At 34.7% G+C, this 72,089-nt stretch overlaps 3 protein-coding genes across 3 annotated transcripts; 1 reads left to right on the forward strand and 2 right to left on the reverse strand.

Moving 5' to 3' along the window:
- Positions 1–21,915: 21,915 nt before the first annotated feature.
- Positions 21,916–27,494, forward strand: p (WD40 repeat domain-containing protein pink). Its single transcript, XM_075288705.1, has 4 exons — positions 21,916–22,132; positions 22,207–22,563; positions 25,004–25,150; positions 25,219–27,494. The coding sequence occupies exons 1-4, from the start codon at positions 22,055–22,057 to the stop codon at positions 27,172–27,174; spliced, it is 2,538 nt and encodes an 845-aa protein (XP_075144820.1). The 5' UTR covers positions 21,916–22,054; the 3' UTR covers positions 27,175–27,494.
- A 15,059-nt stretch (positions 27,495–42,553) lies between these two features.
- LOC142236993 (uncharacterized) lies at positions 42,554–43,143 on the reverse strand. Its single transcript, XM_075308282.1, has one exon. It carries the CDS (start codon positions 43,086–43,088, stop codon positions 42,618–42,620), a length of 471 nt encoding a protein of 156 aa, XP_075164397.1. The 5' UTR covers positions 43,089–43,143; the 3' UTR covers positions 42,554–42,617.
- Positions 43,144–50,569: 7,426 nt separating this feature from the next.
- On the reverse strand, positions 50,570–53,655 carry Ttc26 (tetratricopeptide repeat domain 26). Its single transcript, XM_075288706.1, has 6 exons — positions 53,451–53,655; positions 52,836–53,380; positions 52,315–52,762; positions 51,181–51,513; positions 50,996–51,123; positions 50,570–50,937 (listed from the first exon to the last, which is right to left on the reverse strand). Exons 1-6 carry the CDS (start codon positions 53,451–53,453, stop codon positions 50,739–50,741), a joined length of 1,656 nt encoding a protein of 551 aa, XP_075144821.1. The 5' UTR covers positions 53,454–53,655; the 3' UTR covers positions 50,570–50,738.
- Between the last annotated feature and the right edge of the window lie 18,434 nt (positions 53,656–72,089).

Below are 72,089 nucleotides of genomic sequence, written 5' to 3' on the forward strand. Positions count from 1 at the left end.
TGGAGCGGGTACTGAAGGGGTTGCACTGGAAGTCGTGCTTGATATACTTGGACGACATCATAGTGATGGGCAAAACATTTGACGAGCACCTTAAGAACTTGAAAGACGTTATCCAGCAATTGTCAGCCGCTGGTCTACGCCTTAACGCAAAGAAATGCTCCCTTTTCCAGCGGGAAGTTAAATACCTGGGTCATCATGTGACTGCAGAGGGCATATCCACCGATGAAGACAAAATCCAAGCTGTCAGAGATTGGCCACGACCCCGAAATCTCCACGAATTAAGAAGTTTCCTTGGGTTATGTACATATTACCGACGATTCGTCCCAAACTTCGCCAGTATCGCCGCTAGTCTCCACAAATTGACGCAAAAAGGTCAGAAGTTCCAGTGGAGCGACGAACAGGAGGATTCATTCCAACATTTAAAAGAACTTTTATGTTCAGCTCCTGTTCTAGCGTATCCTATTCCGGGCGAAAAATTTGTTTTGGATACAGATGCTAGCGCGCATGGTATTGGAGGTGTGCTATCCCAACAGATAGACGACAAGGAGAAGGTCATCGGATATTTCAGCCGAACGTTGTCCAAGCCCGAAAAGAACTACTGTGTAACGCGACGAGAGCTGCTAGCCGTCATAGAGAGTGTAAAACATTATCATAAATATTTGTATGGACAACACTTCTTGCTCAGGACTGATCACTCAGCTCTACGATGGTTGCTCCAATTCAAGAATCCGGAAGCTCAACTGGCACGTTGGATCGAGAGGCTCCAAAGCTATGATTTCAGTGTCGAGCATAGAAAAGGTGGAAAACACGGTAACGCTGACGCTTTGTCACGTCGACCTTGCAGTATAGAATGCAAGCACTGCTCGAAGGCTGAACACAAGGAGGAGATTGTTGATATTCAGCTGTTACACCTCGAATCTGGAGTGGACTGGCCAACAGAACAGCGTAAAGATCCCATTTTGAACAAAATTATTTCAGCAAAGGAAGAGAACAAGAAGCCCAGTAAGAAAGACATCGCAGCCGAAAGTCCACTTATGAAATCATACTGGGCTCAATGGGATAGTTTAGTTCTAGTCAATGGATCCCTGCAACGTAAATGGGAAAGCGAAGATGGCAAGAGCAGCCGAAATTTGATCATCGTTCCAGATTCCAAAATAAGAGATGTTTTGGCGGAGTTCCATAATGGTCCCAGTGGAGGTCATCTGGGAATAACCAAAACCGCCGAGAAAGTGAAGCAACGATTCTACTGGGTTGGATGCCAGAAATCAATTGCTGAATGGGTAGCCAATTGCGAGAAGTGCGTGAAGGCGAAAGGTCCAACAAGGAAAAGTCGAGGTCCTATGCAAGAATATAGACCAGGAGCCCCGTTTGAAAGAATAGCAATGGACGTGGCAGGCCCTTTCCCAGTAAGTGATTCTGGAAACCGTTATGTCCTTGTGGTCATGGATTACTTCAGCAAATGGCCGGAGGTGTATGCAATTCCAAACCAAGAAGCAAAAACGATTGTGGATGTTGTCAACAAAAACTGGATATGTCGCTACGGTGTGCCGTCCGAGATTCACTCAGACCAGGGAAGAAATTTTGAATCGGCCATATTCAAAGAGATGTGTGAATCCCTTGGTATCAAGAAAACGAGGACTACACCATTACATCCACAATCCGATGGCATGGTAGAAAGGTTTAATCGCACTCTGGAGGAACATCTTCGAAAAGTAGTGGACAACGGCCAGAGGGACTGGGACGAGCATATACCAAAGTTTTTGCTGTCGTATAGATCTGCCATTCATGATTCCACCTCTCGAACACCTGCCAATGTTCTATTCGGAACTGAGTTGAAGTTGCCTGGTGATCTGATATTCGGTGCTAAACCTAATGAGCTCGCCATGGAAGAAAACAGAAACGACATCCCAAACACTTTCGGTGAAGTTCACGAATCAGTGCGCAACAAAATAAAAATGGTCAGCAACAGAATGAAGGCGAGATACGATCGTGCTGTAAATACTGAAGGCTTCCAAGAAGAAGAATTGGTTCTGCTATTTAACCCGCAACGAAAGAAAGGATTGTGTCCTAAACTGCAAACACAGTGGGAAGGCCCATACAAAGTCATCAAGAAGATCAATGATGTTGTATACCGGATTCAGAAGGACGACAGCCCTAGATCAAAGATGAAAGTTGTACATCTGGAACGATTGGCTCCTTACGGAACAGGTTCTGTGCCTGTTCGGGACGAACAGGCTTAAGCGGGAGGCAGTGTTACGAATTTGATAATTATAGATATAAGTTTATTTAAATTAGTTTCCGTTAATTTAAAATTTAAAATTGTAACGATAAAATTTCGCTATCACTTGTTGGAATCATCTATTCATTTTCTAGTATTTTCCTGAATTTCTTTTATGTTCTTTTGTTTGCTTACCGAAATGTTAGTTCTTACTCTCTCATAGAATAACAACCCCTTTGCTTTGTTATTTTGCTTTCTCATTTCATCTCATTGTCTATTGTCATTGTTGTTGTAGTAATGCGAGCATATATCTATGTGAGTGTGTATGTGTTTGGCAGCCACCAGACGAATTACTTAATGGTCGTAGATCCTTCTAGCATTGTCTAAGAATGTTCTGGCGTTGCCAGAATATTGTAGTGCTACCAGAATGTTCTCGTATTGCCACACCGTCATATATAAAAGCGCTCGCATGCTGCTTACGAGTCAGTCTTAATTAAAGCGTCAAACGAATAACTTCAGTGTGAACGAATTGTAAAGTGTGAAGTCATAGTAAATAAATTGTAGATTGTCGTTATTTAAAAGAACTGTGTTTTAATTGTCGGGTAATTAAAAACGCCTAAATATAAAAACGTAACAATATCTTAATATATCAGAATTGGAACATAATTCCTTTTTAAGGCATTATGTTCAATCCCTGCCAGCATTTCAAAGATCCATTTCATCCTCATCGCTACCACAGACTCGTAAATGACACTACAACAATAGCCAACTGTGATGGGGAAAGTTTATCAAAAAGTACAAAATGTACATGAAAGTATTTTTCCATCACTATTCTACTATTCTTAGAAGAGCCATTTTATATTTTGTGAAACGCCAAGCGCAACTAACTTATTATAATTTATTTAAATAATAAGGGAAATGAATTGCTGAAAATATTGTTACTCTGCTTAAAACTGTGAAAGGTATATTGGTGAACAATTTTTGACTTTCCAAATGAAAAAAAGTGATTGTTTTTCAGATATTTTCCAGATACGCTGTTCCGTCGAGAATAAAAACACTGGTTGAAAGACGCTGCAACATGTAACTTGCTACTTGTAACTCAACATCATTCTTTTATTAATGCAAAAAATATGTTAATGTGAAGCGATAGTCGTATAAATGTTATCTTTATGAGAATTTATAAATGTCTAATCAAAAAATAAACATCTAAACAATCGTGTTTTACTTGACCACAATGATTCTTTTACAACTATCTTAAAATGCACTTTTTCTGATTGTTTGAAGGGGCTCTTATTGGCGTCGTTCTAAATCTATCTAAAAAGGCACCTAATAATTTCACTCATGCGAAACTTTTTTGTAGTAACTTGGCGTGGTACAACTTCTCAATAGTGACGGCGCATTTACGACGAGTTTGGGACGTCGTATACAATTGTTTTCGACGTGATGGGGATTCTCAGAAACGCCGTCAAATTCAAAAAATGTTGGCAGGGAACTAGGGCTGTCACCCGAGAGAAATCCCAGGATTTTCGGAACGGGATTAATCCCGAATCCCGGGATTTTTATTTTCAACCCCGGGATTTTTCGGGATCTCGAAAAACTAATTGCAATTTGTTAAATTTGTGGGTTTTTAGCATTAAGGTGGGTATTAAGTTCGAGTTTAGCCGCTAAAATCGTCATTTTTCACGATTACTTTTCATTAATAATCCATTTTAAGGAATTCCCCATCAATTTATAATGAAATCTGCAACAAATATGAATAATTTTATGTTTTTATACCCTTCACCACTACTGTGGTACAGGGTATAATAAGTTTGTGCATTTGTATGTAACGCCAAGAAGGAGTAATCATAGACCAACCTTTTAGTATACGGATCGGCTTAGAATTAAATTCTGAGTCGATTTAGCGATGTCCGTCTGTCTGTCTGTCCGTCTGTCTGTCCGTCTGTCTGTCCGTCTGTCTGTCTGTCTGTCTGTTGATGTATTTTTGTGTGCAAAGTACAGCTCGCAGTTTTAGTCCGATTGTCCTAAAATTTGGTGTAGGGTCCTGTTTCGGCTCAAAGACGATCCCTATTGATTTTGGAAAAAATCGGTTCAGATTTAGATATAGCTGCCATATATATTTTTCACCGATCTGGTCATAATTGGCGTGTATATCAACCGATCTTCCTCAAATTCCGTACATCCGAATATTTTATGAGTCTTGAAAAACTTGCAAAATATCAGCAAAATCGGTTCAGATTTAGATATAGCTCCCATATATAGCTTTCGCCCGATTTACACTCATTTGCCCACAGAGGCCAATTTTTTGCTCCGATTTAGTTGAAAATTTGCATAGGGAGTAGAATTAGCGTTGTAACTGTGCGTGCCAAATTTGCTTGAAATCGGTTCAGATTTGGATATATCTCCCATATAAAGCTTTCGCCCGATTTACACTCATATGACCACAGAGGCCAATTTTTAACTCCGATTTAGTTGAAATTTTGCACAGGGAGTAGAATTAGCATTGTAGCTATGCGTGCCAAATTTGCTTGAAATCGGTTCAGATTTAGATATAGCTCCCATATATATGTTTTTCTGATTTCGACAAAAATGGTCAAAATACCAACATTTTCCTTGTAAAATCGCCACTGCTTAGTCGAAAAGTTGTAAAAATGACTCTAATTTTCCTAAACTTCTAATACATATATATCGAGCGATAAATCATAAGTAAACTTTTGCGAAGTTTCCTTAACATTTCTTCAGATTTAAACGTTTCCCATATTTTTTTACTAACATTGTGTTCCACCCTAGTGCATTAGCCGACTTAAATTTTGAGTCTATAGATTTTGTAGAAGTCTATCAAATTCTTCCAGATCGATTGATATTTAAATGTATGTATTTGGGACAAACCTTTATATATAGCCCCCAACACATTTGACGGATGTGATATGGCATCGAAAATTTAGATCTGCAAAGTGGTGCAGGGTATAATATAGTCGGCCCCGCCCGACTTTAGACTTTCCTTACTGGTTTTTTAATGATTTAGTTTTCACTTTAGTGAAATTTAGCGGCTAAACTCGAACTTAATACTCACCTTTATTTAGTATTAAATTTGAGTCTTCATTCAGTGCAAACGGCCCCTAGGTATCATACCCGACAAATTAAGTTAATAAATATTTATGGTACACTTTGAGTAAGAATTTATTGAGGTTTACTATAAAAAACTCAATTTCATCAAAAGTCGAAGTAAACGATAAAAAATCTCAAAAATTTTGGGAACCCCAAAAAATTCCGGTATTCTACATTTTGAAATCCCGATATTTATAGAAATCGATCACGGACGACAGCCATACAGGAAACTGACTAACAGAAGTTGAAACAAATAGATACACAATAATTAAAACAATTAACAATAAAAGTTATTAAAATTACGAAAAAATATGTAAAAAAATATATTTTATTACTTATAGGTGAGTACTATGTTCGTTTTTTTCACCAAAACACGAAATTAAAAGTTCAAATATATTTATGAAGACGATTATAAAGGGTGATTTGTTAAGAGCTTGATAACTTTTTAAAAAAAAAAAACGCATAAAATTTGCAAAATCTCATCGGTTCTTTATTTGAAACGTTAGATTGGTCCATGACATTTACTTTTTGAAGATAATTTCATTTAAATGTTGACCGCGGCTGCGTCTTAGGTGGTCCATTCGGAAAGTCCAATTTTGGGCAACTTTTTCGAGCATTTCGGCCGGAATAGCCCGAATTTCTTCGGAAATGTTGTCTTCCAAAGCTGGAATAGTTGCTGGCTTATTTCTGTAGACTTTAGACTTGACGTAGCCCCACAAAAAATAGTCCAAAGGCGTCAAATCGCATGATCTTGGTGGCCAACTTACCGGTCCATTTCTTGAGATGAATTGTTCTCCGAAGTTTTCCCTCAAAATGGCCATAGAATCGCGAGCTGTGTGGCATGTAGCGCCATCTTGTTGAAACCACATGTCAACCAAGTTCAGTTCTTCCATTTTTGGCAACAAAAAGTTTGTTAGCATCGAACGATAGCGATCGCCATTCACCGTAACGTTGCGTCCAACAGCATCTGTTGGCGAAACCGCCAACACACCATAATTTTCATTTTTGAATTCACGAAACTTTTCTAAAATCATAATTATTTTATGATAAATTTATATACATTTTATTTGCATATCCAACATACACTTATTAATATTTATATTTCTACTCATATTAAAATGTCATTATCTTTTCATTGTGTTAAATACATTTTAACATATTTAATATGATTTAGATATATATTTAAACTCATTTGCATTATGTTGAATATGTACTTATGCTATAGATCAATAGTGTAGTTATCATCAATGAATTTGCATTTAACATTGCTCGCTGTTCGTTTCATTCATATCAATCGTTTCATTGATAAAATATTCTCATTGATAAAATGTACTCATTCTCTTTCTCCCAACATGCTTATGCATTGATTGAGTGACATGCAACAAATAACTGATCTTCAGCTTGTTGTTGTTTTTCACTGATTAATGCATTACAATGAATGAGTTCTTTTTATCAATGATAGCTTTTACATTGAATGAAATTGAAACAGCAGCACTTTTGAATTAAATATATTTGTTGAGAGAAATCACTCAATTCAAATTTCAAATCGAACTATGGTAGCTAAAGTGGATTTTAAAAGTAATTGATTCGATCTCTCTGATTTGGACCACGAAGCAGACAACATCATTAAGTATCTTTACTAAAATCAATAACTTGTAATTTTTTTCTATTTTTCAGCAAATAAATTGAATTTGTTCTTGAACATGTTTTATTTAAATTAATACGGTTTTCCTTTCTTAATTGGGTTTATTTTCATTGAAAATTCTTAGACGATCTTTAACGTAACATTTTTGGTGCCGAAACCCGGGAAATTTCGCGTATTTTTCTCGGTTTTTTTTTATTGATTTTATTTTCTGTGAAATCACGTGGTGATTATTTTCGTTTCATATACCATAATTGAAATGTCTGACTTGGATGAAATTATACGACTGCAAAAATATTCTTTGGAATTGCTGAGGAAATATGAACAGAGGTTTGATGCTAGGCCAGATTCTGAGAAAACTTCGGGTTTTTTGTACTCATTGGGACAGCGGATTGACGATGTTTTTAAAGTTTTTGAGAGCCGACATCGAGAAATTTTGCTAAGGGTCCACAATGGAGTCTTGAATGTCTCCGATATTCCCTACTTAGTGGATGATTTGTATTTTGATTTCTCCGATTTTTATTTTACTATTAAGGGAAAAGTTCTTGATTCTTTGCCTCAGCAATCGACCTCTCATTTCCCATTTGCCAGCAAATCTGCAGTCTCGAATAATCGTTGTGATACAACGATGAGGGTTAACGCGAAGCTTCCCAAGCATCTCAAGTTTTCAACGCCTATATCTTTCCGTGACAATAATGCATTCCACGTTCATAGGAATAAATCACTTACTAAAACCGTTGAGTCTCTAAATGACGATTTTCAATGTGCTGAGAGTACTTCTAATGTAAGAGGTCCATCTTGTCATTCCGGTGAATTGTTGGGGGTAAATACGGATTCGTGCGCACATTGTGGTAAATCTCATTCTATATTGGAATGTTTCAAAATTTTGGCATTGCCCTTGAATGTGAAATATGAGGTTATATCTCAGAAAGGACTTTGCCGCGATTGTTTTAGTACTGGACATAATTATTGTGACTGCCCCTCGACTTTTCGCTGTATTTCGTGCAAGGGATTGCCTCATTCTATAGTGCATTCGAAAGAAGCTTTGACTCAGACTCAATCTTCATCAAGTTATAATAGCTTTGCTCCAAGCCAGTTCGCATTTCATGTGCCTAGTGCTTTTCGGGCTGTTTTACCGTACACAATACGTCTTGTTGTCAATGCTAACAGTGGTCGCTTTCACTTGAGAGCATTCTTGGACCCTGGTTCACAGGATGGCCTCATTACTGAATCAGCGGTCCAGTTAACTGACTTGAATAAGTTTAGATCATGCCATCAGGTAATTGACATTGGGAATGGTTACACAACGTTGACCACGTTTTTTGTAGACGTCGAATTGTTTTCCTTCACTATAATTTTATCTAATCTTATCTCGTATGATACGAATCCATCGTTAGGACACATAATAATGCCCAATATCAACGTGGACAGTTTTTCCGATACTCTTTTCTATACTAGTGATATGATTTTATATTCGGATGTTGTTTCAGGGATCCATATCCCCACATTTGTCCATGGAAATTTCGTTTTCCAAACTTCTCAATTTAAGTGGATTTTTATGGATTCTGACGATTTTATGACCGTTAATGGTATTCATATACAAGAATTGATTCTCGAGAGTAAATTCCGATCCTTTTGGGAGCATGTACCCATGAATCTGCATCTAACGTACAAGTATATTTCTTGTGGTACGCAATTTCGAACAACCACAAATCAATCGATTATTGTGAAAGTTGAACGGCTTTACGGCCAACCCACCACTTTTGTCACTATGTCCCTTTTTGGGAGCTTATGGGGGCATGCAGTCGACTGGCATTCTGAAATCCCAGATATTAGTGAATCGCATTGGTTTTCAAACGGCGGCTCGTTACCCGAACTTTCTTATCTGGGAACTGGAGGATGCCTTGGACTGCTGCCTAGAACAAAAATTAAATTCCATTACGTTTGTAATGTCTCGTCAATTGCATATACAGCTTTTGTATATGCTGTAGTAGTGGCAGCTTATAACATTAAAGTCCATATTATTCAAGATAGATCTGGAATTTTACCAATGTGTGCTATGACAATTCGTCGTTTGAAATTGTATGAAGCTTGATTTTTATTTGGACTAACATGGAAAGTTATAGGCTCGGTAAGTGTCACAGAGGTGTCCAGTACCTTTAATTTGGGTAACAGTTCTGCTGTTTTCTATTGGATAAAGAAGGCTATATCGAACTGGAGTGTCTTTGTGTCAAATGGAGTCACTGCTATTCTATGGTTTACAAATCCAGTCGAATATGTGTCACCTACGTTGGATCCACTAGACATATCCTCTCGAGGTATGATACCAGGGGGCTTTGTTAAGAACGGTACAAGTGTGATTGTTCCATCATTTCTTTATGATCCACCACCATTCTGGACAGAAAATCTGTCAAATTTGTACACATCTGAGAGTGTACGAAAGGAAACGATTGTGGATGACATAGCGAGAACAATAAAGTGCGCGGAGCTCGTTTTGAAATATTTGAGTCTTCAAAAGATTTTTCGGGTAACCTTATTTTGTCTACATTATAATTGCAGTCACAAGGAGAATAGAAAATATGATTCTAATTCTCTTTCTGAAATCAAACTTCCATCTTCGAAGCAACAAATGACATGTATTGATATTGGAGGACTTTTACAATTTGGAAGGCGGCTACAAACCCAAATATATCGTTCTATGAAAAACATCTGGTTCTCGTATCTGGTTCTGGGCAAAGGAACGTTTGTCGCATTTAAAGTACTTTTCCTGGTTCATACGCACATTCAGGGTAGTATCAATCCTTTATAGAAATACAATTTACAAATGGCCTAGATCTAAAAATTGTTTCTTTACAGAGCTTCCACACTACAAGTCAACACATCAGCGCCAAAAAAGTAAAATCATTCAACTCATATCACAAATCATCATACTATTACACACCATAATCACCATCAGCTCTATACACACATAGTAACATCAAAAAGTATAATGCCAGTTCTACATCGCTGTGAGTCGGAGCATAGCGGAGCCTTAAGGTTCGACTAAAATACTCCCAACGACTGGCAATCATATCCAACCTCATCACGAAAAACTGTCGTTCTTCAGGGGGGAGAATGTTGGCGAAACCGCCAACACACCATAATTTTCATTTTTGAATTCACGAAACTTTTCTAAAATCATAATTATTTTATGATAAATTTATATACATTTTATTTGCATATCCAACATACACTTATTAATATTTATATTTCTATTCATATTAAAATGTCATTATCTTTTCATTGTGTTAAATACATTTTAACATATTTAATATGATTTAGATATATATTTAAACTCATTTGCATTATGTTGAATATGTACTTATGCTATAGATCAATAGTGTAGTTATCATCAATGAATTTGCATTTAACATTGCTCGCTGTTCGTTTCATTCATATCAATCGTTTCATTGATAAAATATTCTCATTGATAAAATGTACTCATTCTCTTTCTCCCAACATGCTTATGCATTGATTGAGTGGCATGCAACAAATAACTGATCTTCAGCTTGTTGTTGTTTTTCACTGATCAATGCATTACAATGAATGAGTTCTTTTTATCAATGATAGCTTTTACATTGAATGAAATTGAAACAGCAGCACTTTTGAATTAAATATATTTGTTGAGAGAAATCACCCAATTCAAATTTCAAATCGAACTATGGTAGCTAAAGTGGATTTTAAAAGTAATTGATTCGATCTCTCTGATTTGGACCACGAAGCAGACAACATCATTAAGTATCTTTACTAAAATCAATAACTTGTAATTTTTTTCTATTTTTCAGCAAATAAATTGAATTTGTTCTTGAACATTTTTTATTTAAATTAATACGGTTTTCCTTTCTTAATTGGGTTTATTTTCATTGAAAATTCTTAGACGATCTTTAACGTAACAGCATCTTTAAAAAAATATATTGGTGATATATATTGGTATATTGGTGAACAATTTTTGACTTTCCAAATGAAAAAAAGTGATTGTTTTTCAGATATTTTCCAGATACGCTGTTCCATCGAGAATAAAAACACTGGTTGAAAGACGCTGCAACATGTAACTTGCTACTTGTAACTCAACATCATTCTTTTATTAATGCAAAAAATATGTTAATGTGAAGCGATAGTCGTATAAATGTTATCTTTATGAGAATTTATAAATGTCTAATCAAAAAATAAACATCTAAACAATCGTGTTTTACTTGACCACAATGATTCTTTTACAACTATCTTAAAATGCACTTTTTCTGATTGTTTGAAGGGGCTCTTATTGGCGTCGTTCTAAATCTATCTAAAAAGGCACCTAATAATTTCACTCATGCGAAACTTTTTTGTAGTAACTTGGCGTGGTACAACTTCTCAATAGTGACGGCGCATTTACGACGAGTTTGGGACGTCGTATACAATTGTTTTCGACGTGATGGGGATTCTCAGAAACGCCGTCAAATTCAAAAAATGTTGGCAGGGAACTAGGGCTGTCACCCGAGAGAAATCCCAGGATTTTCGGAACGGGATTAATCCCGAATCCCGGGATTTTTATTTTCAACCCCGGGATTTTTCGGGATCTCGAAAAACTAATTGCAATTTGTTAAATTTGTGGGTTTTTAGCATTAAGGTGGGTATTAAGTTCGAGTTTAGCCGCTAAAATCGTCATTTTTCACGATTACTTTTCATTAATAATCCATTTTAAGGAATTCCCCATCAATTTATAATGAAATCTGCAACAAATATGAATAATTTTATGTTTTTTTTTAATGATTTAGTTTTCACTTTAGTGAAATTTAGCGGCTAAACTCGAACTTAATACTCACCTTTATTTAGTATTAAATTTGAGTCTTCATTCAGTGCAAACGGCCCCTAGGTATCATACCCGACAAATTAAGTTAATAAATATTTATGGTACACTTTGAGTAAGAATTTATTGAGGTTTACTATAAAAAACTCAATTTCATCAAAAGTCGAAGTAAACGATAAAAAATCTCAAAAATTTTGGGAACCCCAAAAAATTCCGGTATTCTACATTTTGAAATCCCGATATTTATAGAAATCGATCCCGGACGACAGCCATACAGGAAACTGACTAACAGAAGTTGAAACAAATAGATACACAATAATTAAAACAATTAACAATAAAAGTTATTAAAATTACGAAAAAATATGTAAAAAAATATATTTTATTACTTATAGGTGAGTACTATGTTCGTTTTTTTCACCAAAACACGAAATTAAAAGTTCAAATATATTTATGAAGACGATTATAAAGGGTGATTTGTTAAGAGCTTGATAACTTTTTTAAAAAAAAAAACGCATAAAATTTGCAAAATCTCATCGGTTCTTTATTTGAAACGTTAGATTGGTCCATGACATTTACTTTTTGAAGATAATTTCATTTAAATGTTGACCGCGGCTGCGTCTTAGGTGGTCCATTCGGAAAGTCCAATTTTGGGCAACTTTTTCGAGCATTTCGGCCGGAATAGCCCGAATTTCTTCGGAAATGTTGTCTTCCAAAGCTGGAATAGTTGCTGGCTTATTTCTGTAGACTTTAGACTTGACGTAGCCCCACAAAAAATAGTCTAAAGGCGTCAAATCGCATGATCTTGGTGGCCAACTTACCGGTCCATTTCTTGAGATGAATTGTTCTCCGAAGTTTTCCCTCAAAATGGCCATAGAATCGCGAGCTGTGTGGCATGTAGCGCCATCTTGTTGAAACCACATGTCAACCAAGTTCAGTTCTTCCATTTTTGGCAACAAAAAGTTTGTTAGCATCGAACGATAGCGATCGCCATTCACCGTAACGTTGCGTCCAACAGCATCTGTTGGCGAAACCGCCAACACACCATAATTTTCATTTTTGAATTCACGAAACTTTTCTAAAATCATAATTATTTTATGATAAATTTATATACATTTTATTTGCATATCCAACATACACTTATTAATATTTATATTTCTATTCATATTAAAATGTCATTATCTTTTCATTGTGTTAAATACATTTTAACATATTTAATATGATTTAGATATATATTTAAACTCATTTGCATTATGTTGAATATGTACTTATGCTATAGATCAATAGTGTAGTTATCATCAATGAATTTGCATTTAACATTGCTCGCTGTTCGTTTCATTCATATCAATCGTTTCATTGATAAAATATTCTCATTGATAAAATGTACTCATTCTCTTTCTCCCAACATGCTTATGCATTGATTGAGTGACATGCAACAAATAACTGATCTTCAGCTTGTTGTTGTTTTTCACTGATTAATGCATTACAATGAATGAGTTCTTTTTATCAATGATAGCTTTTACATTGAATGAAATTGAAACAGCAGCACTTTTGAATTAAATATATTTGTTGAGAGAAATCACTCAATTCAAATTTCAAATCGAACTATGGTAGCTAAAGTGGATTTTAAAAGTAATTGATTCGATCTCTCTGATTTGGACCACGAAGCAGACAACATCATTAAGTATCTTTACTAAAATCAATAACTTGTAATTTTTTTCTATTTTTCAGCAAATAAATTGAATTTGTTCTTGAACATGTTTTATTTAAATTAATACGGTTTTCCTTTCTTAATTGGGTTTATTTTCATTGAAAATTCTTAGACGATCTTTAACGTAACATTTTTGGTGCCGAAACCCGGGAAATTTCGCGTATTTTTCTCGGTTTTTTTTTATTGATTTTATTTTCTGTGAAATCACGTGGTGATTATTTTCGTTTCATATACCATAATTGAAATGTCTGACTTGGATGAAATTATACGACTGCAAAAATATTCTTTGGAATTGCTGAGGAAATATGAACAGAGGTTTGATGCTAGGCCAGATTCTGAGAAAACTTCGGGTTTTTTGTACTCATTGGGACAGCGGATTGACGATGTTTTTAAAGTTTTTGAGAGCCGACATCGAGAAATTTTGCTAAGGGTCCACAATGGAGTCTTGAATGTCTCCGATATTCCCTACTTAGTGGATGATTTGTATTTTGATTTCTCCGATTTTTATTTTACTATTAAGGGAAAAGTTCTTGATTCTTTGCCTCAGCAATCGACCTCTCATTTCCCATTTGCCAGCAAATCTGCAGTCTCGAATAATCGTTGTGATACAACGATGAGGGTTAACGCGAAGCTTCCCAAGCATCTCAAGTTTTCAACGCCTATATCTTTCCGTGACCATAATGCATTCCACGTTCATAGGAATAAATCACTTACTAAAACCGTTGAGTCTCTAAATGACGATTTTCAATGTGCTGAGAGTACTTCTAATGTAAGAGGTCCATCTTGTCATTCCGGTGAATTGTTGGGGGTAAATACGGATTCGTGCGCACATTGTGGTAAATCTCATTCTATATTGGAATGTTTCAAAATTTTGGCATTGCCCTTGAATGTGAAATATGAGGTTATATCTCAGAAAGGACTTTGCCGCGATTGTTTTAGTACTGGACATAATTATTGTGACTGCCCCTCGACTTTTCGCTGTATTTCGTGCAAGGGATTGCCTCATTCTATAGTGCATTCGAAAGAAGCTTTGACTCAGACTCAATCTTCATCAAGTTATAATAGCTTTGCTCCAAGCCAGTTCGCATTTCATGTGCCTAGTGCTTTTCGGGCTGTTTTACTGTACACAATACGTCTTGTTGTCAATGCTAACAGTGGTCGCTTTCACTTGAGAGCATTCTTGGACCCTGGTTCACAGGATGGCCTCATTACTGAATCAGCGGTCCAGTTAACTGACTTGAATAAGTTTAGATCATGCCATCAGGTAATTGACATTGGGAATGGTTACACAACGTTGACCACGTTTTTTGTAGACGTCGAATTGTTTTCCTTCACTATAATTTTATCTAATCTTATCTCGTATGATACGAATCCATCGTTAGGACACATAATAATGCCCAATATCAACGTGGACAGTTTTTCCGATACTCTTTTCTATACTAGTGATATGATTTTATATTCGGATGTTGTTTCAGGGATCCATATCCCCACATTTGTCCATGGAAATTTCGTTTTCCAAACTTCTCAATTTAAGTGGATTTTTATGGATTCTGACGATTTTATGACCGTTAATGGTATTCATATACAAGAATTGATTCTCGAGAGTAAATTCCGATCCTTTTGGGAGCATGTACCCATGAATCTGCATCTAACGTACAAGTATATTTCTTGTGGTACGCAATTTCGAACAACCACAAATCAATCGATTATTGTGAAAGTTGAACGGCTTTACGGCCAACCCACCACTTTTGTCACTATGTCCCTTTTTGGGAGCTTATGGGGGCATGCAGTCGACTGGCATTCTGAAATCCCAGATATTAGTGAATCGCATTGGTTTTCAAACGGCGGCTCGTTACCCGAACTTTCTTATCTGGGAACTGGAGGATGCCTTGGACTGCTGCCCAGAACAAAAATTAAATTCCATTACGTTTGTAATGTCTCGTCAATTGCATATACAGCTTTTGTATATGCTGTAGTAGTGGCAGCTTATAACATTAAAGTCCATATTATTCAAGATAGATCTGGAATTTTACCAATGTGTGCTATGACAATTCGTCGTTTGAAATTGTATGAAGCTTGATTTTTATTTGGACTAACATGGAAAGTTATAGGCTCGGTAAGTGTCACAGAGGTGTCCAGTACCTTTAATTTGGGTAACAGTTCTGCTGTTTTCTATTGGATAAAGAAGGCTATATCGAACTGGAGTGTCTTTGTGTCAAATGGAGTCACTGCTATTCTATGGTTTACAAATCCAGTCGAATATGTGTCACCTACGTTGGATCCACTAGACATATCCTCTCGAGGTATGATACCAGGGGGCTTTGTTAAGAACGGTACAAGTGTGATTGTTCCATCATTTCTTTATGATCCACCACCATTCTGGACAGAAAATCTGTCAAATTTGTACACATCTGAGAGTGTACGAAAGGAAACGATTGTGGATGACATAGCGAGAACAATAAAGTGCGCGGAGCTCGTTTTGAAATATTTGAGTCTTCAAAAGATTTTTCGGGTAACCTTATTTTGTCTACATTATAATTGCAGTCACAAGGAGAATAGAAAATATGATTCTAATTCTCTTTCTGAAATCAAACTTCCATCTTCGAAGCAACAAATGACATGTATTGATATTGGAGGACTTTTACAATTTGGAAGGCGGCTACAAACCCAAATATATCGTTCTATGAAAAACATCTGGTTCTCGTATCTGGTTCTGGGCAAAGGAACGTTTGTCGCATTTAAAGTACTTTTCCTGGTTCATACGCACATTCAGGGTAGTATCAATCCTTTATAGAAATACAATTTACAAATGGCCTAGATCTAAAAATTGTTTCTTTACAGAGCTTCCACACTACAAGTCAACACATCAGCGCCAAAAAAGTAAAATCATTCAACTCATATCACAAATCATCATACTATTACACACCATAATCACCATCAGCTCTATACACACATAGTAACATCAAAAAGTATAATGCCAGTTCTACATCGCTGTGAGTCGGAGCATAGCGGAGCCTTAAGGTTCGACTAAAATACTCCCAACGACTGGCAATCATATCCAACCTCATCACGAAAAACTGTCGTTCTTCAGGGGGGAGAATGTTGGCGAAACCGCCAACACACCATAATTTTCATTTTTGAATTCACGAAACTTTTCTAAAATCATAATTATTTTATGATAAATTTATATACATTTTATTTGCATATCCAACATACACTTATTAATATTTATATTTCTATTCATATTAAAATGTCATTATCTTTTCATTGTGTTAAATACATTTTAACATATTTAATATGATTTAGATATATATTTAAACTCATTTGCATTATGTTGAATATGTACTTATGCTATAGATCAATAGTGTAGTTATCATCAATGAATTTGCATTTAACATTGCTCGCTGTTCGTTTCATTCATATCAATCGTTTCATTGATAAAATATTCTCATTGATAAAATGTACTCATTCTCTTTCTCCCAACATGCTTATGCATTGATTGAGTGGCATGCAACAAATAACTGATCTTCAGCTTGTTGTTGTTTTTCACTGATCAATGCATTACAATGAATGAGTTCTTTTTATCAATGATAGCTTTTACATTGAATGAAATTGAAACAGCAGCACTTTTGAATTAAATATATTTGTTGAGAGAAATCACCCAATTCAAATTTCAAATCGAACTATGGTAGCTAAAGTGGATTTTAAAAGTAATTGATTCGATCTCTCTGATTTGGACCACGAAGCAGACAACATCATTAAGTATCTTTACTAAAATCAATAACTTGTAATTTTTTTCTATTTTTCAGCAAATAAATTGAATTTGTTCTTGAACATTTTTTATTTAAATTAATACGGTTTTCCTTTCTTAATTGGGTTTATTTTCATTGAAAATTCTTAGACGATCTTTAACGTAACAGCATCTTTAAAAAAATACGGTCCAATGATTCCACCAGCGTACAAACCACACCAAACAGTGCATTTTTCGGGATGCATGGGTAGTTCTTGAACGGCTTCTGGTTGGTCTTCACTCCAAATGCGGCAATTTTGCTTATTTACGTAGCCATTCAACCAGAAATGAGCCTCATCGCTGAACAAAATTTGTCGATAAAAAAGCGGATTTTCTGCCAACTTTTCTAGGGCCCATTCACTGAAAATTCGACGTTGTGGCAGATCGTTCGGCTTCGACATTTCACGGTCTTCAGCAACACTCTCAGAAACAGACGCAATATTCTCTTCTGTACGCACTGTACGCATTCGTGTGGTTGGTTTAATGTCCAATAAAGTAAACTGAGTGCGAAACTTGGTCACAATCGCATTAATTGTTTGCCCACTTGGTCGATTATGTAGACCATAAATCGGACGTAAAGGTGGGTACTATGTTTGTTGGCACGAAAAAAACTTCACTTAACCATTCTTTCGCGTTGAAAAATGAGAGTGTTGACAATACATTTCGAACGAAGAAAACTGCTATTTTGGAGCTATTCCGCGTTTATTTCTCCGCAATTTAATTGACAACATCGCCAAATGTCATACTATTTTTACTTATACATACGCAGCAGCTGATTGTTTACATACACGCATTCATGATAATTGTTTTGAAAAGTGTTTTTCTACCAGTTTTTGGATTGTTTTGCAAAAAAATCTCATACAGCACTGGACACTAATAATTGTTAAGAATAAAGCTCCAGCCGCTCTACTCCTGGTGTCTTACCACATTCTGCAAATTGCACATTCTGCAACACCAGTGGTCACCACCACGGTTCCCACAAAGGATAATAACGCCATTTCATTTGCCAATGTTGTTACATCGGGGGGAACAACCAACTTAAGCCCATAACTCAAGTTCAAGGGTAGTTCCTAAGCCAAAGTCACTGTTCCCGACTTATATTTCGTCACAAAGGGATGTTAGTGTTCTATACCAGACTCTTCGTTGACTGAAATTAATACATTGAGAAGCAATTGGCTGGTTTACTGAAGGATGTTATACTCTCCCAATGTATAAGTTCCAATAACTATTTCAGTCACGTTATGAAATTCAACCAGTGTTTTGAATTGATAAAATGCAAGAATGCCGCTAACTGAAATTTAAAAGCCACAACGAAATTAAATCGTTTCATTCCAGCCTATCGCAATCATTCTGGACAAATGATGAATACAAGAAAATTATTTTGCTATTTAAATAAAAATTATTTAATTATTTGCTATAAACATTTATTTTGGATATAACTTTGTTCAGAAAAATTTACTAATTTTATATTAAAAAGTATAAAACGTATAAGACCACCCAATTACTTATACCCCGGTATATAAAAATAAAACAAGTTCGATTATAATTTTATTATGATTTTTTATTAATTTGTACATTTATACACTAATTAAAGACCCTAGAACACAATGTTTTCTTTTCTGGATTATCAGCTTTCTTTCATTAATATTGTTATATTTAAAAATTTTTAATTATCATTTCTCATATTTAGCTTTCATGTTGTTTCCATTAAAAATTAAAATTGCATTAACATTTCTTTTGTTCAGTTCTCATTCATTTACGCCTCTTACACACAAAAAACGAGCTCGCTTAACAAATAGAAAAGGAAGCAATTACGAGGAGCGGTAAAATAATAAAAAAAAAATACAATTCATTTCTTTGTAAAAAATGGGTGTTGAATGTAGAAGCACTGGGTTTACAGAGATAAGACGAAATCGTTTTTAAGCATATTTTAAAAAAGAAATCTTCATCGATTACATCTGCAGTATTATGACAATTAGCTTCTTCTACTTCTTCGTGTTCTGTGCAAACATTATGTTGCATAACATTCGTCAATTCTAAATTAGCAGGGGATGATGATAAATGGTGGCCTGGTTGTATCTCTACAATATGACGCTGATGGAATGCTATTGTTGCTGATGGCTGAAGCGATGATGGTACTGTTGTAATAGGCGGAGTTTCCAACGGGCACCGGTCGCCGATTGGAAACTCCTAGAAGACATTCCTTAGGGGTAAAATTTCACCCGGCCACTTCTTCGCCAGCAAAATCCAATTTAACAACATCACCTGGTAAACATTCCTCCACATCAACTTCATTCTCTGCCGTATTTATACGGTTCAATGTCATTGTAATATCTGGACCAGACTTAAGTCCCACGGTAGCTCCTGCTAAAGCTATTGTAGTGGTGGGAACAACAACATTCGATCCAGCTGCTGGTGATACTATTGTGGATGATTGTGAAACCACCATTGCATTAGTATTGCATTTGTATTACTAACGGCAGCAACAGTCGATATTGCATTTGAAGAATTAGTAATAGTGGCTAATGTTGGAGTAGTATTTGCTGCCACCCCAATGGGACCACTCACTACTTGGGCGGCCGTTGTATTTGGTTGTTGCAATACAATATTTGCGGTCACAGCCACTGTGGTCGTGGCAGGTGTTGAGGGTGCTATGTTGGAGTTGTTCACTGTAGCTGATGTAGTGGCTGCAATTGTGGGTGTCAGGGATGTGAGGGCAGATGCTACTGTGGCAGAAACGGCTACAGAACCAGATGCTGTTATATATGTTATATACATATAGCACTCCGTTATTTTTATTTCGTCAATCTAATTGCATTTTTAAATAACAACGCGAACCACTTTTGTATTCTAATTTAACACAAATCATTTGAATAAATCAATTATTTCTTAATTCACATTACAAATGGCGCCATGTTTTGAAACTAACTAATCTCAACATATGGAAGGATTTAAAGCCGACCTAATTAGGGACTATGCACTTTATGTCAGTTTTTCAACTCGAAAAAAAACAAAGTACCACAAATGAAAAAATATTTCGGTAGTTTTTCGCATTTTTGGTTTTGTATGGGATTTCGCTTCGGAAACCGAACATAGTACCTACCTTAAAGCGCGAAACACATTTCGAACCGAACACTGATTTTGGTAATAAAATTCAATGATTTGCAAGCGTTGCTCGTTAGTAAGTCTATTCATGATGAAATGTCAAAGCATACTGAGCATCTTTCTCTTTGACACCATGTCTGAAATCCCACGTGATCTGTCAAATACTAATGCATGAAAATCCTAACCTCAAAAGAATCACCCTTTATTTAGATCGAGTCTTGCCAAATAATGGATGGAAAAGATCCAAGGAATTCGTTGCAAATAATTTTATATTTCTAAATTAGTTAATTAAAAAAGTAACCGTGAAAACAAGCTGGTTTTCAGCTTGAAAACTGAACATGGTACTCTGCTTATTAATTTAAAAAAAAAAAAACATGAAAATAAAACTGCTCCGTAAAGGCCGGTACTCTGTTTGTTGGTGCGAAAAAAGTTCCACTCAATCATTGTTTCGCGTTGAAAAATGATAGTGTTGATAATATATTTTGAAGGAAAAAAACAGCCATTTTGGAACTTTTTCGCGTTTATTTCATCGAAATGTATTGACAACATCGCAAAATGTCACGAAATGACTACATACACATAGGCAACTAGTGGCTCGATTTACACACATACACGCATACATAATAATTAAATTGAAAAAGAAGAAGCAGAAGTTATTTTACAAATAACTTTGGATTTAAAAAATCTAATTTTACAATGCTTTACAAATTTATTTTTTGGACATAGCAATTAATTCTTGTGATTCCATTCATTGCTACCCCGGTACTATACATGTTGGTTAAAGTTCTAATGCTTGGTTGGTTGAAGTCAATTGCTGTACTCCTTTTGTTAACATTTTGTTTTGTGTTTATTATCCCGATGCCCAGTACAAATGAAACGATTGTAAAATATAATTCACCAAATAAAGCTTTTATTTTGTTAACATTTGTGATTAAATTTCATGTTTTATACATTATTTATGTTCTACAAGCGGCTAGATGTTGGTTGCTAGTTTATTACGGAAATACAACTCCATGTTATACTTTGTTTTCTCAATCGATAAGATTACATTTTTAAATAATAATCCGATCCACTTTTGCATTATAAATTCACCAAAATCAGTTTAATAAATAAATTATTTCTTAATTCACATTGCAAATGGCGCCATGTTATGAAAATACTGACTGATCGATTTACGTCAGTTTTTCAACTCGAAAAAGAACAAAGTATCACAAATGGAAAAAATTTCGCTAGTTTTTCGCATTTTTTGGTTTTGTATGGAGTTTCAACGCGAAAACCGAACAGAGTACCGGCCTTAAAACATGAAAATAAAACTGCTCCGTAGTAACATACGTGTTGTCAGGTATGTTACTACCGTATATAATGTGTACGTCGTTTTTGCAATATTGTCTCTACCTTTGGTATTGGTAGCACTGAAGTTATTCTGATTGGAAATGGTATCACTGATGAAACTACAAGCTGGCAACACCATTTAGAATGAGTGGTTACCAGAGTCTTCTGTTCGCCAAAGGGTTGGTGTTTTATGACGGGGTACTGTTGTTTACTTCTTCTTCTTCAGTCGCCGTTGTCATTGGGGAAGCAGAATTTGTGAAATATAATGGAGGTATTTTAATTTAAACGATATAAGTGTTGAAAAATCGATCTCCTGGATTGTTAAGATGAATTTCTACTGTCTAAGTAAATTTTTCGATTATTCGTTGGCTATACATCAACCCTTGAAACACAATCGAATAAAGGTACGGTGTGAAAATATGTGGGTCATAGTTTCAATAATCATAACATTATTATTGGTTCATCATTTCCTTTCCAGTATACATGTTTCGATATCTCTGAAAATTTCATTGTATTGGGAGCATCATCGGGTTCGCTTTACCTCTTTAATCGAGAGGGCAAATTTCTACATCTCATCCCTAGTAAACACGGAGCTGTGAATCACCTATCAATATCTGCCAATGAAAAATACGTTGCCTTTTCCACACAACGCTCAGTGGTTTGTGTTTATGTGCTGAATTTGTCAGCACAATCAGTGCCCCAAGTTATTTTCACCAATTTATGCAGTGACCAATCGGTGCATATCACATGTATTCATTGGACGCAGGATGAAAAACAATTTTATTATGGCGACACAAGAGGCCAAGTAAATTTGGTGCTACTGACCACTTTTATCGTAAGTTATTGTATTTGCAAAGATTTCGTTTCAATTCATATTTTTTTTTTTGACATATTTCACTCATCTCTTTATTATTGGTTATCGTTGTTAAACCATCACACAATGAACTAGTATGTATTGATTGTTAGGAACGTCATTTGTTGATAAAACCGAGATTGACCTTGACAGCCCTAAGCTAGATTAGTTGAGTGTTACCAGTATTTGCCAATTATCGAAAGGGTATTATTGGCCGAGCAAGTCCAGAATTAAAAATCCACCCTTACATGAAATATTTTAAGAAAATTGTCTGACTATGTACAACAATATTTCTGACCATTTGGAACCATGGCTACGTTATGTGTTGTGGTGACATGATAATGTGGTTCGCAATATTTGTTTTGGCTAGACAATTTTTCTATCAATACAACTTGTATCAGTATGTGTTCTCGATTTGGATGCTATTAAAGATACAAACAAATGAAATGCAATACAATGCAAGCTTAAGGGGAAATTCCAGACCTTCAACAATTTCCAACCTGAAAGAATTGTAGTACTAAAGTGACACTAATTGGCTTCAATTCATAAAACGAATAATAAATAAAAAATTGTAGGGGGATATCGGCGACAAATCATTCAAGAGACGGGCAGGAAGGCAAAGTGGGAAAATGTTTTCACTGAGTACTAATGCGAGCATGAACTTGTCGGCTTTATTGAAGAGTAATTATCTGTTAATGAATACAATATTGTGGTGAGACATTAGAGCTTTCCACGTCCACGCCCATGCTAGTTGAAAAATAATAAATGCATTGTCCCTAAAAGTGGTAGCATATAAAATAACAAGTGGTGGCATACAATTGAGACATCATGGTCCAGATGAATGTCGATGGTGTGAGTTTGGTGTTGAAACTTGCTTTTTTTTAGTAATAGACTTTAAAGTCGTTTATTTGGCAATATTAAACGTCAACTTTTTATATTTACCAAATTCGACTAATCTACATTTAAATGAACGTTTAAAGGAGAAGGTGCTCTATATTTTTTGGTATTAATTGAGGGAGTTTGCTTCAAGGATATCTGTTTTAATGAAAATTCCCCTAAAATTATTTTTGTAACCAACGAAACCTTTTTATGACCAATGTCTAAGAGAGCCGGTGTTAAAAAAGTCGTATAGTGAGTGCTCTTTCCCAATTTTTTTAAATGTTGACTTTTTGGCACTTATGACTATTCCTAGTACAGAGAATTTCTAAGCATGTTACACATCTGTCTTGCTTGCTGATAGAATATCGAGCCACGCTATACTCATGGACTGCAATAATAGGCAAGGGCACATGGTGACCAGCTCATGAGATGGAACAACGTGCGGAAAAAAACCTTATTGCTCTTGTAGATTAGAGGGAAAATGTTGATAAAGTGCGAGGTACGAAAATAACCACGAATTTTTATCGACTTTAAATTCTAAAACTCTATAATTATATTCATATTAACCAATATTTCTTACGTCATAAAAAATAACGTTGAAATAAAACAAAACATTTTTACTATCTACATGTTTTTACGACAACTCCTGAGATGGATTCATGTATCTTTTATTTAAAAATTCAATTCAAATATTGATAGCTTCAAGTAAACCACAGCGAAACTAAAGTATTAACAAAAATGTAAACAAAAATCATTATAATAATAAAAACTAATGTGAATACAATATTCTCAATAGCTGACAAACTAAACGCACCGCATATGGAAATATTATCAATGGGAATGCAAAAGCAAAGCGAATTGTCATTATTAAAATACTGAATCATTTTTGCTTTAAAGGAAGAAATTTCCATAATCTTCATAAACAATGGATGGAGCCACCGTGATGGTGCGTTCAAATCCAGTTTCGACCAAACACCAAAAAGTTTTTCAGCGGTGGATTATCTCACCTCAGTAATGCTGGTTACATTTCTAAGGATTTCAAAGCTTCTCTAAGTGGTTTTACTGCAATGTGGAACGCCGTTCGGACTCGGCTATAAAAAGAAGGTCCCTAGTCATAGAGCTTAACATAGTATCGGGCAGCACTCAGTACTAAGAGAGTAGTTCACCACTGTGGTATCACAATGGACTGTCTAAGTGAGCCTGAAATATCGGGCTGCCGCTATACCTAACCTAACCATGAATGAACTTTCCGAAACAAGGTGTGAGATAGAATATAAGAATATGAGTAGTACGAGTAGAGTTAAGAAAATTAAAACATTGGAGGATTGGACAATAATATAATATCAATGACGTTTTGACTAAAACAAAAAAAAAATACAGCGAACTAACCGTTCGGCAAATAACGTTCCATTGTGATGATAGACCGACTTTTATGAAAAGGGGTTTCCCTTGTAGCCAAATTAAGAGCATTTTTAGTTCATTATCTGTTCATTAATTTTACGACATCTACACTGACCCTTTTACTCTTTGCCATCGTTTAAAGGGCACCAGCCTCATAAACATGTCCATACATCCCATACTGTTCTTGGAATCTCCAATTGTACAAATTGATGACTTTGAGTCCCTTCTGTTGGTATCCAATTGCTCCAAATGCATTCTATGTAATACGGAGTACGAAGAATACAAGCAGGTAAGTCCACAACAGGTTGGTATAAATATCCCCGATGGGAGTATAAAAAGGACATCTTGAACTTTTAGATAGGAAATAAACCAAGGGATGGTTCGTATGGAGCATGCTTCTTCATCTCGTCCAATGAGACTCAGCAGCCTTCTCGAATATATTGCGCACGGCCGGGTTCACGTTTCTGGGAAGTGGATTTCGAAGGTGATGTCTTACAGACACACCAATTTAAATTTGCCCTCGCATGTCCTCCTGCTAAGATTCACAAGGATCAGGACAGCGAAAACGATAATGTGTGCGGTGACAATGAGGGCAACGATGAAATGCTGGACTATCAACCACAGAATTTACAATTTGGCAGAATTCAAAGGTTAAAGCAAGATTTCTTGGTGGCATTCACCGATTTGGGACTCTACATATTCGATGTGCGCAATTCCAGTGTGGTATTGTGGTGCAATCAATTCGAAAGAATAGTCGACTGCCGAGTGTTCAATGATGATATTGTGGTTTTTACCCAAACGGGTTCGCTGTATTCGGTACAGCTACACACTTTACAGTCACAGGCGTGTGCATTGGTCCGTCAAAACAAACTGCTAGATTGTGCATGGCTTATGCGGCGAAATGTGAAATATTTTGCTGATAAAGCCAGAGAAGATTACGAGCTGGGATTGCTGAACAAGATCAAGAATTTTCTCATGGAACGTCACCAGTATGAGCTGCTTAATGATTTGTCGGTAATATTTGATGCTATTGCTCAATGCGAAAGTAGTGGTGGTGGAGACAATAATAGCTCTGGTGGCTCAACTGCCGAAAGAAGTAGTGTTGGCGGTGCTGGAGCACCACCGTGCCATAGGAACTCGGGCGAAAATTCGCCACAAGGTGTTTATGTATTGGAAAATGCATTCTGTGATAATCTTAAGAGCCAAAAAGGCGAAAAACACTTCAAGGATGCCTTGCTAACAGTCACAGGAAAATTTGGCAAGAACATAATCAAATACAAGTTCAACATATTTGCCGAGGAGCAACAGAACTTTGTGAGAGATTTGATACCAGCCAACGAACGATCTTTACCCTTCAAAGACATCAAGGCTATGTACGAGAATGACGAGGAAATTGTATGTCGTTCTAAGAAATCTTCGTCGGCACCAAGTACATCGCACTCATCTCGCAATGCTGGCAAATCGAAAGTCGCTGGGACAGGCCAACACATTACCGCCGAAGAGAAGACGATATACAACCTATATTTGATTTGTAAAAGCTCCAAATTTAGCAATACGAATTTTGTCGAACGATACCGTTCACTCTTCGATGAGTATTCGGCACCAGAACTTATTGCCTTGTTGGAAAAGTTAGCAGAAGTAATGGTCGAGCATGGTGATGACCGGGAGCAGGCGAAACGGCACTGTTACGAAATGTACTTCCATTACTTGAACCCTGAACTCATATGGGAAATGGATGACACTTCTAGAGATTACATAACCCAAGGATTCATCTTGTTGAATTCCTCCGAAGACATCGTGCGCTGTGACAACTGCATGTTTCCTCTGAGATTCGATAATTCATGTGTGTTTCATGAACTGGGCTCAGTGCTGTTGCGCTACTACTGGTCACGCAATGAACAAGTCAAATGCTTCGATGTGTTGACTCGCGTCCCAGCCCTCTTCGATATCCTAGCCAAACTTTATTTAGCCGAATACAATATGGACAAAGTTTTACCCATTATCCTCAACTACGGCCAACCAGATTTGCTAATGGACATGGGCAAAAATTTCTCACTAGCGGCCTGGTCAAAATGCTTTGAACATTTCGTAGAGTTACATCAGGGCCGTTTAACGTGCATCAATTGTGAGTGTGTAACCACTGTTGAGAATGTGAATAGACACTTTTTCTACACTTGGAATTGCTTCTTGGGTATTGCAATCGATTTCATGCAAGCCGATGAAATTCTCTCCTTAATTTTCAAATGGTCCAACTACATACCAAACGATGCCATTGACCGAGAATTTTATTCGCGTTGTCTCCTGAAAGGTTGACCACACCACCAACCAAAGCAATTGAAACAACTTCATAGCAACATCACATTCCGGCGATCTATTGGCCATCTTCGACATTCATCACTATAGAAGTCTTCGTTGCCGACGGTGTTCACTTGTCCCTCAAGAGTATAGTTCTCATCGGGAACTAGTTTCCTAGTCCTTTTACAGCCAAAAAAGAATAAGTATATATATTTACTCTAGCATTTATGTATGTTTAATCAGAAAAGTTCCAAGTTAATAATTTGCCATCCTGCATAGGCATTCATTCAGCGACACACTCACAGTCATATGTTAAATAAATTGCAATACATTCATGATCATCTTACCTTCTCTTATCTTAAAAGGCACATGTGAAGCTTAAGCATATATGGCTTCAATCTTAAAATTATTTACATAATTATTCCTAATTGCAACAATTACATTAATGCTTTACCATTATTAGTTAGTTCTTGACGTAACTTTTACGGAGAACCTGAACCAAAAATCAATTGTGAAAGATCTTAGTGAAGAGCAAAAACAAAATCACCTATGGTATGAACGGAATACAATGGGTATGTATGGTTTAATGCCGTCAGTATTAGTGGTTCTTTTCTCAATACAAAAAAAATAAAGCCATTTAAAAAATAAAAATAACACAGACTCTTATTTTTTTCAATATACAAAGATAACAATCTCGATTTATCTCTTCTAAAAAGAATCGACTTTCTTTAATAACTTAACGAGCTACGACTACACACATATACATTCCTTTGTATGTTAAGGTCAATGTATGATGAGATATATACACAATTATACACATACGTATAAATATTTATTATTCAAAAAAAGTAATTGTATTTACACACTAAAAAATTATGTATTAAACAAGATTATATATACCCTACGATAAAGTGTTGAAACAAAAGCAAATAAATATAAAAATATATACATCTATGCATTGCTGTTATTATTTTCGTATTTTTCCATCCGCTGAAACTGTGCACGTACACCATGTGATATTTGTGAGATTTATTACATGATGAAAATGAAAAAGGCTTAGTTTTTCAATTAAAGATAAACTAGATCATAGTTCATAGAAAATATACAATAACATTAAAAAAAAACTCTTTTTTTGAATTGGAATTAGTCATTTATAAAAGCGAACAATTTTCGAATTCCCCAATATTACTTTTAGGCGGGAGCCACCGTGGCCCAATTCAAGGGGTTCCATAAAGAAGTACGCGAGATATAAAGTCGATTTTCCCACAGTTACTTCTTTTATTCAACTAACTTTAAAATATGAAAATAAACGCAACCAATACTTGAAAACCTTTTCCCCCAAGTTTTTGCATTCGTTTTGAATTCAGAGTTGTGTCAAAACCTAACATTGTAATGGCTGATTGTGAATACGGGTGACATAGTTTACGCAAGCGAGTGCGATATGCAATATATCAGTGGTTGATACGAAAAGAATTTATAATTTTGTACTTCAAGGTCCATTTTGGCTACCATGAAAATTCGTTTCTATACCGGTGATATAAATTCTGGTTAAGTAATAATCGGGGGATGAGAAACAGGCTTAGACTTATTATGTGATAAACTGGTAAACCTCTTTATTATAAGTGAGAGTGATCCTTTTACATGGATATATCATTGACTCTGAGCGACTTGTTAACCACCAGCCTCTCTGAAAAACTTTTTCGTATTGGACCGATAAGTGGTAAACACCCCAGCAAAAAAAAACGTAGCCAAAAGAAAAAAATGGAAATGTTCACTTTGGACCCGGAAGTGATGTAAAAGTTTACAGTCTTTTATAGGATGAAAGTTGATGACGTGCTAATTAGTACTAGTACTACTACTAGTAATACAAACGATTTGAAGTTAGCAAAAACCTCTGTACTCTAGAATTTTACGTGTGACAAAATTTTCCATATTGTTTATGATGTTGCATTACACAAAACGAACAGAAAATTGAAGATATATAAGAACAAAATTTTCTTTATTAGTAAACGGTTATAATGCAATTGAATGAATCGAGAATATATGATGATCTGGGTAATTGAATTTCAGAACTGTACCTCAAGGATTCAGAAAATCATTCAAGTAAAGATGTAAAATCGATAAATAAATACTAACTTTATAGGTAAAATAATAGTTGTTTGCTTTGAAAGTTACTGAGAATTGTTTATTTCTAATTTCAAAAAACAAAGATGCTAGTATTAAGTATGAACTAGCTTAAATAAAGGCAAATAATTGTTATACCAGCTATCCTTGGAACACTCCCGAAATTTCTACATCCTATATGGTGTGGGGTTATCGTTAATTGTACATCGGTTGATAGCTTAGGGCGAAACTTTTATTTAGACCTTTACTCCTGTATTCCATTTGCTTACGACGATTAGTAAAATCTTTGGCTAATTCGGTTCTTAGTAGGTTCTGCATCAGGGCATATGGTGGTGTGGTGGAGGATACATGTTTGTTTAGTACCCACAACAAGTTATCATTGGATGCATTTCTTGTGGTACAATTGTCCCTACTTAGTGGTTTCTCCTCTTCAACTAGATGCTGGCCGTCACCGAAGCATTCTTGGCGGTTGTTGAGACGGAATTCTCTGAGAGATAAGAAGTGAGAGCTAATTTTGTTGCTTTCTTCATTTGAGTTCGATGATAGCGTCTCATTGATATTTCGGTTTTTATTAGGTGGGCAATTCATCTGGTCAATGTCGCTTTTCAAAAGAGATTCAGTGGGTGAATATAATCGTTGTTGTTGTTTAGCCATACGTTCATAAGTGCATCTCTGTTCGGTGAATTGAAAAGTACCGCCAAATGGTAAAGTGCTCATGTCATGGTGAGTTAATAATTGTCTTATAGGCACATAGTTGCTCGAGGATGGGACTGCTGTCGATTGGGTGGAACTACTGGAATTGCGTCTGTCGAAATTTTTCAAATTTGATGTCGAGTGGCCTAAGCCCCTGGATGGTGTGTGTTTTCTTAATTTTATAAATGAACTTTTATCTGTATCTCGATTTTGGCATCCTGGACATCCATTGCTTGAGGATTTTCGGCTTTGAAGCGATGATTTAACGGACATATCAATGTTAAATTAATGCCGGTGGTCGACCGTCTACTGTGCTTTACATACTCCCATATTTTTTGTTTACTAATAAAATGTTTGAAATCCAAACAGAAGATCATTGTTTCCTTGCCATTTGTTTTGTTTTGGTTACCTCACTTACCGCCATCTCACCATAGTAACCAAAAATAAAGAAGGAGAAGTAGCAAAGGCTAAAATGATACATAGCTGATAAAAATTGCTTGACAGGTGGTTGGCACTATCCAAGGCATTGTTTTTTTTTTTGTACGAAGGCATTGCTTGCTTTTTTAACTCTTTGAGACATATCTCTCGGACTTGACTTTAAAGAGGTTTTTTATGATTGATTTGAACATAGACTGTGTTCATTGATACACCCAAAGAAATTTGTTAGTAAAAACAGCAAAAAGTCTGCTGAAATGGAAAGGGAAGGCGGTCACTGTTTGGTGAAATAGCAAATATTGTCTGCTTTTTTTTAAAGCTCGATTACACTAAAACATGTTTTAGTTTGGCTGAAACGAATAAAAATGCCAATTTAGGGGCTATCGTAACACAATTAAAAATATCTATAGTATTTACCCAAAACACTGAATATATATGAAATTGAGACATAACAGCAAACAAAATGTTTGCTGAACGCATTTAGAAGTTTGTAAGTATATTACAGTGCAAAAATATACCAAAAACTACATTTGGTTCTTAAATATTTTTTGGGGAAAAACTTATAACCTAAAAATTGTATAATTTGTTGTTCGTTAGACCCTGAAGTACAAAAATGTAACAGCAGACATCGACTGCTGTTTTTAGGAGACTTTTTTCTATGAGTGTATAAGAGAAGTCTCTCCTTGATAGTGATGAAGTTTCAACCAATATTTAAGGACGGTATCAAGTTCACAGCGCCACCGTGGTGCAATGGTTAGCATTCCCGCCTTGCACACACAAGGTCGTGGGTTCGATTCCTGCTTCGACCGAACACCAAAAAGTTTTTTCAGCGGTGGATTATCCCACCTCAGTAATGCTGGTGACATTTCTGAGGGTTTCAAAGCTTCTCTAAGTGGTTTCACTGCAATGTGGAACGCCGTTCGGCCTCGGCTGTAAAAAGGAGGTCCCTTGTCATTGAGCTTAACATGGAATCGGGCAGCACTCAGTGATATGAGAGAAGTTCACCAATGTGGTATCACAATGGACTGAATAGTCTAAGTAAGCCTGATACATCGGACTGCCACCTAACCTAAGTTCACATTACTTTCCTTACTTAGTTGAGTTCACTTTATTGTGAAAATAGTAATAGCAATGCTAGTATAGCAGGTTTCTATTGCTTTGTCGATAACACAGCTTCTTTCAGTTTATCATTAGGTAAAGTATAAACCGGAGTATTATAATCCGGCCACAAAGGTCAATTTAGTGGAAACACATTATCAATAATGTCTGAGAACAATAGTTCCAATCATTTCATAGCATATTTTACAAAATCAACCTAAGGAATAGTTTTTTATATTGTAAATAAGAACAATCTTTATTGAAAGTCTGAAGAACCACTTGTCTTGTACTAGATAGGCCCGCGAGACATTCTCTAGTTGGTAATTGAGCGTTTTAATGGACAAGTTTAAATTTAGATATTTCTTGGAAAATGTCACTTTGCTTTTTATGCCATTGCATCCAATGTTCTTACCATAATATATGGAATAGATTTGCAATGTTCATGGATATTGGAAAATTCTTTACACCATCCTCACCCCACTATTAAATATGCCTTCTACTTTTGTTTGAGCCATTTGATAAATGTGCATAGTTTGCTTCCATTGTCCGGTACAACAAAATTTTCTATTTGGTTTAATTTGTGTTGTTCCTTGGCAGGCTGGACTGGTTTGGTTTGTTGGATAACCACAACAATGGGATTTCGAGATATTTAATAAAATGTAAAAGTTGTTATTTTTGTCCAATACAATGATATTATCTGTAGAATTTGCGGTTTCCCACCACTGAGTATCTTTGTGCAAACCTAATCATATACAGGTAGGATTCGTATGTACATGGGAAATTGATTTTCAGTTTTAAGTTTTGGTGCATAGCTCCATAGAATGCTCGCAGTATTGGTGAACGCCACACTTGAGACCAATATATACAGGGAGATGTAGTTTCGATCACATTAGTACAGAAAAATCTTTGGTTTTCTTTGTACCATAGATCCTAAGTAAAACATTTAAGGACGACAAAATCTTTAAAAATGTATATATTGATGTATGGGTGATTCGTACGGCTTCTGAACGTTGCGTCGTTTTTCATTACTGCTTATTTTGTCCAGATTTTTAATAAGCTGTTTAAAGTGAATAGGAATTGATTAAACTTCGTCATTATTACATAAGTAGAGACATAAAGGTTTAATAAAGTGTTCATGTAGTTCCGTTGGGCTTTAACTGCCAGTTAATAGAAAGTAAATTGCAAATATCCTCTCTATGATTAACTTCAAGCCTAGTACGCTTTAAAAGTTCGTTAGGTAACGTTGCACTAACTGAGCGTCATGAAAATGAGGTTTAGTGATATTTTCATAGATCTCCGTTAGCTGGTAAAGTCGCTTTCCGTATATATAGGGGAATATGATGTCGACATTTGTGTGAATATTGCCTATATTCCACCGACCTATGTTTTTAATGCCTTTCTATAAAAATTGTCATGTTTCATACACATATCTTTCAGAAAAATCTGCTAAAGCAGCAAATTTTTTTGCTATTTCACCCTCACAAAAAAATCGCATCTGTAACATATACTCCCAAACATATTCTGTTTCAAGCATATATTTTTTTAGAATTTGTGCAAACAAAAAAATGTTTGTGCTGTACAAACATATTATGTTTCACCCTAAGCATATCTTTTTAAGGTTGGGAGCCACCGTTAGCATGCCCACCTTGTATACACAAGCTCATAGGTTCGATTCCTGTTTCGACCGAACACCAAAAAGTATTTCTGAGGGTTTCAAAGCTTCTCTAAGTGGTTTCACTGGAATGTGGAACGCCGTTCGGACTCGGCTATAAAAAGGAGGTCCCTTGTCATTGAGCTTAACATGGAATCGGGCAGCACTCAGTGATAAGAGAGAAGTTCACCACTGTGGTATCACAATGGACTGAATAGTCAAAGTGAGCCTGATACATCGGACTGCCACATAACCTAACCTAACCTAACCTAGACTTAAACATTTCAAAGTTTCAATTTTGCTCATTTATCCACATAAAAAATATGTTTCTGAAGCAGAGCACAATTTTTCCTCATTTGATTCTATCACAGTGCTACATTGATATCTTCTTTATTTCTCTCCGTCGCCATCTTTATTTTGTTTCTATTTTAGCCTAATACATCGGGCTGCCACCTAACCTAAACTAACCTACATTGAGAAATATTTTTCCAACTGTCAACTATAGGAATTGCCAGTAAGAAATTGCTATCCGCTTTCAAGTTCATTTTTCGTAAAAAAATATTTTCTCATACAAAAAAATCTTATAGTTAGTTGCACTTATTATTTAGAAAGTACTTTACATTTCACAAGTAGTTTTATAGTATGACAAAAGAATTTTTAACTACCAATTAAGAAAATTTTTAAGGAAATTTCCATCGTATTTTGTAGGCCATGAACTAAACGATTGCTACTTAAAATTTGTAAAATATCCTTTCGAGAAGTTAATTTTCGTTGAAGATACGAAAAATGAACTAAAATTCTGGATAATTCTTGTAATAAATTATTGTAAATATCTTCTTAAATTTACGAGACACTTTTTCTGTGTATATTCTTGGTATTTTGAATGATATAAATATGATGATATAGTCTATTCCATTTGTATTTATTCTGTAATTTCTGTATTAAGGTTGAGTTATATACAATGCGTTCATGCGTCCGTTGATGGAAGGCTTGATATTTTCACTTTGAAGCACTCTAATCAAGTTGTTGCTTTTAAAGATCATATTCAACTCTTCAATCTTCGGACGCATTAACGTATGGTAGTAACTAACATAACATAAAGTAACATAAAGGTTATGCATATGAAATAAACAATAAGTTCAGAAGAATAATTTTGGTGCTACTAAGGCAGGTTACGATTTTCGAAATGCTTCACGAGAGTGCTCGTAAATTATCGAGCTATTAAATCAATATCCTTAAAAAAATTTTTAACTTATGGCACAATCTAAATTAGTAGTGATAATTTTCTGCTAATACAAAATTTAAAATTTTAAGTTTATGAAATAAAATTCTAAAGAAGAACAAATAATTTTTGGTATTGCAAAGTTGATTAATTAAATTGGAAGGCTTCGACTATTGTGTATCCCTAACACATCATTGATTTCTTAAATTTGGAATATCGTAATCTGTTTTTGTTTCAGTACATCCCCTTAATGAAAACAGTAGTTATCATGGAATTTGCTTTAAGAGCTATTAAATAATGTTATACCCATATTGATTTATATCGCTGACCGAAAAAGTTCATACCTATCACTAACGTGTATAAAAATGTTTTCCACTTTGTAATTTTGGAAATTAATACTCTATGACTTTTTAGCGAAATTACCCTAGCATATTATTTTGCTATATTCCTAGAACCATTGGGATAGAGGCAAACTCGAACAAAGAAGAAACTACTCCCGCTGCTGTCGGTTGTCCTGGCTGTCTTCCTATCAGTCAGTCAGTGTGCCACACAACACCACTATTGCTTTAACAAATAATTAAACCACAAATCTTCCGTAGGAGTGCTATGGGTGGATGGTATACGGGTATTTGAGCACGTTTGGGTTTTATATGACTTGGGGTCTGCAGTTGAAAGGAGCCTTGTGAGGCATTAAGTTTTTCTTAAGTTATTAGCGGTTTGTGTATGAGAGTAAAGTGTGCTTGGTTTTGCTGGCAAAAAATTGTTCCTTGCCAGGATATCTGGCAAAATTTGTATTCTCCGATAGGACGGATGAGGCGGCCGTGGTAGATTTTTGCTTTCTATTAAAATTTTAATTGAAAATATTTTTCGTTGACTCCACATAGGGAAATTAGGAAGAATATATTTAGAATTGATATGGCTGGTATGGATAGATGTGCTTGTGTTTGTGGGTGCGCGTAACAAGTTGTATCCTACTACCGTATGTTGAGTTTTGGCTTATCCGCCTTAAGATTGTCTTCAGTGTGGCAACCAAGATTCATAAATTATCTCAACCCACTTATTTGGTGGTTATATTATTCTTAGTGAGAAATAAACAGCTTTTTGTGTGCTTTTGTATGCCTTCACATAGCAAAGGATTGCGTGTATTTGATGGCAAGAGACTGTCTAAAAAGCGATTTTTCTTTCCCACCTGAAAATTATTTATGTCCTGGCTGATTCATAAGCATTAACATGTGAATTGCTCAGAAAGCAGTATTGTGCCCCAGAAAAACCCTACAAGAATTTTAAATTAAAATTTGAGTAGATTTTCAATTATTAACGAAGAGGTTCCAAACAAAATAGAAGCTTAATATTTATGGATATGTGGCGATTCCTACTAAAAAACAAAATGGTAGAGAAAATAAAACAGGGAACAGCCCTAAATCAACTCTTGGTGATATTCAGCACATATAACATACATCATTGACAAGTATTTGCTACGACGGGGCGAATATTAAAATTTTCTAATGTCATCAGCAAAATTTCATTGAGCAGTGAAAAAAAGAAAAAAAGAAAACACCAATAAAATTGAACTAAATCAGAAACTAATGCATTTTTCTCAATAAAACATAAACTGAGACTGGTGAGGGTAAAAGAAGACATTGATACGAAATAAAATTATTATTTCAGGCTCACTGATACCACAGCGGTGAACTTTTCTCTTGTCACTGAGTGCTGCCCGATTCCATGTTTAGTTCATTAACAAAGGATCTCCTAAGTGGAAGAAGTATAAAAAAATATGATAGCTTTAGATTGGCCTCAATGACTCAGAAAATATTCCTTAGCATTTGTTTCTATAATAATTAATTCCATCTATGTACTTGGGTAAACACGTGTGAACTTTCCGAATTGGAAAATCCTCTAATGGAGTGTAATAATTCAAATTTAGTTAAACAATTTAATTAGCAATATTATTACATCGTCACCTAACATTACAAAGGACAACGAACGTAATTAAAATGCGGGAAGAAGTAAAGCGGATATAAAAAGCACACCATTTGCCGTGGATCTGGGAAACTCAATAGAAACAGGAACAATAAGAATAAAGCCTCGGTACACAAATTTTAAGTATGGTTGGTATAGTTTACGCTTTAGTCATTTTTGTAGTGTAAATGTACATTAATTCCACTGTCTCATAGTTTCATGAGTTTATGGCAAGCGTATTACTTGCAAAGAGTTTTTTTTTGTCAAAGGAAAGGGCCTTTACGGATTTTCAACACTGCAGTGCATGTAATAGAAATGTCAGGAAATATTGTCAACATCGTGTGTTCTAGAAGGCAACAATCAAACATATGTGGCGCAAATATATAAAAAATAACGCAGTAGTAAAATGACTGTTGCATTGAACGAGTATATATTAAATTTGTTAATTATTTATATTTGTTTTATTATTTTACTATTTCAATGTAATTCATCTAGCGAAAAAATTGAAAAATTTTAGAGCGTTTCGTATCATCCTACAAACTTTATTAATATTGCGCTTGAGGACTGAATAGTCAAAGTGAGCCTGAAACCCAACATATACACTATCTCAAACAATTGTGCCAAACTGTTAAAGCTATATTTCATTGTATCTCAGAAACTATATGGCAGATACGTTTCAAGTAAATTTGATATTCGCTTCGATGGGATTGCAGTTGAGTTTGTGGATACTTTAAAATGCTTGGGTGTTACGATTGATAAACAACTAAAATTCGAATATCACATTTCTGAGATATCGTCTAAAGTATGATCCACATTACGATGCTAAGGAATTTATTCATTGCGGGTTTGAAAACTATTTCGTTATAAAAGATTTGTTAATGTTGCATGATATAATTATTGCTCAAGAGCCCTTTGAAATTGCCCAGTTGTTTTGTTTCTCTCGATCAACTTGGAATCCTATTATTATAATGCCAAGAATATCATCGGCTATTTTTGAAAAGTCTTTTTCGGTACGGGTGTCTAGATATTGGAATAGTCTTCCACTTATATTGCGAAATTTTTCTCATTCAAAATATAAATTAAAATATCTATATTTAGATCACTTTGAATAAGTAATTTATGATGGATTCATGGCAAGTATAATATATATGTAAATGAACGTCTTCACATTAAAAAACGCCTTCAATGAATTAAAAATTCCGTGAAATGAGTTGCAAATGTATTCTTTGTGTGTATGTGAAATCTGAGTTTCCATTTGTACATTTACAAACATTTACTTTGGCTTTGTTCACCTGTTCCAGGATTTCATCAACTATCAACATTGATTATTAAGTGCAGATTCATTTCGGGGCAGTCAAACAGATGTTTCCATTGTCGTTAAGTAGGTCGAATCAAATATTGACATTGTCATTCTCGCTAAAGCGATAAATTTTACGAAAGGTTAAGAAGGATATCGCAAATTTCAAATTAATATCATTGCAGACATTAAACTTATTCATTCCTTACAGCTTCATGAGTTGTGACGTACAGATGCGTTTTCCTTAATGTGCTATGTTATGCAATATTTAAGCCATTGTCTGCAGATAAAGCGCAGAAAAAAATATGGCCAACATTTTTCGAATTAAAATTTTGAGTTTTAAAAAATGTTAGAGCAAAAAATGTATTGATTAAATAAAGTTTTTAATCAAATCAAAGATCACTTTTAGATTCCCAAAAAATACCTAATGCGAAATAGAAAATACAAACTCTTCCATGCTATCATACGAACCACAATTGCAGGGCAGCGAGATGTGAAATAACATGGACCAAAAATATCTAGGAATCGACTGGATACTAGAGTTCTATACAATTCCATTTGTATATGCAGAGTACACGTGTACTTGCTACATGAGTACATCTATTTGAGAGAGTCGCAAAAAAATTGGTACACATTTTGATAACACCAAAAGCTACGAGTAACTTCTTGTTGTTACTCTGATGTTTTCACTACCAACGAATACATATTTCTCTTACGCTCTTATTGGAGTGCACTCAGGGTGATGTTGCGAGAACAAAATTACGTGGAGTACTACATGTACAACTTGCAGTTTGAGAAATACAAAGTACACTTACTTTCCATTATATATGCTTTCGATTTGTTATACAAAACGGATAACGTTAAGCTAAGTGTGTGGCATATATATATCGATGCCCTCATTCCAGAGTACGCTAAGTCGACTAAGCATGTTTTGATGGAGTTCGCTGTTCTTTATTCTGATTGATGTGAATTGCATCCTGTCAAAAGTTCGAATTTATTGGACATTTCTATCAAAAGTTATGGTTAATATTGTACTTAGCCTGTGTCTAAAGTTTTAAAAAATGTCCAATCCAAAAAGGGCAAAAAGCTTTGTTCGGTCTAAAGGGGTCTAAACCATTTTTGGCAATGTTCTATTATCACTATTTTGAGTTCGTAAATACTAAAAAAAAAAATTATAAAAAATATGATTTAAGACCGAAAATAAGGGAATTTCTATCTAATACGGGTTTTGAGAAATTTCAAAAAACAAAACTTGTTTCTTGTTTCCTGTAAAATTCCCTTTTTAGACTTAGCGCACTTTGGAATGTAGACATCGATATGAAAGATGTGACATACACACATATCTATGATAAATAACAATTGAAAGTTTTGCTTCGAACATAACTGAGAAATACTTGTGGTACCACGTGAAATGGACAGAATGTATGTTGTACATGTTTCTCAAGTACTTGCATTTTTATACCCTTCACCACTACTGTGGTAGAGGGTATAATAAGTTTGTGCATTTGTATGTAACGCCAAGAAGGAGTAATCATAGACCAACCTTTTAGTATACGGATCGGCTTAGAATTAAATTCTGAGTCGATTTAGCGATGTCCGTCTGTCTGTCTGTCCGTCTGTCTGTCTGTCTGTTGATGTATTTTTGTGTGCAAAGTACAGCTCGCAGTTTTAGTCCGATTGTCCTAAAATTTGGTATAGGGTCCTGTTTCGGCTCAAAGACGATCCCTATTGATTTTGGAAAAAATCGGTTCAGATTTAGATATAGCTGCCATATATATTTTTCACCGATGTGGTCATAATTGGCGTGTATATCAACCGATCTTCCTCAAATTCCGTACATCCGAATATTTTATGAGTCTCGAAAAACTTGCAAAATATCAGCAAAATCGGTTCAGATTTAGATATAGCTCCCATATATAGCTTTCGCCCGATTTACACTCATTTGCCCACAGAGGCCAATTTTTTGCTCCGATTTAGTTGAAATTTTGCATAGGGAGTAGAATTAGCGTTGTAACTATGCGTGCCAAATTTGCTTGAAATCGGTTCAGATTTGGATATATCTCCCATATAAAGCTTTCGCCCGATTTACACTCATATGACCACAGAGGCCAATTTTTAACTCCGATTTAGTTGAAATTTTGCACAGGCAGTATAATTAGCATTGTAGCTATGCGTGCCAAATTTGGTTGAAATCGGTTCAGATTTAGATATAGCTCCCATATGTGTTTTTCTGATTTCGACAAAAATGGTCAAAATACCAACATTTTCCTTGTAAAATCACCACTGCTTAGTCGAAAAGTTGTAAAAATGACTCTAATTTTCCTAAACTTCTAATACATATATATCGAGCGATAAATCATAAATAAACTTTTTCGAAGTTTCCTTAAAATTGCTTCAGATTTAAACGTTTCCCATGTTTTTTTACTAACATTGTGTTCCACCCTAGTGCATTAGCCGACTTAAATTTTGAGTCTATAGATTTTGTAGAAGTCTATCAAATTCTTCCAGATCGAGTGATATTTAAATGTATGTATTTGGGACAAATCTTTCTATATAGCCCCCAACACATTTGACGGATGTGATATGGTATCGAAAATTTAGATCTACAAAGTGGTGCAGGGTATAATATAGTCGGCCCCGCCCGACTTTAGACTTTCCTTACTGGTTATTGTTGGTATTTGATAAGCAAGAGTGCTCTTCACTTTACTGCTTGCTCTCTGAGAGAAGAGAGTGTATGTACTATATTCGATAGCGAATTTTATACATGTAGTAAAAAGTTATTCGATGCAGACCTCTACTGGATACTGCGATGAACCAAGTATCCTGAAAGCCGCCAGAAACAGGAGAACTAACTACACCCTCAAAAAAAAAATCGCTTCTGTAACCCCAAACATCATTTTGCTTCAAGCATATATATTTTCAGGATTGGTCCAAACAAAATATTGTTTGTATTGTTCAAACATATTATGTTTCACCTTAGTGCATACACTGGTAGTAAAAGATGTTAATGACATTTTCTTTGTGTGGATATATTTTTAAGGAGCCAATTGGTTACTTCCATTATTTTACTTGCAGCATACACTCTAGGTCTCTCATTCTAAACACATATATGTTTATAGGCTATTTCCAAATTAATATATGTTTGCATCTAAGCATATTATATTTACAAACATTTTATGTCCCAAACATACTATGTTCTAACATATTAACATATATGTCCCAAACATGTTATGCTAGTTTATGAACATTATATGCTTGCACTTAAATATATTACTGCGATGAACCAAGTATCCTGAAAGCCGCCAGAAACAGGAGAACTAACTACACCCTCAAAAAATCGCTTCTGTAACATATACCCCAAACACATTTTGCTTCAAGCATATATATTTTCAGGATTGGTCCAAACAAAATATTGTTTGTATTGTTCAAACATATTATGTTTCACCTTGGGGCATACACTGGTAGTAACAAATTTTAATGAAATTTTCTTTGTGTGGATATATTTTTAAGGCGCCAATTGGTTACTTCCATTATTTTACTTGCAGCATATACTCTAGGTCTCATATATGTTTATAGGCTATTTCCAAATTAATATATGTTTCCATCTAAGCATATTATATTTACAAACATTTTATGTCCCAAACATAATATGTTCTAACATATTAACATATATGTCCAAAACATGTTATGCTAGTTTATGAACATTATATGCTTGCACTTAAAAATATTGTGTAAAAAAGTTTGAGTTCCAAACCTATAATTTTTACACCCAAACATATGAAAAACAGTCTTTTTTGTTCGTGAAGTATTGAGTCGCTCTCTTTCAGATTGTTTATGCTCAATTCATACTAGTGGCGGCTAGTGGAGGAGTAGTTAAGATATAGTGACAACCCGTTATTTCATGCTCACTAAGACTATTCAGTGCTGCCCGATTCCATGTTTAGCTCATGGACCGGTCACCGGTTTCTTTATGTAAAACCGTATAGCGAAGTCTCAATACACTGTTTTTCATTATGACAACTGACATGTCTTTTGTTGTCCCAAGGAGTCTGCATTCGTTAGTGTTTGTGCGCAGGATATGGACATTTGTGCAAATTTGGCCAATGAATTTGCATTTAAAGCTTCTTATGGTGACCATGGCCAAGTTAATCTCGTATTTGGATGCCAATAAATCATGGTGTCATTGATGCATATAATTATCCCCCATCTACACATGTATACCAACATCTTTCCTCCCACAACACCTGTGACTATCAGTCCATCCGCACTCCGCTTGTTCACGTAAATAAATCTCCATCGCAATATGATTTACGTATGGTCATAGGTTGATGGGTATGCGTGTATACATTTTCCATGAGTGCACTTCGGGATAGGGCGAGTGTGTGTGTGTGGTGGCTACTGGGAAACCGGAGCCAGATAAGCATATGCTTAAGCAGAGATTATGACCGAGTGTAATGATATAATAACTGCTCCATCGAGACCATTAGCAATTCAAAGCATGTTTCGTCGTGGCAATTACGGAGCTGTGCAATTATGCCTGAAATCAATACCGGTTGCATGAATGACAACGGAAACCGGATGGTTAAGCAAGAACAAACATAACGTAGAAATCCTTCACACACCATCAAACACACACACCCACACACACAATCTCATCCACCTGCCGTATCCTTACATAGGAATGTAGCCATGCATGTTGGCACGACTTATTGATGCATTCTGGTCATATGTTGATGACGGTGGCAGTGGTTGGGGCATCGTGGCATCGTAATTAGCCATGTCAATTTGTGGGTTGTATGGGTGCCTTGGGTTAGGAAATACGTAATTACTCAGACATTTGACTGTCTGTGCGGACTCTAATCCATACCATATGCTTGCCCATGGTAGTCACTAGAAACGCCAACTACTCATCATATACGGATCGATTTCAATGGAATTTATTAATCGGAAACAATGCTGGTTGTACTTCAAACCGACAGTTACTGCTTATTATTCTCACTATCTATTCTGTTGTCCAAGTGGTGGGGGAGGATGAGGTTTGGGTTGTGATTTTCCATTCGATTTGCAACGAGCTGCAGCAAAATTGGCACTGACTTATTTTCAAAGTTACCCAAAATCGCCTCAAGTGATTCACGCAAAGGTCTAACATTTTCACAACCACTTTCCTGGGAGAACATTTGAGCCGAATAATGTAATCCATGCCATTGGAAATATTCCATAATTAGTTGATGTAATAGGGTGATGCATAGGGTGATGGAATGACCATCAGCTGAAGGTGAAGGCATTTGCACCAATGTTTTGATATCGCTGCTGCCCTGCATCATGGCCACCATTTTGGCTTGCAACAGGCAACGGACTTCTTCGAGAACACCATCTTGTTGAAATTTTGTTTTAATGGAGGCATAAAGTTGATTGATGGCCTCTTCCCTGGCCACAAAATTCTTCGACATTTTGTCTAATGAAACGAAGTTTTATGTTCAGAATTGTGATTGTGATTTCCCTTCAATATTGCTAGTTTAGTAAGTCAAATTTGAAATTTTTGGTAACGCTTTGAACATAAAATGGAACAAGTGAAAAAGTATAACCAAATTTTTGTAGTTATATACAAAGTTGGTCCAATTTTTGATTTTTTGATGTGATCAGCTCTTCTATAGATGAGATAAATAATAACTACACTGAAAAAAAAAGCATCCCCGGTTCCAAAGATTTTGACTTTACTTTAAAAATTTTGGTATTGATTCCGAGCCAAAGAAGCGGAGAATACAAGTAAGGATACTTTTAAGACACAATTCTCTTTTAAATTTAGGTTTTGTGTACTTGCTTCTAGGAAGCAAATTTTAAGTTTCCGTTTTTTCAGCTTTTTATCTTCATATGCTATCAAAGTCCTTTAAAAACGAGTTAACGACAACTTTATTTTCCAAATTGAGACCCGACTTCTAGTAGAAATTATGCTATGTTTCAAGTAAAAAACGTCTTTAAAATAAAGTGTCGAAAAACATGTCTTACATTTGAACGATTTTTTGCTTTGTAGTCAAGAAGCAAACAGACAACAAATTTAAAGAAAATTTCATTAAATTTAAAGAATTTTTCTGAATTATTAAAGTCAAATTGACCTTAGCCCAAACATTTTTTCTTTCATGTTATGATACCCATTTTTAAGTGAAATCACTTAATTATAAGGACTTCATTGAAAAGTTTATCGACTTTTGGACAAGGAAAAAAAACTTTATATTAGAGAAATGCGTCTTCTATACTAAGCAAAATTTGCATTCGTATTTTAAAGACATGAAATCTTTGACCTCACGACAATATTTTTTTCAGTGTAGAAATAGGCCCTGTATAGTACGCTACACCTAAGCTATTTAGTAGCCGGCGACATATTTGAAAGTGTCTAATGAAAAATAGGCTGTGCGTTATACTTTATAAGATTCATCACTTTGGTAGTGTAACAAGTCAAATTTGAAATTTTTGGTAACTTTTTGAAGACAAAATGGAACGGGTGACGAAGTTGAACCACTTTGGTTTTTAGCAACCGAGTGATCAGCTCGTTTATCGACACCATAAATAATAACTTGACATTGAAAGAAATTGACCATAAGTCAGGTAGATATCACTGTATGACACGCTATCCCGAAGCTGTTAGTAGCCATCAGCACATTTGAAAGTTGTTAACGAAAAATAGGGTTTGCGTTGAAATTTATAAGATTCGTCACTTAAGAGTCGTATAGGCACTGCCATATTTGGCGATGTCGGGTATTTCATATGTATTTGACCTACGTCTCTATTTGCCTCGTTAGTGGCAAGTTTGGCATTTTTTGTAAGCGGTGATAATTTTGTGCCACTAAATGTGATGCTTTTTACAATTGTACGCCACTTTTTTTGTCATACTGTGCCACTTTTTAATTACATGAATTTATACTGTAATATATTTTACATATTTCGATCGCATTTGTGAGCAATTTTTCTTTTTTACCACAATACTATCAGTGTAGACTTTTACCGCCTAAAAGTAGGCACGATAAATTTTCTATAGTAAATACACCAGGTTAATCTTGTGAATATTATGGCGTTTTCTTTTCTTGTAAAAAATTCACACTTTTTTTGCATTTTGCCCGGAAAATGTACTCTTTAGGTTCTTTTCTAAAAAAACAGGCAAAAGTGCGAAAAGGCTTCTGTTCTGTTGTGAAAATATCGCCACGCATAGAGGCAAATTACGGGCATTTTCAGCACTGCCAACAAACGAGAGTGCTGCGATTGCCCTGTTTCCTTCTTTGAATTCTTTTCTGCCCGCTGAAATGATAGCATTTTTTTAGGTTTCTGGTAACATTTTAAAAATGCGCATTCTGTACAGACAAAATGAAGGCAAAGCACTTTTTTCAGAAAAGATAACACCATTAGATATATTTCAAAGATTTTCAATTAAATGGAGATAAAATTAATTCTAGACTAGTTAGTATCTAAATAAAAAAATCACTGTGTTTAATTGTTGAATGTTCTTTATGAAAAATTATTCCACTTTTTTAAATGAGTGCGCCACCCTTTATGGCTTGCGACAGTATCTAGGAATTCTCATTGGTTATGCTGGACCATAAAATTGGGAGGATATTTATAAATAATAATTAAGTTATTTATTACAGTTGCTAGAAAAAATAGAGCATTAGAGGTTTAACATGGAATGGGTAACACTTATTGATATGAGAGAACTTAACCACAGATGAGGTTAGGTATAGGGCAACCCTTTATTTGAGGCTCACATACACTAACCAGTCCATTATGGTACCATAGGTGTTGAACACCTCTTTTGTCAATGTTCGCTGCCCGATTCTACATTCAAAAAAGTTTACTTGGATCCAAAGATTTTTACTTTCCCGTAAGGATTTTGGTTTTGATTCCGAGCCAAAGATGCGGCTTCTTTAAAATAAAGAAATTTTTTAGAGACCTATCTGGCTTTAAATCAAGGCTAATAAAATAAAAATAAAAATATTTATTTTGTTTCTTATTCGATCTTTTTCTGTTTTAATAAAAATGTACGCGGTTTATTAACAAAGATACTCACGTACAAACAAAGGCCAGTTTGAAAATCCAAATTTTAACTGGTACTTCAGAGTAAAAAATGTTTTCTTAATTCCAAAAAAACTTTAAACCAAAGACGCTAAATCCTCAAAATAAGCGTTTGAAGCGTTTTAATTTTAAATCTAAAGTTTCAATATTTCAGTTAATTTAAGGACAATTTCTTAAATCAAAAATGTGTTTCTTTATTGGCCTGAGTGCAAAGACATGCAACTTTAACGGAGGGACGCAAATTTATAAAATTTGTGTCCTAAATTTAGTGAAAACAAATTTGGAAGCAAATATTATAAACTTTATTTTAATTAAAATGTCAATATTTTAAAGAAATTTGTACTTAATATTTTGTAAATTTCGCATCTTAAAATTTGGGTTGCGTAATCTTTTATATCACGTAAATATTTTTTTAGTGTATGTTAGCTCAATTGCAAAGGGACCTCATTTGTATAGCCGAGTTAGAACTGCGTCGCATTTTTCGTAAAACCACTTAGATAAGCTTTGAATAGGGTGTAATATACCGCTAACAAATATGGCGGCCGATGTTTACAATTTATAATCAAATAAGGACCCAGAACCTTATAAAATTTCTGGAATATAGGTACACAGATAGAAATAATTATTATATAGGTGGATTAAATTTAAAACGAATTGTTATGTGGTTGAATATAAATATAACCAATTATCATTTTATTTCGTGAATAAAAAAATCATCCTTTACACACGGTGTGTCATAAGTTTTGGCTTAACGACCCGTTTTGCTAGTATGTTCGAAATATCGCCCTCTTCTATGTGTGTGTGGGCGGCTAGGGGAGATGATTATTTAATTGGTATTAAGAAAATTTAATTGCAATCATAGTTAAAGAAATGATTGCCTAAGGCTAGAGTTCAAGAAAGGCAAAAAGTAAAATCGTCTGCAAACTTTTGGCATAGGAAAAAGAAATACCCTTAGAAGTAAACATCGTCTCGTACTCTCTGAACTCTGTGAATGAAATAAATGGTACCTCTTTTTTTATTTATTTTTTTGTCGATTATGGAGAAATTCGAAAGTTCACCTCTTTGGGAATTCTTAAAGAAATTTCACGTAGCTCAAGTATCCCAAATGCAGAATCCGCCATATTGGCTTGTAAAAACCTATTGCGGAACACACAAAGGACAACGAGATGCATTGATGTGTGTGTGTGCGTTTGTGGGAGGATGTGTAAGACTGTATATGGCGAACCCTTAGGTTTCAACCGTATCGGGACTCCCTATCAGTTACAAAATTTATAGCACTTAATGGAATTTAAAAGTTTGTTTATTTTGTGTTGTTACTGAAAGCAATGCCACATGCTCGAGGAGCTGCATTCCATTGCAGTGACTTCAGGTCGGCAAACGTTGTTGGTTGCTTTTGGTTTTTGCATTCGTTTCGTCTTGTCTCTGCCAAGATGGAAGAGCGGGAAGCAGGGTAATGGCAACTAAAATAATTCTTAAATGAATTTATGTTGAAAACGATAATCATGCAAATTAATAGTTTTTCCTTCCCTGGCTGCAAGATATGCAGAGAAAACTTTTGTGTAAGATTGTTCGACAACCTTTTTCTTTGTTCAATCGTTGTGTGGAGGGCAAGAGAACTGCAGACGGCAGATAGAGGGAGTTTTCAGGATATATGGACGTGCTTCCATGTTTGCTTTCTTGTCTGAGGAGAATCCTAAAAGAAGTTGTGAGAAACAATGTAAATTTACTTTTAATCTGACTAAAGTGGCTCTAGGCTGTACATGCTCATCAAACATCAGTTTGAGAAGTGACAAGTTCATGCCAAGCAGGTATCCTGCTGCATTTAAGTGATACCAAACATAGAGTACGATAAAGTGTCTTGTCACTTGCTTCAACTTGAAATTATCTAAGGAAATCTTTAAGGTATGAAATCTACTTGAATTCTATGAAAAGGTGATTGGATATTTATGGATGTTTCTTAAGAGATTAAGCAAATGGATAAACGAGGTGTTACACATTTTGAAATGTTGAGAGCATGAAGCGTTCCAATGCTTCAAACAAAGATAGTTCATATTAACGGAAGGGACGAATTTACGAAGCCGAGTATCCTAAGTAGGAGGTCCAAAGCCGACATCGTTAAAAAACTGAAATGTATGGTTTTGAACATCTGGTAACCGGATTTTTAATTCACGAAACAATTCCTGTATTTCAATGAAATTTCTAGGTACTTTGTCATTTGTTTTATTTTTTTCTTAACTTTCTTCTTATTTGCAATATTTTATTGTTATGTGTATTTATTATAAGTGGGAAATGTTTTAACATTTATAATCCTGCACTTAAGAGATTAAGCGAGATTTGAATCTTGTTATGTAGGTACTCAATAAAAGTAAATGAAAATGTTTTCTCTGAAAGTCGAACTTCTTGTTAAGACGTACTGAACCAGCGAAATAAATAACATATTCTGAAATTCAATGTGTTTTCTATATATTTTGCAAAATCACTTGTATTTAAAAAATCCATATCAGTTTTAATATCTTTCTGTTGATGTGAGCCGTCATTGTCAAAAATTGTTTGCAAGATTATGCAACTTAAATTTTAGGACTCGAAATTTACGCAGTGCTAAGGACAAAATTCTTTAAAATAATGACATTTTAATTAAAAGAAAGTTTATAATCCTTGTTTCAAAAATTTTTTCATTAAAGTTAGGACACAAATCTTGAAATTTTGCATCCCTCTGTTGAAGTTGTAGATCTTTGAAGTAAGGCAAATGTTCCTTAAAATAAAGAAAAACATTTTTAATTTAAAGAAATCGTCTTTAACTCAACTGACATATTGAATTTTTAAATTTAAGATAAAAATGCTTCAAATATAGGCTAAGATTTATTTTAAGGATTTGCATCTTTGGTTTAAAGTTTTTTTAGCATAAAGAAAACAGTTATACTTTGAAGTACTTGGCGTAATTTGGATTTTGAAACTCGAATTTGTTTGTACATGAATACCTTTATTAATACATCGCAAACAGAGAATAAAAATTTTAATTTTATCGATCGTAGATTTAAAGCCAGGGAGTTCCCTACAGAATGTCTTTATTTTAAAGAAGCCGCATCTTTAGCTCGGAATCAATACCAAAATCCTTAAAGAAAGGTCAAAATCTTTGGATCCAAGCAAATTTTTTTTTGAGTGTAGGCGTCCAAAGGCAAAAAGGAAATTCCATCCAAATCCAGAAGAAATGTAATTTTTGGCATGAACAAGTAATTTTGTTCATATCTGGTAAACTATGCTTCGTGGAGCCAAGGAAGAAATCCTTTTTTATATATTTTCTAAAACTTCGCCTTTCTTTAAAGAACTGCAATATTTTCTATAAAGCATTAATAAAATATCTGAGAAATTAAAGTAACAAAAACATTGAGGTTTAGTCATCTGTAATCGATTATTCCTTTTGATTTGAATTTTATGATGGTCAACCTCAGTGTTACTTAGTGTTCCCACTATTTCCAATGGGATTTCATGTCCATTTAAACAGACTTGGACTAGGACAACATTTTTTTTTCAATTCCATTTCCGTTCTTTGTGAATTTCGCACTTCATTTCCGACCAATGATCATTTCTTGCAATTCCTTAGACTTTTCAAAGAATATTCTGAGAATACACAGCTCGAAACGTAGGGACGAAGGAGCACAATGACAAAAATGCAAATTATGCCAGAAATGTCCACAAAGCCATCAAAGAAGCGTCAATGAATGGAAACGGCATAACTCTGTGGGTTGTGGACAGACACAACCCATAGACCACACAACAGTGCCCCTAATAAGGGAATCCATAGCGAGAAGCTCATTACGGAGAACCCCTTGAATGAGTATATTTCATTAGAAACAGATGTTGCTCCATGGACCGTAAAGAAGAATGGGGGCAATGCAAGACGACATCACACAATCACCATATTTCTTAGTGACGAGCATTTGTCACAAGCTCTAGGAGTTTTCTCTTCAATTTCTCTATTGTCCTTGAGAGAAAAAAAGAACAATGTCATAACGCAATATAGACTAGGGCGATAATGATGACGGCGAGGAAGACGACTAGGAGATGAGTCGTCATAATCATCCTTCTTACCACTAACAAAAGCAGAGGCATTATAATGGAGATAGGTTGAAGAAATCACGCGCCTCAACAAATAAACGCCATTGGAAAGACCTAACTGATTTTCCATTTCCATTGATAAATCTGAGGGTTGTGATAAACGTAACGAGTTTATGACGTTGAGGCCCTATCGTGTGAGATTGTCGGACCACTGCACAATTCTGTTGATCATTGACTGTCGCATACCGTTCATCAGTTCCATACGCTTCTTCCCAAACTAGAATCAGCTTAGTAATTTAAGAAATTTTGGCTATTAGAAGAGAATATACCAAAGGATGTATCGGCCATCGATCTCTTTGGTCTCGGACAAAAATTGGCAAACATATTATATTTTGGACGTGAACAAATTCATGGCATAATGGCAATATGAGGATGCCTGGTGACCAGAATATTAGTCCGCCATTCTTATCATGCATTTAGTTTCGGGCGATGCGTCCTATAACTCTTCATGGGCATGGGATGTTTATACTCATACTGGCACGCAAAGGCCCTCGAAAAATGCCTTTCTAGCCCCTTTATCAATTACTGGTGTATAAACACCTTTGCTGCTTATAGCGATGACGGAATATGTGCCCTGGTTGTCATTCTGTTAGAATGGTTGCGCTCCACTGCAGACACAATTGGAGTCTTTTGTTTGTCATTTTCATATTTATTTATCCATTTATTTAACAAATAATGATGACAATTCTGGTGGAGCATACTTACCACATCGCCAAGGTGTCACCACCATCAATTCTAAACAAAACTAGGCATCTTGTATTTGTCAAGGGGTGGAAAGGGGAAATTAATTGGTAGGGGGTAGATTTATTTGTATGTAAATACTTAATCAAGTGGGGATATTGAACATGCCAGGCCCATACATCATCTGCAATGTGATGTCCATGTTGAATGATGCGTCAATTTGGTTAAATTGACTTAAGGTCCTACTTAAAGGAGGACATGTGCTTTCTTATGGCTTTAATCATTGCTTCGGCTTGGCTATTGGATGAGTCTCGCAGAAGTCCTATAACATCACTAATGCCATTGAGGGGTCTTCCTTTCTCACTTTTTGTTGCTAAGGCATAGAGAACACCAGCACAAGCTCCGCGTTTGCCTTCCCAGTTTTCAGGACTAGGGTCGAGTCTTAAAGTAAACAAAATTGCTGCTGTACTACAATTTATTAGGGTAGATTTAAGCTTACTTTTCCAACATATCAAAAGCTTTGGCCGACACCCAAAACTCTTCGCATTTGTAGCATTCATTGGCAATCAGTTGCAATAGGAGGAATGCTTCCGAATTTGTATCTCTGGTTATGAATATATTCCAGGCCTAAAAATGGGAAGTTGTCATTAATGATTTGTGTTGCAGGCATTCTCTATCACTTACCAATTCTGGTCTGCCGGAATGTATATGACATTTGGCCAATATCATGCAGTAGGTGTGCTGATTTTTGATATCCGTATCGGAGATTTGAAGCAACAGCTCTTCTGCCTCCTTGTAATAGCCTGTGGCACACTTTGCCTGGGCATAATTGTAATTGAAGGTATCATCATTTACGAAATAGCTACGTATAGAGTTCATATAGACCAGTACCTCCTCGAACTGGCCGTACAGAAAGAATGCCGAAGCCATACTCTGGCGGCCAGGTATTGTATCGCATTCGGTGGCTGAACTACCCACCAGATGTAGATTTTGTTGAGCAGTTTTAATGTGTTCTTTCTGCAGAGAGAAGAGACGAAAATTTTACCATAGAATGAGAAATGTTTGAAAACACTCATTGAAAATGCGTAAGGAATAAGGAAGGCAACGTTGTCGACTCCGAGTAATGCTCGGAAAATTTATATCATGCCCGACCAGAGAATGAAGCCTCCAAGTCGCGCCACTGACTATTTTCGGCAAGTCGATGCTGTCGCCGATTATCACGGCTCATTTCGACTGAAATGTAGCCGCAAATTAATCACAATAAATTTATTTAATTCTGAACAAAATGTAACTTTGATTTTATGATAAATTGTACAACTAATCTCGGATTCCAATAATTTAATTTTTTAGGCGTAATTGATATGCACCGAATAGACAAATTTGCCAAGCCGCCGATGGTAATATATGAGTATTAGTCGCCTCTGGCAAAAATGGTTTGGCTTCACTCTGGGCCCCATATTGGGGCTAGAACCTCACGCACACTTACGAGGTGAAACCCTATATTCGTAACGAAAGTTTGTGTGCGTGAACAAAAGTCAGAAATGGTGAGATATTGTCGTCTCGAAAATTGCTGGAAGATATTTTGGTGAGTAGCATTTTATCCATATTTGTGATTAGAATATCTGCGATGGTATTAGGTTAAATTTTAGATGAGCAAGGTAACAAATTCGTATTAATAAACTCATTATACTCATTATGCAAAAACACAAGTCGATTGTCATATAATTCAGGATTATAATGAAATGATTTTTAAAGCCATCCTCACTCCCTTTCTCCGTTATAGTTATTTCCTAAAAACTTTATTGGCACTATACCTACCGATCCCAATTGTTGGCCCAGAGCTGCATGGACTACCCCTTTCAATATGTATTCATGCGGTACACTTGGCTGAAGTTCCTTCATCAATGAGTGTGCCTCTTGAACATCACCATTCTTCAAATAAAATATGGCCAAATTCAATCTAGCCTCGGGAACGATATTCAGTAGAGCTGGAAATACTTGCAAGGCACCTTCACCATTACGAAACACCACCAGATTGTGACGTATAAGATCGGCCCCAAAAGTTCCATTGTCAACGATATTCTTGATTTCCTGTTCAGCCACTCTTCCATTGAATAAGCGAAAGCGGTTACAGGCTTTCAAATTGATGGCAATGGTACTATCGGGATATTTGCTGAGATACACGTCCAAGACCTCCTGAGACATGTCATAGTAATCGAGTTTGTAAAAACACAGAGCTAAATAGACATTGACGGCAGCATATTCTCTGCAATAAAAACAAATGGATGGAAGTGCCTAAGGATATCTGTCTTAGTTGACACTATGAAAATCTTCCTTACTTATTGTCCAATAGCAATCTCTTGTATATATCAATGGCTTCCTGATAATGAGCTCTGAGATAGTGTAATGAAGCCACACTCAGTTGGTCTTCCACTTTGTCCTGTAGCGATTCGTGCATTTGCATCACTTGCTCCTCGTTATGAAATTTGTGAGCCAGATGCAGCATCAGGCGTAGCTTGAGTGGGGTATTGGGTATTTGTTCTATCATCTTTTGGGCCTCATCATACATACCCAGATAGAACATGCACACCGCCATATTTAGGTTAATGTCTTCGGTGGGGGATTCTACCTCATTGATATGCTTGTATAGATCCAAAGCCTTTTGATAATCACCCAGATGGAAGTAACAAAAGGCAATCCATTGATCGATGCTAACGAGTTTGTCCTCTTCTTCGGAATCATGGGCAAACTCTAAAAAGGCACGAGCTCCAGTGTAATCACGTTTTATAATAAAATCCTCCAATGTGGGTGGCACTTTTTTTGTATTCGTTGCACTTGGTACATGTCGTGAGTTGGCAGAGTCATTTTTACCACGTGAAAGAATCTAAATATGGGGAAGAATTGTGATTTTTTTTTATTTTGATACTTCTTTGCATTTTGTGTTAAAAATTTACCATGGTAGATAGAACTTTTCATTTGCGTCTTTACCTACACCTGTGAAAAAAAAAACTTCTAAACCATCCCTTATGTCTTAAGTGTTATAGCGGCAGAATGAATGACCATAGCAACAGTTTCTAAGGCGACTCGGGTCGGTAAAACCGTGTATATTTGTGATGTTTGTCGATGGAACTGGCACGTTGATATTGAGATTTTGAAAATAAAGAACACATAGCGATGAAAGAGATTAATGGCGATTTGGAAAAAGGTGTAACATTCTCGAAATTAATTGCAAAATATGAAGGATACTGTTATAGCTTTTGGTTCCTGTATCCCTCACAATATTATGAATTAACAATAACGTAAAAAATGACACTTTCATTTGGACAACACTGCAATGAGGGAAAAGGTAGTGTCACCGTGGTGCAATGGTTAGCATGCCCGTCTTGCATACACAAGGTCGTGGGCTCGATTCCTGCTTCGACCGAACACCAAAAAGTTTTTCAGCGGTGGATTATGCCACCTCAGTAATGCTGGTGACATTTCTGAGGGTTTCAAAGCTTCTCTAAGTAGTTTTACTGCAATGTGGAATGCCGTTCGGACTCGGCTATAAAAAGGAGGTCCCTTGTCATTGAGCTTAACATGGAATCGGGCAGCACTCAGTGATAAGAGCTTCTCTCCAATGTGGTATCACAATGGACTGAATAGTCTAAGTGAGCCTGATACATCGGGCTGCCACCTATCCTAACCTAACCTAACACCTAGCCAACATATTTTTTTGCGAAACGAAAACGCCTTAAGTTAAACGGAGGTAACTTTATGACTACTACCCTTACTTTCAAAGTCGAGTAAATTTTCAAAAATAAATTTTTTAGACTTTTTAAGTTTTGAAAAAGTCGAACTTAATCTCCAGACAAACTAAGTCTCGTTACTACGATAAACGCATTATCGTAAAAGGATTAACTTCTTTGTGCGAAAAAAATATTAATGCAAAATATTCTTGAATATGAAGTCTTCAAGGTTGTCTTTAGAGCGACCGTTTTATATTTCGTGTGAAAACATAATTTTAGTATTAGGTTTGATTAGATGTAATAGTTGTAGTCCGTTATTTTAAGTCTACTTCTTAGACAATTCCGTTCATTGTGATATCAATGGTCGATACTAAATTTGACTCAATAACAAAGGACCTCCTTGAAACCACTTTAAAACCTTCAGAAATATCGTCAGCATTACTGAAATCCTTTTTGATGTTCAGTCGAAACTGATATTGACTCATAAACCTTTTTATGCAAGTTCGGTATGTTACTCGTACTTTCAAAAAATAGTCAAGTGCTAAAATTGTAGTGTTCTAGCGTTGGCACTATTGTGCTGCGCGATATGTTAAAATGTCCGATTTCTAACTTCTCCACTTATAAGATAAGAATGTCTTCATTTAAAGTGAGCAATGTATCTAAGAGTTTTGTCTGAAGTCGTTGAATATTCATGAAAAATATCAATTCATACATACATACACATTTCAAGTCCAACATCCACAGTCTACCAAAACTTTCATATAATTGGAAAAATTATATTTATTGTAGCTAAAAAACGAATGCGATTAAGGCATATTAACGGCCTTATTCATAAAAAATCATTAACGTGTACTCTAAACCAGTGATATTTTTATTCTATAAGCCTTATATAAAAATAGGTATTCATTAATCATTAATAACACTAGGGCTGTTTTCTTTTAGCACTGGATATGCTAAGCCGTGAAGGACTAAACGAAAACAGATTACTCGTTTATCCAGGACATCTCCAAAAATATGCAACACTGTCATCAGCTGTTTAAAAACAATCACAGAAAAAAGTGAAATCTTGCATTTTTAATGTATGAAATGATCCAATTAGTAATAAATATTTACTGCTGCGATTATTTATGACCACTTTGAATTTCATGTTTTTCGAAAAAATAGTTATCGTGACTATTTTTTCGCGTCACTTTATCAAAATACAATCTGGCAACATCGGCGCGACTTGCACTGATGAGATGTTCTGGATAGAACACCAGTGCAACGATGTTCTGGATAGCCCATACAAATGTTGCATCCAGTGCAAAAAGGAAGCAGTCCTACTATTATAGTTATCATGCGTTTTTAGTGATCAGGTGGCAACACATGTCGTTAATCGAACCGGATTGTATTCGAATATAAAGTCTATTGTTATTAAAAACACATCACTAATCTAATGGAATTCATCTATTTAATTTCTCGAGCTAATTTTCGACGCATTTTTCATTAAAGTAACAAAAGTAACAAGTTTAAGATGACGTTAAATTTACATAATATTGGTAGGTATGAATTTTGTACGTCTATTTCAACAGTTCTCTTATTTGGATTAGTATTTTGAAAAATGGCATCAAAATAGGGTTTTTAAAAGAAAAGATCGCACATTTTATACGCATTGACATATAATGATATACGAAATAGCATAAAACAGCGATAAATTAATAGGTATTGCCCAAAAAAAGCATTTTGCAATTTTATCAAAGAGTTAAAGAAGGGTACATCCTACAATAAATTTTTACAATTTACCAAAGACTTGTTAAAGGTTTGGTAAGCTATTAATCGTTTATGAATGCTATTTTTCACGATTGATAAATCGTTTATAAACGTCACTTAACCTTTTATGAATACGGCTGTAAAGATTTTTTACTTGAAACAAATTCAATGAACTTCTTATAAGGCCTTTTGTGGGAGCCACCGTGATGCAATGGTTAGCATGTCCGTCTTGCATACACAGGGTCGTGGGTTCGAACCCAGTTTCGACCAAACACCAAAAAGATTTTCATCGGTGGCTTAACCCACATCAGTAATGCTGGTGACATTTCTGAGAGATAAGAGAGAAGTTCACCACTGTGGTATTACAATGAACTGAATCGTCTAAGTGAGCCTGAAATATCGGGCTGCCACTACACCTAACCTAAGGTCTTTTGTCCTTAGAATTAGACGATTCGACTTTAAAATAATCCTCGTAATAAAAAAGTGATACACTTTGTTGAAAAAAGCTGAAAAAATAATTTAAAATTTGTTTCCCAGTATCAAGTACGCAAAACTTAAATTGGAAAGTAAATTGCGTGCTATGTAGTTCCGCTTCTTTGTCTCGTACACAAAAAAGTCTGTTGTAAAACTGATGCTAAAATGAACTAATATTTATTGCAAACATTTTTTCTTTAATTTTGTAAGCCCAACGATTCTTTTTTATTCCAAGTATGTCTCAAAAATTTAGGAACGAAATGGCAGTAAGATTTCAATGACATACAAATTAGCTCAAACTAAAACAGAAAAAGTTTTGCGTATACTTATCAAAAATAGTAAGAATGAATAAAATGAGAATGATCTGGCGCCTAAGATTTATTCTTTATTTTTAATTCATTTTTGCTTTTCGAGAAAGATGCATTTCGTAAATGGTAGTTAGAAATGAAAATTTTCGTTAATTTAATGAATCTCAAAATTTGGCATACAATTTAGTTCAATTTTCGCACGAGTAGTTCATTTTCCCAAAATGTGATTTACTTTTTTCTGTGTAATTGATACCAAAGTCTTTAAAGTAAAGACATCATCTTTGAAACTGGGTAGGTTTTTCAGTATGGTTGAACATAATTTCTTATTTCATTATATCGTATTCATCTTTAAACTAAACTTACTTTTTTTTTGGGGTATTCAAAATATTGGTAATAGGATGAAAGAATAATTTGCCTCAATTGAAAGACATTCGATTTAAACAAAAGGATATACATTTTTAAGGCGATTTTGCCAAATTTACTACAATTTAATTTTAAGGGTCTTTCCTGTGCTATGTCCCAAAATGTAAATTGCACATTTTCTCGTATTATGTCTTTATTTATTTCTGTGAATTTTTCTCCTTCTAATGAACGTAGTGCAGTTGGTCACAAAATTTTTCCATTTCAATGATTGCATCGTTTCCACTTAGTATTGTGTCAAGTATTAACACCATTGGACCACCTGTAGCGCATTTGACTTTACGCATTCGAAACCAGAAAAATAATTGCTCTACGGAGGGAAAAACAAACCTCATTTGTTTTGTGGTAGAAATATTTATTTTTTTATTTTTTTAACAAACTAAATAAACAGATGCTTGATTATAAACCCCACATTTAATTAAAAAAGTATTAAATAATAAATTCATATGTAAAGAGTGACGGCCGGACGGTCGGTCGGGCTAGCTGAGCGGGCAATTATTTGTTGATTCAAATGAGATTTTGCAGATTACAGCCCGCGGCTTGTGAAATATTTACACAATATTTTAAATGAATGAAATGAAACTGAGAACGAATCGAAATCGCAAATAAACAACAACAACAACAAAAACTCCACTAAGTGATGAAAATTGTTAAATATTGTTCTGATACATGGTTGTTTGTGTAAATACTCTTTATTTGTGTGCAGTTATGGATGATGCCTCAAAATGTAATCATTTACTTGCAAAAAACAAAACCAAAATAATTCTCTGGAATTGTTTTTCACATGTGCGGGGTGTGTTTCAGGGATGGAAAATACAATTTTTAAGAAAGTACAAAAAAGGTATTTTTTTGAGCAAAAAAGTACTTTTCACTAAATTTGAACAAAAATTCCATTGGAAGATTATTGTCAAGAGCTCCTTTAGACTGAATTTGAAAGACAATAAAATTTTGTTTGTCAACTCCGCAATTGTAAATATTTTTTTAGTTTTATATCCTCTTACAAAGACTGCCGTAGTATTGTAATCACGGTTGCCACAGTTGTACTTCATGGTACATCATACATTTTCTGTAGATAAATAAAAATAAATTTTTGACAAAATTTTCTAATGAAATAAAATTTTAACAAAATTTTTTATATAAATAAAATTTTGATAAAATTTTCTATAAAAATAAAATTTTGACTAAATTTTCCAAAAGAAAACAATTTTGACAAAATTTTCTGTAGAAGTAAAATTTTTACAAAATTTTCTGAAGAAATACATTTTTGCAAAATAATATTTTTGGTAGTTTTTGGTAAGAAATGTTTGTAGATTACTGTTGTCTCAACTTTTGACCGTGACTGACGAATGGTTCGCATTATTTTAGTATGCGACCGATAACTTCTCATCTAGAAAGTGTTCGTGTGGAAGCTTAGTATAGAAACACATGCTTTTTCGACTAAAACATCCTTGAAATTCAATAAAATCGTGTTTTTGACTATGGCTTTTACAAAATCAAGATTTTCTTCCCGCATGAACTTGTCTGTTTTGCCAAATTTGTAAAAGACTATTAGCAAATAAGCAAAATACTTTCTCAAAATATTAAAATATTTTGTCAAAACTATTGTACCATAAATCCGATATAGGGTCAAAAAAATGTATATACAAAAGGTACTAAATCATTCGCGGGGGTACTACGGTACTGATCAGGGTGAAAAAGTATTGAAAAAAGTACTATAGTACTGCATTTTCCATCCCTGGTGTGTTTACATTCCGTGATAAACATGAACACGTGATTGCATTGAATGGACTATTGCTCATGTACACTGAAAGAAAATATTGTCGTAAGCACAACGACTTTATGTCCTTAAAATACGAAATACGGAGCACATACACTCAAAACAAAAGTGAACTAGTATAATTCTATTTTATTTCATGTAATTATGTATGTTAGTTAATTGAACCTAAAATGGAGGAAAATCATACACAAATAAAGCATAAAGATTTACTAAATTCGTATCTCCCACAAAATAGTTCAGAATTTCTAAAAATTTGTAAATTTTACCAATAATATACCCATCTTAAGCTTCGTATGTTACTAAAGACAATTTTGCGCTTTTGAACTCAAATCTTCCTGCATGCTATGAAATTTTCTTTAACAAGTTAAATAAATTCTCTTGAAAAATATTTACTCATATTTATAATCGGCGTGACATCTGCGTTTGTAAAACAGATTAGTTAAAATTGTCTAAAATCAAACCAAATTTTATAAAATTGACCCAAATTTTCCTTCCTGGTCGGTTCACAGTTTTTTGTTTGTACATAGAAAAAAGCATGCCCGGTTTCAAAGATTTTGTCTTTGCACTAATAATTTGGTTTTGATTCCGTAGAAGCGTAGAATTGAAGTAAGGACAAACTTAAGACGCACTTCTCTTTTAAATTTAAATTTTGCGTACTTGATTCTAGAAAACAAAGTGTAAAATTATTTTAACGACAACTTAAATTTCCAAATTCGGAATTGACTGCAAGTAGAAATTATATTACGTCTTAAGTAAAAAACATGTTTAAAATAAATTGTTGAAAAAGTATCCTATTTTTAAACGCTTTCATTAATTTAGAAGAATTTTTCAGAATTACTAAAGCCTAGTTGACTTTAGTCAAACAAACTTTTCTTTCATTTTAGGGCACCCGATTTTAACTCGAACCACTTAACTGTAAAGACAAAACGTCTTCATTGACAACTTTTCAACTAGGAAAGAAACTTTATATCAGAGAAATGCTAAGTAAAATTCGCATTTTAAGGACATATAATCTTTGGCCTCACGACAATATTTTTTTCAGTGTATGTATCGATATAAGCCCTGAATGCAATTTATACATCTCGTTATATTTGCGGCACTATTACTTAGAAGCCGCAATGAATTTGCTCCATTGATTCTGAGTCAATGGAGCGAAGAATTATTCTAAGGATACGTTTAAGACGTAATTCACTTTTGAATTAAAATCTAAATTAATTGATTTTTAGTTTGCTTTTTCATAATCGAATATAAAAGTTCTTCACAAAAGCGTTAATCTAAATTTTAAATGCCAAATTCAAATTCGAAAATATTCCCCAAAAAAGTAAGAATGAACATTAATAATTTTCTTTACATTTAGTTCATTGTTTCTTCTATAAGAGGGTTTAATTTCGTAAATTGTAGTTACAATGTATACTGTTCCTTTTTTTACTTTTTCATTTTTTGAATAACATATTGTGGGTATCCCAAAAAGTGGAGTACAATTTATTTCAATTTTCCTACAAATAACCGGCATAACCGGTTCAACCGCTTTTCTTAAAAACACATAATTTTGACGGAAAAATCTTATTTTATTGTCACAAAAAAGCAACGACAAAATAATTCGACAATTTATTAAAATGTGTGTTCAACCCATTTTTTAAATTCAAATGTACGTTGTATCTACCCCCGTAAAAAACATTATATGTTTAAAGTGTAAATTTATGTTCTAGCCTTAGGTTAGGTTAGGTTAGGTGGCAGCCCGATGTATCAGGCTCACTTAGACTATTCAGTCCATTGTGATACCACACTGGTGAACTTCTCTCTTATCACTGAGTGCTGCCCGATTCCATGTTAAGCTCAATGACAAGGGACCTCCTTTTTATAGCCGAGTCCGAACGGCGTTCCACATTGCAGTGAAACCACTTAGAGAAGTTTTGAAACCCTCAGAAATGTCACCAGCATTTCTGAGGTGGGATAATCCACCGCTGAAAAACTTTTTGGTGTTCGGTCGAAGCAGGAATCGAACCCACGACCTTGTGTATGCAAGGCGGGCATGCTAACCATTACACCACGGTGGCTCCCTTGTTCTAGCCTTACAAAGAACTTTTATTGAAAATATTTTTTTTATTTTATTTACACTTTTGTACGTTACTAAAATACATAAACTAAATCTTTACTTAACGTTTGATTTGATAGAAAATACATTTACCCCAATTTTCATGAAGCTCCGTTAATGCTACGTTAGCTAACGAACTTTTAAACCGTACTATGAACATACCTGTCATCTTGCCTATATATTCCATATGCCAGTTAGGAACTTAACTGCAAAAATTTTTTCAGTTAAAGTTAACCGGGGGAAAGATATTTCAATTTTTCTTTCTATTAACTGGCAGTTAAAGCCTAACGGAGGTACTTGAAAATGGCCGTTAGTCATAAAAAATATTTATATGTACAAAGTTATATTTTAGCTGTAATCGGTGAGGCATAGAACATACCAAGTTTTTCAGAGTTGCCATATCGATTTTTTCCCATTCTGCCGTAATTGCCGACTTCAGTTGTAGTTTTTAATATAACACTGAAAAAAAAAGCATACTCGGTTCCAAAGATTTTGTCTTTACTTTAAAAAAATTGGTATTGATTCCGAGCCAAAGAAGCGGAGAATACAAGTAAGGATACTTTTAAGACACAATTCTCTTTTAAATTTAGGTTTTGTGTACTTGCTTCTAGGAAACAAATTTTAATTTTTCGCTTTCTCAGCTTTTTTTCTTCATATGCTATCAAAGTCCTTTAAAAACGAGTTAACGGCAACTTTATTTTCCAAATTAGGACTCGACTTCCAGTAGAAATTATGCCATGTTTGAAATAAAAAACTTCTTTAAAATAAAGTTTTGAAAAACATGTCCTATATTTGAACGATTTTTGCTTTGTAGTCAAGATGCAAAAAGACAACAAAATTTAAAGACAATTTCATTAAATTTAAAGAATTTTTCTGAATTATTAAAGTCAAGTTGACCTTAGCCTGTAAATTTTTTCTTTCATGTTAAGATACCCATTTTTAAGTCAAATCACTTAATTATAAGGACAATACGACTTCATTGAAAAGTTTATCGACTTTTGGACAAGGAAAATAACTTTATTTGAGAGAAATGCGTCTTCTATGCTAAGCAAAATTTGTATTCGTATTTTAAAGACACGAAATCTTCGACCTCACGACAATATTTTTTTCAGTGAAACGTTTCGAAGAGTTCGAAACGGTTATATTTAGAGACGAAAAGAAATTCCATTTGGATGGTCCTGATGGCCATCACAAACATTGGCGAGATTCTCGGTACCCCCGTCACACTTGCTATAAACGCACCCACGGGGGTGGATCTCGTATGGTATGGGCAGCTTTTGGAGCACGAGGAAAATCTAAAATATGTTTTGTCCCCACTAAAATGAACGCAGAGATATATGTCGATTTATTGAACAACAATTTATTAGGTTTTGCAGATGAGTTATATGGTGAAGTTTGGACTTTCCAACAAGATAATGCTCCCATCCATGTTGCACGCCTCACAAAACACTTTTTTAAGTCTCGTGATATACCTTTACTGGACTGGCCAGCGCTAAGTCCCGATCTAAATCCTGTAGAAGATCTCTGGGACATATTATCCGCCAAGTTACATTTACGTTCTAGCCTTATCTACACTGAAAAAAATATTGTCGTTAGGTCAAAGATTTCTTGTCTTTAAAATACGAATGCAAATTTTGCTTAGCATAGAAGACGCATTTCACTAATATAAAGTTTTTTTCCTTGTCCAAAAGTCGATAAACTTTTTAATGAAGTCGTATTGTCCTTATAATTAAGTGATTTGACTTAAAAATGGATATCATAACATGAAAGAAAAAAATTTTGAGCTATGGTCAACTTGACTTTAATAATTCAGAACAATTCTTTAAAATTAATGAAATTGTCTTTAAATTTGTTGTCTGTTTGCATCTTGACTACAAAGCAAAAAATCGTTCAAATATAGGACACGTTTTTCAACACTTTATTTTAAAGACGTTTTTTACTTGAAACATAGCACAATTTCTACTGGAAGTCGAATCTGAATTTGGAAAATAAAGTCGTCGTTAACCCGTTTTTAAAGGACTTTAATAGCATATGAAGAAAACAAGCTAAAAAAACGAAAAATTAAAATTTGCTTCCTAGAGTCAAGTACACAAAACCTAAATTTAAAAGAGAATTGTGTCTTAAAAGTATCCTTATATGTATTCTCCGCTTCTTTGACTCGGAATCAATACCAAAATTGTTAAAGTAAAGACAAAATCTTTGAAACAGAGCATGCTTTTTTTCAGTGTAAGTATTAATTATGCGAACGTTTCCAAAAAAACAATTAATCGATTTATGACTAATAATTATTTAATAGAATCATTGGTTGATTAAATTAAAGGTGGTGTGGATACTCTATTGTATATGCATTAAGCTTTGGGTGGAATCTTCCTTTGAAGTTCTCTATTTGAGATGCAATAGTGTCGTTAATTTAAAGCAATGGACGATGCCACAAGCAATGTAAGAGTGACCTTCATTGTAGATTTGGCAGCATTAAGAAAAAAGTGAAATTGTTGATAAAGTTTCTAACGAGAACAAAGTTTATTTGCATTTGCTGAACGTATGGGTGGTCTGCTTTTTCGAAAACACCAGCACATTATCAATGGCCAGTCGCTGGTTGGAATGGTGGAAACATCATTGCCCTGCTATACTTGTCGCAGTGGACATTTTCCCATTTGAAGTATGACTGGGCTTAGATAAATGACTGGTCTGGCATAGCATGGAAAAGTTGTGAACATCATTTTCACCGCATAATCCCGGGCTTAAGAGGACCGCCTGTAGAGTTGCGTCTAAAGGAAATTATAATAAAAACTCATAAACCGCAACAAATTTTGCCATTATTTTTTATGGAAAACTTTAGCTTCATTCATGGTACACACTGGACTTGTAACACGGACTTTGTAGTACTCCAACGGAATGTATGTCTGCTAGTAGTTATGGGGGGATGTGTTTATTTCGCTGTGAAATTTCTATCTCCCATACACCCAGATTACTTCCAAGTCCTTCACTCCTGTGTTTTGGACATTTTGTTGTTATTTTATTGTAGTTGTTTTTGTTTTTCTTTACTTTGAAATAGAAGACGCACCTCCCACGGCTTTTTTATTACTTTCCATTATAATTTAAAGGTATTCAAATTTATAAGCCCCCTTTGTTTGAGGGTGTCAGGCCATTCGGAGGGGGGAGTAGTCAAGATTAAGCAAACGACAAAGGAACAAAGCCCTCATTTGGGACAAGGGTCATTTGCTTTAACTTTAAACTCCTAATATGGTTTCATGGTCGTTTGGAGTTTGAATTGTTGCCCTCTTACATTTGCCGTTTGCTGCTCCTTTTGTCCCCCCCACCCCAAACCGAACTGTAGCGAGTCGAAGTAAAATGGAATTATGACAGTGTCCGTTGTCATTGTAAAGCTTTCTTTGGTGAAGTAAAGTAAAAGTAATATGGGAGCAAAACCGAAAACAGAAAACTTTTTTTTTGTCCTGTGACAACTCACTTCTACTCCATCACATATACCATGGCACCTTTTGGCCTGCCATGTTATATGGTTGTGGTGCACTGTCAAAGCAGAAAATGGGTCTCTTATCATCACTTCCAAAGGCAAAGTATACGAGGAGTAATATTTAAATTATAGCCCAGAATAGAATTTTTTTAATGTGGAAACTTGTGTAAACTGTAAATTAAAGAATTTAATTTCTTTTGTTTTTCTTCTTCATTTTCTTATTTAGCTGTTGGTGCTGTCGTTGTTGTTGTTTTGCCCTTATTTTGCTCAGTTTCAATTCGCCCCACCACAATGACACACATAAACTTTTGTCAAATTTTCCCGACATGGGTGTCATTGGGGACACAAATAAAACTTTTCTTTTTAATTTTTAAATTTGGTCTTAAATTCAAGGAAAATATATTCGAATGCCTGACAGAAATAATTCGAAGTTATTTGTTCTGAATACACGATCTTAATATGTCGTTTATTATAAGATTTTTTTCGTCAAATATGAGATATCCCAAACCAAGCCTACTGAATTGATGGTATTCTGTACATTTGAGGGGTATTTGTTTCTGAAATTTGAACATATTTCAATTTAGTGGAAGTATTACTGACATCTATGCCAAAATGGATCTTAGATCTGAATCTTAAGATATCCCGTGTCGACTTTAAAGACGACGATTTGAAGCATTGAAGTTACGATGACTTACATGTGAAAATATTGCAATAAATGTATATGGGAGCTATACAATAATCTGACCGTGGAGATGGGATCCATAAATAGAAAAGAATTGACATGATTAATATTTTTGCAGGTTTTAAGGGTACTAAAGAATTACATAGTGACAAATAATGAGTAAATTTAGCTTAAATAGTCATCAGAAATAGCCTTTTCGACAGATATGACTGAAGTCGAATTTTTGTATTTGTTAAAAACGATCAATTTTTTGAAAATAGAGTCTAATCAATTTTGTTAAAATCGACTAATCGAACTTTGACAAAAATTCGAAAAGTCGCATTTAAATTGGTGGGGGAATGTGTCAAATTGTTTATTCGCATACAATTTTTAATTTTGAGTTATGTATATCGAAATTTCCTATTGTATATATATGTTAACATGGGGTCTGGTTGTTTAATTTTATTCGGATAATTCCGAAAATTAAATAATTAATGAAAGTTGTTATCAAAAATAATAAAATGTTTATATTTAACATATAATGTCTAATTACATGATGTATTGAACCTGGTAATGGCTCCCAGATTAGGGCCTAGATTATGGTTAAAAATTTCGTTAGCTAATCTATCTCAATTGGATAATTCTGAAAAGTAAATAAATGGTGAAATTTATTATCAAAATTAATAAAATTTTTATATTTAATATACTATGTCTCGATGTAATGAAACTGGTAATATCTCCTACACTAAAAAAATATTGACCTAATATGGAAGATTATGCAACTTAAATTTTAGGACTCGAAATTTACGCAGTGCTAAGGACAAAATTCTTTAAAATAATGACATTTTAATTAAAAGAAAGTTTATAATCCTTGCTTCAAAAATTTTTTTCATTAAATTTAGGACACAAATCTTGAAATTTTGCGTCCATCTGTGTAAGTTGTAGATCTTTGAAGTAAGGCAAATGTTCCTTAAAATAAAGAAAAACATTTTTAATTTAAAGAAATCGTCTTTAATTCAACTGACACATTGAATTTTTAAGATAAAAATGCTTCAAATATAGTCTAAGACTTATTTTAAGGATTTGCATCTTTGGTTTTTTTTTAGCATTAAGAAAACAGTTTTTACTTTGAAGTACTTGGCATAATTTGGATTTTGAAACTGGAATTTGTTTGTAAATGAATACCTTTATTAATATATCGCAAACAGGGAATAAAAATTCGATGAATGAGATCTGTATCCAATTTTAATTTTATCGATCCTAGATTTAAAGCCAGGGAGGTCCGTCAAAGATGTCTTTTTTTTAAGAAGCCGCATCTTTGGCTCGGAATCAATACCAAAATCTTGAAAGGAAGGTCAAAATCTTTGGATCCAAGTAAACTTTTTTTGAGTGTAGAGTATGGTAAAGTCGACTAAAAATTTTTTGTAAAGCAAGACATTTTTCTTAACCCTTTCACTACCGAAATAAACCTAAGGTTAAAAACTTTAATTTTTCTTCTGTTTTTACTAGTACTAACAGCATGTAAAACAAAAATTGTCATGTTGAGATCCCACCTCAATTACTTCAAGAGCTATATGAGCTTGTTCTGAAAACTTAATTCTTGAATTGTGACCAAATGGCCTTACGAAAATAAATATTTGGCCTATAATATTTTTCAAAGTGTGAGGAAAAATACAAAAAAGAACCCGTAAAAGTATCAGCTATAGTTTTTTTATAAATGTCAATTTACTAGAAATATACAGTACAAAAATTGTCTCAAATTTTCCTATTTTTCGTTTATTGTTAAAGAAGTTAATAAAAATGCATTTAGACCTCACCAATATGGACAATATTTATAGTTTATTTAGATTAAAGCCTCTACTTTAAAATAGCATCGAGAAATAAACGAAACTAAGTGGCAAAATAGAATTTGGTGTCGTTTTCGAATGTCCTTCTAAGTGGACATCGGTAGTGAAAGGGTTAATCAAAAACACCCTTTCCTTTTTCGGTAAATTCTTCTCCCATCTTTTCTATAACGTTACAAGTGGTAAACCGAAGAGCTTAAAGTCTTGAAGTTGGAATTGTTATGAAACTTCTTCCTTTGTATTTTCGTGCTGATTTAAAGAGCTCTGAGTTATTAAAATATGTAAAAGAAATTTTAAATTATTTTTTAATATCCCAGAAAAACTCCTACATTCTTCCTCTGCTTTCGACTACAGCAAGTATGCAATAAATTCAAACTGAAGACTGAAGACAAATTACAATGAAAATGTTTTCTAAATTATTGTATCCAAGGCTTAATGCTAAATTTAATCTATAAAGTTATTTTTTCAATGTGTAGGATGAAGTGAATAACTTTAAGATGACAAGCGGTCCTACTCTAGTCATTTGTTTTTTTTTTGGTTGTTTCGTCCTTTCTTTTTGTCGCCTCGTTCGATGGAGTGACAAAACTGACACTGAATAAGACTTCATTCATTCTAGATGGCGGCTTCAAAGAATTTTTCCCAAAGTCACCTAACGAACTTTTTTCCAGGATACCATAGCCGTTTGGTCCCTATTGTTTCATAAGAATTGTGTAAAAAACCATGAAATGTTGTTAAAATAAGCCTTATTAGTATGCAAACAAATTTTGATTTATTTCTATGTTCTACGGCACCATCACCATCATTCCACTTTGTCCTCATCACCCTCATCTAGGGTCCAACACCGACATCATCGCCCAGGTTTCTGCATGGCTGCACCACAAATAATGTGAAAATAATAAGCGAGGATACGAAACTGTTCGGCACAAAGACCTGTGTGTTTCCCAAGAGTTTTTGGGACGAAATAAAATTTACAATCTTATCAGTTGGTTTAATGGTCTTACACTTACCTTGGCAATTTTATGTGCGAAGGTTCTTTGTTACCATTTTTTGCATTTAAGATGGTTTCTTTTGTAAAACTCTCTAACATAATATTGAACTGTGGGAACCATTGTCACATATGAATGTTTTACTGAATATTTGAGGAGTACAATTTTATATTATTTATATGGAAAATAAACATAGTGTATTCTACAGACTCCTGGGAAAATGGATTATTTAATACGCATGTATGTTACACTGAACAAAAAGCAAACTGTTTAAGGGGCAAAGTAATTATTCCATTTTAATACCAAAGTCATATGTAAGATGACCAACCCTTCAGTCTTCAAGAGATAAGCAACACAAGACGATTTACGAAATAAGTAAATGTTAATCACTCTGTGGGAGCCACCGTGGTGCAATGGTTCACTGCAATGTGGACCGCCGTTCGGACTCGGCTATAAAAAGGAGGTCCCTTGTCATTGAGCTTAGCATGGAATCGGGCAGCACTCAGTGATAAGAGAGAAGTTCACCAATGTGGTATCACAATGGACTGAATAGTCTAAGTGAGCCTGATACATCTGGCTGCCACCTAACCTAACCTAATCGCTCTGTTATATTTATTTTTTGTTCTTTCGTTCATTCTGTGTGGCTTTTAAGATTCAATATTTATTTTATGTTATTTTTTTAATAAGATTGGAAAGCAATTTTTGCTTAGCATAAAAGATTTTCTACTTGACCCAAAGTCGACCAAATTTTTATTAATTGCGCTATGTCTTTAGAGTTAGGGGATTTAACTATAGAGTCAGTGCAATATCAGTAACAGACGAACGTAGGCAGTTTTACTCCTGATACAGCAATTCAACGCAAAATATTGAAGAATAAAGAAATCTAACACGTATAAAAGCGATCTCAAGTTTGAATAATTATTTTCTATTTGATACAAATAAAGATCGAATAAAATAAAATCATATAGTTGGTATATTTAAATAAAACTAAGGTGGACTTGAATGTAAAACAATTATTCAATATTATTGAAATTGTCCTTAATTTGGATGATGTATTTATTAATTTGGATGATGTATTTACTAAAACTAAGGTGGACTTGAATGTAAAACAATTATTCAATATTATTGAAATTGTCCTTAATTTGGATGATGTATTTACTAACAGGTTGGCTGATAAGCCCCCGGTCTGACACATAGATGGCGTCGCTAGTATTAAATACATATTATTTTTATATACTACCAACCTTCAAATGATTCGTGTCAATATTTGACGTCTGTAAGTCAATTAGTTTGTGAGATAGAGCGTCTTTTGTAAAGCAACGTTTGTTGTGGTATTTTGCTACATAAATAAATAATTTATTTACTTGTTTATGATTCTTTAAGGCTCGTCTGAAACGTTTGACTTCAAATTTTATAAATTCTTACTATGTTTTTAACTTATTTAAAACAAAAAAATTTAAAATTACCCATTAAAAATATGAAAACGTCGAGTTGTAAAAAATCGAATTAAAAGAACTTGCTCTGTAGTTAAACTAAAGAATATCTTTTGGAGGACATTTTTGGAAGAGCTTTTAATGTTGCGCCTTTAGAAGAACTTCCAAATTTTTTTTTGCTGGAGGCGACGTGTTTCAAAATTTTATTTTAAGGGCGCACGTAACATGGCATTTTTTTGTACTTGAAAACGGGCTCGAATTTTGAATATCATATTATGGTTTTAGTAAAGTCTTGACTATTACATAGCGCAAACAGACAAAACAAAAACAAATGAATTGTGATCAGTGCCCTAATATCAAGTACGCTAAATCTAAATTTAAAAGTGAATTGCATCGAAACCATCAAAGTATAGACAAAATCTTTGAAACTGGGCAAGATCTTTTTTGGTGTATGTTGATCTCTACTCCAAAAGCGTGGACAATTAGTGATTTTTTGATACTAAGATATTTTAATTAAATCACATTGTTAAACTTTGTTTTGATGAACTTTTTCATTGAAATGAAAATGGTCGTACTTAAATAGAACGGACCTCCCAATAAACGTTTCCACTTATTCCATAAATTTTTTTCGTAATTTATTTGTTTAAAATAAAAAAACTTAAACATTTGCAAACTGATTTCTTAAGACTGGAAGTGATGTATGCAATCTATAGTTGGTAACAAATACAAACTTTGCTCAGGTTGGTGGGTATCAACAATTTAACAAAATGCAGAAGAATTCTATTTCACAAATCTGCTATATATTGCAACTTTTAAATGAACCCAAAAAAGCAACACGAATTTAATACCACGTTCTCCAAAGAAACCATAAGCATCTATGTATCTCTGTTAAGATGCATTTACTATTGAGGCATCGGAAATAAACGAAGGCCTTTATAGAAACTCAAAAAAGATAGTTTAGTTGGAATTAAAATATAAATTCTCCACTAAAGGATTTTTGAATTGATTCCAAACTGTATTTTGTAATAAAGAAAGTGTGGGGAATCTGTTAAATTGATTTTTGGGACATATCAATAAAGCTACTCAAGACGAGTTAAATGTTAATTTAATGATGCCATTTTTTTTATTGAAAATCAAAAAAATGTTTGTCATGGATGCTAAAAATCCTCAAAATAAATATTAGCCTAGATTTGTAGCAGATTCTTCTTTTAGCTAAAGACTAAATATCTCCTTTAATTTAAAGGTTATCTCTGCCTCACGTAAGACCACTTTTGTGGCATTAGAATTAAAATTGGGTTATTGATAGGGCCCCCAGTTACAATTCCCAGTAAATTGCATACTCCTGTGAGAAAATAACCCCACCCCTATCTAAGTTTGCTTTTAGTTGTGTATGATGTCACAATGCTAAAGAATTTACAATTGAAAGTTTTTGCTCTAACTAATGCCGCCGGAGCAGTTCTTAATCGGAGATACATCGTACCCTTCCTACCTCTTCCTTAAAAGGAAACTGGCTGGTAACCGAAGAAAGTGCACTTGACTTCCGGTTACCGAAAAAAGGCAGAGTTTTTGTGCATGGCTCAGCCAGGACATGTTGATAGTGGCAACATTGTGTACCACGTTTGACTGCCAACAAACCTCACGAACAGTTTCCTTGTGGCTGAGGCGGCGACACATGCAGCGGCTATAACTTTTAAACCAAATAGCAAAGCGTAAACTTTTTAAGTAAAATGGAAGAACTAAAATGAAGAGGTCCCAAAATCCATCTCCTTGCCCCGCATATATTTCGTTGTGCCTTGTTGACTCCTGGGTCGTTTAAACGTTTCAATTTCACTTTTGGGTAAACTTTTTCCAAGCAACAATGAAAGATTTAATTTTAGGATGTCAAGTTCCGAATGCCATTGAATGATGTTGCTTTTGTGAGTGTAGGTAGCAGCAAATAATCCCATACAAAATTCCATTTCAATTAAATTATTGCCAGCAAAAGAACTCTGAGGGAATTTCTACGACCCATTGCTTTGGCCAGTGGATTTTAGGAACAAACTTGATTTCGTTTTGGATTGTAGGTGACCATAAGTTGATGAAACATAGACACCTGCCAGTTGCAACGTATATCAGTGAGATGTGTTAGGTGTGAGATGGTGTGTCAGTTGGTATTTATCCTTCGTTGGTAACCAACGAACTGAATCTCATCAGATGCCATCAACATTGCGTCGCAACAAAGTTAACAGGCTCTCGACCACAAAGACCACCCCTTAGTTTTCCAGCGACATGCAGTCCTTTAATGTGAGGCTTAAGAAGTGCAGGGGATTGAATTCAACTAGACCATCAGACATGACTAGAAAATGACCCCCTAAAATGTATGTAGTCTTCACTAGGGTGTCTGGTTTTTGTGGAGAATTGTCCAAAACACTTTGCTTTCATTGCACTCCACCCGAAAACTTTTAGTATTTGTGGTTACCAGTGATGGGAAAGGTACAGTAGTTGCCACATTTGTGGTACATTAGTATCAGTAATGGTTCCCTATTTTCAGGATCAGCGGTTCAGGATCACTTTTGAATTATACGTGTATATAAAAGCGGCAGCCGGATTTATTTCTGCCTCACTTAGACTATTCAGTCCATTGTGACAAGACGTTGGACCTAT

This window comes from Haematobia irritans, chromosome 1 (genome assembly GCF_050003625.1).
Source record: "Haematobia irritans isolate KBUSLIRL chromosome 1, ASM5000362v1, whole genome shotgun sequence".
Taxonomy (NCBI): domain Eukaryota; kingdom Metazoa; phylum Arthropoda; class Insecta; order Diptera; family Muscidae; genus Haematobia; species Haematobia irritans.

Excerpts from the sequence above, each read along its gene's own strand:
- p (XM_075288705.1), top strand. The coding sequence starts at position 22,055 with ATGAATTTCTACTGTCTAAGTAAATTTTTCGATTATTCGTTGGCTATA. Across the intron at positions 22,133-22,206 it reads TGAAACACAATCGAATAAAG|TATACATGTTTCGATATCTC; the intron begins GTACGGTGTGAA and ends TTTCCTTTCCAG. Across the intron at positions 22,564-25,003 it reads TGCTACTGACCACTTTTATC|GGCACCAGCCTCATAAACAT; the intron begins GTAAGTTATTGT and ends CATCGTTTAAAG.
- Ttc26 (XM_075288706.1), bottom strand. Across the intron at positions 52,763-52,835 it reads AGATTGCTATTGGACAATAA|AGAATATGCTGCCGTCAATG; the intron begins GTAAGGAAGATT and ends TTTTTATTGCAG. Across the intron at positions 51,124-51,180 it reads ATTCCGGCAGACCAGAATTG|GCCTGGAATATATTCATAAC; the intron begins GTAAGTGATAGA and ends TCCCATTTTTAG.
- LOC142236993 (XM_075308282.1), bottom strand. The coding sequence starts at position 43,088 with ATGTCGAAGAATTTTGTGGCCAGGGAAGAGGCCATCAATCAACTTTAT.